Source organism: Pinus tabuliformis, chromosome 1_1 (genome assembly GCF_031772625.1).
Source record: "Pinus tabuliformis cultivar Carrire ecotype Pingquan chromosome 1_1, CPIR1, whole genome shotgun sequence".
NCBI classification, from domain to species: Eukaryota; Viridiplantae; Streptophyta; class Pinopsida; order Pinales; family Pinaceae; genus Pinus; species Pinus tabuliformis.
The window spans coordinates 112,763,772-112,835,860 of NC_142297.1; the positions used below are offsets into that span (position 1 = coordinate 112,763,772).

At 39.8% G+C, this 72,089-nt stretch overlaps 1 pseudogene; it reads right to left on the minus strand.

The window, feature by feature from the left end:
* Window positions 1-29,874: 29,874 nt before the first annotated feature.
* Window positions 29,875-42,465, minus strand: LOC149211902 (uncharacterized; annotated as a pseudogene).
* Between the last annotated feature and the right edge of the window lie 29,624 nt (window positions 42,466-72,089).

Genomic DNA, 72,089 nt, shown 5'->3' on the forward strand with positions numbered 1-72,089 from the left:
TTTTATTAGTGCAACCCCCTTATTGTATTGTTGTGCCCATTTAGTCCCCATATTTTTGTTATTGTGCCATATAGAAGCCTAATATTGTTATTGCTTTTCCCTTACATTATTATTGTTATGTCGGCTCTGATTATATTGTGACTCCTTAGACTCCTATATATAGAAAGGAGCTTTTTTAATTTATATAATCAAGTAATTCTTCATTTGTGTAATGTAAAGGAGGTTTCCCCCTCAAAGAGGCTTATTTTTCAGTCATTGATCCATCTCTTCTTCTATTTTGCGAGATGGTTGCATAACACACAACTTCTGGGAAATTGGTAAGAGGGGAACCACCCTCTTTTGGGAAGATTCTTGGAAACAATTACTAGTGCTTGACAACGATCAACATGCAACCCTTCAAAGAACAATGCAGGAAATGGGGAAATTTCAAGTTTCCCACCATTGGAAGCCCATCGCGCCTGAAGCTCGTTGGAGAGAATGGTTGTAAATTTAGGGGTGGTCTCCCTTACCAGAAAATTTTTATTAGCATTCTTTTGGAAAACTCCTCCAGGGGCAGAAAATTCAAGTTGACCAAGGGGAAGACAAAATAAGGTGGGGGGAAAAATCAACTGGGCTCTTTAACCTCAAGGAGGCATATGGCTACATAGAAAAACATGATCAACTACAACAAGAAAAAAGATGGAAAACTCTCTAGGGGTGAGAAATATAGTCCAAAATTGACCTTTTTCTCTGGCTAGTCATGCGCGATAAAATTCTCACATGGGACAACCTTTGGGGAAGGGGATTCACTTGTGCATCTATATGTCCTCTTTGTGAATCATAGGAGGAGACTACTAACCATATTTTGGGCATATTTGACTATACCAATAAGATATGGGACTGGGTGGCTGATATTTTTCGAACCATCAACAGAGACAAGGCCTCAATTTAGACCACTCTTGATAAATGGTGATCTAGTATATCCCCCTACCCTGTAGTCGATCAGGCTTGAAATCTCATTCCAGGAACCATTTTTTGGGCCATCTCAAAATAACACAATGGAAGAACATTTAAGAATGTAAATAGGCTCTGGGAAAACCTTCTTACGACCATCAATCACAACGTCCGTGAAACCATCACCATATCCAAGCTTCCCATTGTCCAAGGCCCCCTCGTCCAGTGGACCCGCGTATTCTCATTATTCTGGATCTACACCACCCTTTACAAGCCACCCCTAACCCTGCAAATTATTTTCCAAAAGCCCCTAGTCACTAGTCATCCCCGAAGAATAATGTGATAAAAATGAACTATGATGGCACGACTAAAGCAAATCCATGGGCAACAGGTTTCGATGGTGTTTTTAGAAACACCAAGGAGAAATTCTATGGATCTACTTTGGGAATCTTGGGACTACTACCAATAATGCGGCATAGCTCCATGTAATGGAGCATGATATGGCCATCACCAAAGAGAAACGCTTCAACCCCCTGATTTTCGAAGGAGGCTCGACGTTGGAAGCTCTAGATGCCCAGAAACTCCAACAAGGTTCCGCAGTAAGCGAGATAATAGAAAAATGGCACTTGATCAAAAATCTTCACCGTATCCATCACCACATCAAAGACCTCAGTGAGCTCCACTTCCAGGTGGTTAGAAGGAAAGTGGATGGCTTGATAGACAAGCTATCCAATGAGGGTGCAACTGGAAATGACAAGTTATAGTCCATTGCATGGGGGGGCCTGTGGGGAGGGTCCCTTCAACCAGGAATGTGAGGCTATAAATGAAAAGGATAATGAAGGAAATAATCATTATTAATCTACCACAGGACAATATATCTAGCATGCTCCGATGGTACATTCTCCCTAACCTCACCCCTAGCATCAATTCCAACTATTTGCCCATGGGACTTGACATCGAATCGTACCTCTAATTTTCGAATACCGACCCTCCAACCCAAGCACTAGTAATATCCCCTACACCACTACAAAGGATAAGTACAAGGATCTTTCCATCATTAATGGCATAATTATCACCACCTTCCTTCTCAACCTCCCCATCTCTCAGCTCCCCTATGAATACCCCAGGCCTGAGGCTCCTGACCATTACTCCCATCGCGCTTGAGACCCCTTATTTATTCCTTCCATGCCATTTCTCTTCACCCTTAGCCCAGCCCATCTTACAATACCCTTATCACCTCCCCCACAAATATGGCCCCTTGCCAAAGCACTTCTCCCTCCACCAGCTGTTGTAGAGGCAGGAACAAGGATCGATGGAATCAAGCTAGCATGTAGTCAAGAATGAGAGTTGAAGCGGTAGCAAGGCAGGCCTCCCTCAATTATAACAAGATTGTGTAGGTTTTAAACCTCTACAAAAATTACCTGCATACAAATTTTAAAACACAGAAAAATAAAAAATGTGAGAGCATAACACATAAAACACATATACACAGAGATTTTCCCCTGGATCCCAAAACTGGGACTACCAGCTTGATTTTTCATTATTTTCTTTCAATGTTACAATACATATATATACATGCCGAAGCATCCAATACCATGGACTGAAAAATCATTGCGCCCAAAACCATGTGTGAAAACCATGCACAAAACCTTAGGTAGGTCCGCCCACCTAATATAGGGTCCAAAAAAATATTTTGCCCGGGGTGTTGCCTAGGACCCCGTAGAGGGGGGATAACCACCCCCCTCAAACCCCCTGTGACCCCCCCACTGCACAATGAAGGGGGGGCTCTGCCCCTCCTCTAAACCCCCCCCCTACACAATCGGCATAATGAGGGGGAGCTTCGCCCCCCCTCTAACCCCCCGGTTAACTAGGGTGACTAGTTGTGAAAAGAATATAACACAACCCAACATTATCCCACTTGTTGTTTTCTTTCCATAGGGGGCCACAGGAGAGCTTAGTCATTTATCTAGCCCTGCAATGCCCATTGTTTCTCTACACCAATAGAACTTCTCAGTGCTCATAGATTTTGTCAATGCATCTACAATATTCTTCAAAGTATCCACCTTTACCAGCAACACCTTTTTGTATTCTATCATATCCATCACAAAGTGATATTGAACATCAATGTGCTTTGTCTTTCAATGCTAAGCAGGGTTCTTTTCCAAGAAAATTTCAGTTTGGCTATCACAATCTATTCATATAGCTCCCTGTACTAACCCCATACTTGAACACAATCTCTGCAACCAAACTACTTCCTTGCTTGCGTTAGTGGCAGCCATGTATTCTGCCTTTGTAGTTGATAATGCCACTATAGATTGTTTCTTACTCATCCAACTCACTGCACCTCTAAATAGGTTAAACACACACCCACTTGTAGATATTCTCTGATCCAGATCTCCAGCTTAGTCTACATCAACAAAGCCATGAATATCCAAAACTCTATCCAATCCTGGTCTTCCTTGGTAGCATAAAACATAATAACTAGTGCCACGCAAATACCTGAAAAATTGCTTCACTGCTGTCCAATGCTCCCTCCCTGGTTTTGACATAAACCTGCTCAATACTCCCACTGCATGTGCAATGTCTGGTCTAGTATAGACCATCGCATACATTCGACTACCGACTGCACTTACATATGTAACACAGGACATGTCCTCCTCCTCTTCTTGTGCCTTGGGACACTGTTCAGCAGAAAACTTTACACCTATAGGAATAGGAACCTTCACGGTTTACTATCCTACATATTGTTGGCTTGATGGTGCCTGACCTAGGTTTAACATTAATTAGCCAAACAAATCCCTACACTACTGGCCCTTTCGGCATCAACCAGTGGACTGCAGACCAATGTCTCACCCGAAGCAGTATGGGGGGATGTTGGAACCAAGTTTCTGCATCTTGAGATGGTTGTGATGTCGTTTGATTCCCTCTATCCCTTCTTTCGTGCAATTTTCTTCGATCTAGGGCTTGCAAGACAAGCCCTCTATTCCAAACATCAATACCCCTACGAAAGGGTACGATCGACCTTCGCGTAGTCTTAACCTGCTACTCAGGTACTTTCACGCTGCTATGGCAGCATGCCATGCTGATTCCCCAATTTACTCTAAGCGACTTGCTTATCTTATCTAGAAATTATAGTTAACACCGCATAAATGGATAATCGTTAGTGCATTCAATTATTCAATGTAATTGCATTCATTCGCACATCACATAGGCATAATAAAGGAAAATCATACATAAACTATGGAGATGCATCAATAGAACAAAGAGACGGAAATTGCAGAATATCTCTCTTTATTAATATCTTGTAAGTGTTACAAGCTTTGTCCACCCTGTGCACACAGCTGTAGGGGTCCGCGCACTTAGCTGCGAAGTTCTACGGTAGGCCTCTGTGCACTCAGATGCAAAGCCTCTACCTACGCTACAACCTAAGACTTATACTTCTTGCTTCAAAACTACTTAGAGCTTAGCTCTTCTTATACAATCCCATGGTCCATGGACCATGGGTAGATCTTTTACAGCTGACTTTACTTTACAAAACTAAGGGCAGACTACCCTTTTTGACACATGACACCTTTGCACTCTACGACCACAAAATGTGGAGTCTTTACATTTTTATTACAAAATTTAACTCAAATATGAGATTTTAGCCCCAAAACTGCCCTTGGGGGATCTCGCTCCCAACAGGCCCACAACACAAACATCGTGACTCGTCCTCGAGTCACTCGGTAGGAGTGGAGATCTTTGCATGAAGCTCATCCAGCTCAACCTGCATAACCGCTACCTCGGCCGTGCACTGAGTTGCCGCCTACTTTGCATCTTCCACTATCTTCTTAGTCATTGCTCCTGTGTTGTCAGCCTGAAGATTTTGTTGTGTCGCTTGCAGAGTCACAAGCTTGCCTTCAATATTTTTTGTGACAACGTAAGCTTCCTCCAGCTAGGGCTTTAGTCGCGTCTTCAGTATTGCTTCCTTGTGCAGCGCTGCATCCACCTGTTCCTTCAGCTGCTTGGCTTCCTGTATCTTGGCTAGCCTTTGTGTGAGCACGACGGTTCGCGCTGTGCCCTTAACTTCATCGTATTGCTGTTGTAGCTTGCACGCTTCCATCTCCAGCCTCTATATGTTTGGGTCCTCCTGCAAGCTTGTCAGGACCTCAAATGATTAGTTGAACAACTGTGTGCAGTCTGCTACTGCACTTTCCACCACCGCTACTGCCTCTGTGACAGCGGTTACCTGTTGTTCCTTTACTTCTTGCGGTGTTGAAGGCTAGGCCTCAACTGTAGCTTTGTAATCTGCAGGTTCAACTCCAACTGAACCCGTGCCATCTCAGTCCGAGTGTCGTGTACCCCTGTGGCCAACTTACGGATGCAGACCGTGACTGGCTCCTCCTTCAGAATGGAAAACTCTGGGACCATTCTACATGCCTCCTCAACGATCTACATAATCTTCTTTCTTTGGTTGGTCACCTTGGCCTCAGTGTCAATGGCAGCATTTCTCTATAGGGCCATTTGTTCATCATTGATCTGCTATTCGCTAATCCCTTGGAGGGTGTGGTGCTCTCGGGCCCTCAGTTCTGCAATTACTCCATCCTGCAAGAGGTGGAGTGCTTCATGCGGAAGTGCTGCCAGGTTCAGCCCGACTCCCTTTAGGTCACTGACAGTGGGCTTGTCAGCCTCATTTTCTGTTATCAGTGCTCCATTCGACAACACTATTCCATTGGAAGCCTTCGTGTGTAGCATATCAGCAGCCTTTGAAGTGCTAATAGCCAAGCTGGTAGACACCGTACTAGCCTGCGATGTGTAGGTCTGCAACTCCTGCAACCTAGTCTGGATGGCCCCTAGGATGATCTATTGATGTTGTTCAAATTGCTGCAGGGCCTCCACGATGACATCTCTAACAGTGTCACTGATATCATGTAAGTCACCCTCCATCAATGTGATAGGGTCCAATGAGGTCTTCATCACCTTGGATTTCTTTTGGACCCTCCCTTCTCCAGCTCTCTTGGGTGCTTAATGTGGGTGGACGTCTCCTGAGGGTCCGTGCCATGTTGTTCTGTGTCTTCCTCTTCGGTCTCAGGTGAAGGCAACCTCGCGCCTTTTTCAAATCCACACTCTGTTCCACCTGTCTTCTTACTTGCCTACTTTTCTGCCTATTCTGCCTGGGCCTTATCAATGGCCTCCTTTTTCCTCTTCTCAAAAATACCTGAAAACTCGTTTCACAGCAGCAGCAAGAGCACTTTCTTTTTTGGGACCATTTCTTGCTCTTAAATAGAAAAATCCTTGAGTTTTCCCCCTCCTTCAAGCTCGTAAAACTATGAAGAAGGGATGAGTAGTTCTTTTCCCTCTTTTTCTCGCTCACTAAACTGAAAAAGATACCTTGAGTTTTCTTCATTTGACTCATTAAAATTTTTGATGAAGGTATTGAGTTTGGCGTCGCGTGCCTCATTAAAAATTCATGACGAAAAACGAGTTTAGTCCATTGCCTCGTACTCGTAACAAAATGAGGTCGACAACTATTGAAAATAGGTTTCTCTTTATCCGGGTTCAATAGATTAACTTACGGAAAAGTAACTGATCCAGGTATACTATTAACCTATTGTCGCACCCGGTTAACAACTATGACAAAGGGACCACCATGGAGTCTCGCTTTACAAACTTTTCAAACTCTCTAAATATGAAAAGACCACTGAGTTGTCTAGTCTAGACTCTTTAAATTACACAGACAAGATATAGAGTTGTTCTTTTTACGATACTTTTTTAGACTCTTAAAACATGAAAAAATCGACGAGTTTGCCTTTCTGGACTCGTTAAACTAATTAGATAGGGCAAAGAGTCGTTCTTTTTGCGATCCTTTTCAGACTCTTTAAACATGAAAAGATCGATGAGTTTACCCATCTAGACTCATTAAATTAATCAGACGAAGAAAGTGGACAATACAACTGCATTCCGTATTAGAAAGCATATTTTGGCAACAGTTGTTCCCTTGAACATGGCACTCCCTTAGATAAACCTTCATTTTGATGGCCTCTCAATATGAACCCTACCAACCTATGAGTTTTTAGCCTATATACCCTGATGTAATTGCATCTCCATATCCTAACACTCTGTAGTTTTCATGAGTTTAGTGCTGTCTGGTTAAAACTGTTGTCGTGCCTTCTATTGTTCAAGGGTTCCCATTTGTTTCCTCTATCAACTGATCATACATATCCTTTCATCATGCCCTCTATTGTTTAGACCCAAATGCTCAAAAGATTCTTCAAAAAACAAAATCATTCTTGTCAGGTTTCATGTCGACTAATGTAGGACATGTCATTGCCTACCTTTCAACAAGTTTCTTCCGATCGACTTCAACACCCTATCTAGGAAGATAACCCAGAAACACATTCAGTGCCTTGGTACTTGCAGACATTAGTGGCAGGTTACCTTGTGTTTGATCAAGGCTTTTCATTATTGGCTCCTGGTTAAGCGATTCTACGAGTGTTCGACAACAAAGAAATCTTTCACACTCGCCAGTTTGCATTGTGCATCTTGGAGACCATCACCATTATCAGTGGCCTTCCTCGCATCTGTTAATGGTCTCCATATTGAGTGGTAATCAGATGATTTCGTGCATGTTCGACATCAACACATATTTTTCACATGTATTGATCTATGTTGTTCGGTGGAGCGGAAATCAAGACCTTGGGTAGAGGCTTGCATCATTCAGCCTTGTTTCCTCTCCCAAGCTGTAGATATTGTTTTTTTGGAGAGAGTTGTTTCAAGATGATTCTATTATGACTCTGGATCCACATTATGCTTATCGGCGACCAACCTTGTTATATCTCTTAAGAGAAAATTACTCTGACATAGCTACTAAGCATGGGAATGCCCGACTCAGGACATGATTTTAGTAGTTTATATATATGTATGTTGTTGTATCAGGTTTTCCCTTGCCGCCCAAAGCTTCTCTCTCTAAAAATTTTGACAGAAAATTACAGTTTTAGTAAATTATTTTGGCCATCGTCTCTGCCTCTGATCTCACACTTTAGGGGGCATTTGTTATAGGACAAAATGACCTCCTCATCAACTCATAGGTGAAAGAGAGCATTACTGAAGCAAAGACCACAATTGCAGGCCTTGAATCCACACTAACGCTGGTTTTGCACTGCTAATATGCTTTATACAGCTTGTTACCAAGCATAGAGGAGCATTAGTCACCCTACTAACTCAAGTTGTTAGACCAAGAGGAGCATTAGTGAAACTAAGAGATGTTCAGTGGGTCAAGCCAATGAATTTGCTCACAAATATCTAGATATTTATCCCTAAATTTGCTCAAGAAAAGCAGGGAAAGTCCCAAAAATCGAATTATTTGGAGAAATTCCAATCTGAGAATGAAGGCAAATGGGAAAAAGCTTGAAAATAGGGCAGGTTCATGGCTTTTTCCCTAATGAACTCTAGGAGGAGCTTGGCACCCCTAACTCAATTGCTACAAACAGTGAGAGGGCCATTGTGAAAGGGGTCAGAGCATTTGAAAGGATAACCCACTAAGCTGTTGTGAATTGTCATATACTTGAAGAAGTGAGCTGAAAGAGAGAGACAGAGGAAGAAGGGGCGATGGAAGGTTGATACAACAGATGGTTGTAATCACTCTTCCATTATAAATATAGAACTACACTTGTGTTCCCTACTCCATAGTGTCGGTAACATTGTTCATTGAGTTGTTCATTTCGATACTTGTCGAGTTGAGTAGTTTAAGTTGTATACAAATATATGTTCATTTTGCATTCTTATATTAGTTTTCTAGATTGTATGTTGTGATCGTGTTTACCTTTCATTTGTGCAGGAATTGTCTTGGAGCTGGCTTTGGAGGAGTTCTTCTTGGCTGCATTGAGATCTCCAGACAAATCTAGAAGGAGATTTGAGGTAAACACTCTTTCCATAATTGGTTAACTGATATTTGATAGATGAAAATGTGTATAACTTGGTAGCTTCTGCAGATAATCTTACAGTCTGTGAAAGGTCTTGGGAAGGCCTTTGAGGGTGGTTTTCATTCTCCATACACCGTGCATTTTACCTCATAGCACTTCTGCGCAAGGTCCTTCCATGCCCTGATTGATACTCGATGGAAACCAACTTTAAACTCAACATAGCCCTATAGGTTGGCATACACCGTGGGAAAAAATTGCGGCTTGTGATTGATGTCCATCTTGATATTCATTTCCATCAAGATCCAAAAAATATTGTTTCACCGAAATTGCTGTGTGTCTGTGGTCGCCCATGGCGAGGCATACTTCACTGCTTCAGGGAGGTCTGGCAGGACTGAAGGGAATTGGCTATCCTCTGGTAGCTCCCAAGCTACCAGCTCAATTGATAGTAAGAGCGACACATAGTGGAACATCTTGCTAAGCTCTTGTGCTTCGTGATAGTTCAAGAGGAACTCTTTGCGAAGGTAGTCCCACCAGTTAAACTAGACTCCTTCCGCACACTGCTGTGTGAGCACGACGACAGGCACCGAAACCTCATCGACGCGGCACTTCCGCATCACCATCCCTGTAAGGATCTACATGGATACCTTCACAGTGGGGTCGTAGATGCTGGAGATAGTGTACCCATGTGGATTCTTCACCAGCTTGAATTTTTCCTTCATTGACTCTGCGAGAGCTTGCTCGCCACCCTTGCCACCGAAGATCATTGCTGGATTCTCACCTGTATACGGCAGGCACGTTATTCGGTGAATCAACATATCTGTGATGGGTATTGGCTCCTCCAGCCACAGACACTCATCATGCACCAAGCACAACAGCTGCTTGATGACCAAAATTGTCACCAGGGTGCGGTTATAGTGCGGCACCCAGAGCAGGTTGAGTAATCCTGCCTTCTCTACTCCCTTGAGCTACTTTCATGGCTCCAATGTGGTCATCCCCATATTCATGTCTATGATGCAGTGCATCAACTGCTCGGTCACCAGTTGTGGGAACTTCTCGTGGTCCACCAAGTCCCAGACTTCAATATTTAGTATCGACACCCATGCTAAATGCGGATCGTCGAAAGAAATTTCATCTGGTAGCAGAGGGGTTTGCAGGGGTGTCTTACTCTCATCAATGTCCTTTGGGACCTTGGACTTAGGCTTGCGTGGAGGGACATACTCCGAAAACCGCGTAATAGGGTCCGCACCCCAGGCTTCAACCTCCTCTACTTTCATGCCCACATCCTCATCGTCCATCAGGATGTCTTCGATATCCTTTTCCTGTGCTTCTAGGTTTATAGCCTTGCCTTTCTCCTGTGCAGTGGGCTTTGGTGGGTTTCTCCTTGGCGACGCATGCACCAGTATGGTAGGCTGCTTTCCCTTCTTATCCTTCACGGTTTTCTTGGTTGGGGTTGGTTTCGATCTTGGTGTTCTTGGTGATTTAGGGACCTCCGCCAATACTTCAGCTACTTCTGGAGTAGCTACTTCTGCCTCTTTTTGCATTGCTTGTGCCGGCTCTTCTACTACTTGCTTTGTATTGATAACTTTTGGGGGTGCTGAAATAACACTCTCTAACAATGCTCATGACGTCTCAGGCAAGTTCGCAAATGCAAGACCTTGTTTGAAAGCCTCAAAGAATTCTCGGTCCATAGGTTTTTGAGAGCTCAACAACTGAATACTCAAAATGCCAAGTGTTTCTTGCTAGATAACCACTTGTAATTTATAGGGAATTCTGAATTCAAATCCGACCATTGCCCCAAAAATTGGCCCATTAATGCCAGATTGGTGGCATATTTTCAAGGATCTGGCCCATAAATTTTGTCTTAAATGTCAGTCACCCACTACATTTGGCCTCACTTCTATCGTCTTTTCATGAATAGTGACTGTAACAGTCACTTTCTAGTCGATCTGTGCAATTTATCCCTGGGTAGCGCAGCTCCCTCCGCACTGCTGTGAACCCTGTGACACTTCCTTGCTTCTCCAATCACGCATCTCCTCAACTCAGGAAATTTAGTTTATAGTCCTGCGCCTCCTTTCACCTTCCTGGAGCACTAAGACTGTGCCACCTTCATCTAGTCACATGGTCGGACCGCCGGTGTATGGCTTCAAGCGACTGCCATTCACCTCTCCTGGGAAAGGTTCTCCATTTAATTTGACTAGCTGTACTGCTCCTCCATCGGTAATTTCCTTAATGACATAGGGCCCTAACCAGTGCATCTTGAATTTCCCTGGAAATTTATCAAACTTACTATCATATAGAAAAACCAAGTCATTAACCTTAAATGTTCACATCTTAATATGTCGATCATGCCATAACTTTTCGTGCTGCTTTTGGACCTGTTGGTGAAATCCAGCTAGAAATATTTCTTCCTCCAGTTCATCTAGTTGTGCTAGCCTCTCCTCTAGGTCTCCATGATCCATCATACCTATGAGCTCTGCTATGCGTAGACTAGGAACAATATACTCCATACGAATTACCACTTCAACCCCATAGATGAGCCTAAAGGGGGTTTGTCCCGTCAACTTCTTACATGTCGTTCGACAAGCCCATAGTACTACAGGTATGCGTAAGTCCCAATCACTTCACCGAGAATTGCAAACCTTGGTCAGTGCGTTTTCAAGCACTTTGTTGAATGCCTCCATTGTCCCATTAGCCTAGGGGTGATAAGGTGTGCTCTTCTGATGGTATAGCTGAAATTCCTCCGTTAGCATGTTGATTCTCTCATTCTGGAAGTACATACCACGATCACTCATCAAGATCCTCGGACAGCCAAATCATGTCAATACATGCTCAAAGAGGAATTTTGCAGTGGTTGCGCCTGTGCAATCCTTCACAGGCAGTGCCTCCACCCGATGAGTCAAATACTCCATTGCGGTGATAATGTACCTTGCTTCTATCTTTCCTTGTGGCTGAATGGTTCCTACAAAATCTATTGCCCACTTCTCAAAGGGTTGCAATGTCATTTTTGGCTTCAAAGGCATCTCATCCCTTCGCAATGGGCTGCGAGTCCTTTGACACACATCACACGCCTTGCAATATGCTTTTGAGTCTTGATGGAGGTTTGGCCACCACAACCCTACGCGTAGAATCTTCTGCACGGTTGCTCTTCCTGCATAATGTCCTCCCACGGTGTCCCCATGAGTTTCCGCAAGGATGCTGCTTCCTTCAAACTCAGGTACATACCATCGCAATATCTCATTAGTCCCCATCTTGTACAGATGCCCAACAATGACAGAGAAATCTGCCGTGCGCACCACTAATTCCTTCTTTTGCTGGAAAGTGTATCCTTTTGGAGCAGTTCCTATTGTTAGGAAGTGTATTATATCCTTGAAATGACCATCCACGACGTGCACTGCAAATAGCTATGTGTCAGACAATCCTTCTTCCAAGTTAGTAGGCTCCTCCCCTGGTTCGATGCACGACAGGTGGTCTAGCCCCACGTTCAGTTGACCAGGCTTCACAAAAACTTCAAAATCATACTCCTGGAACAATAAGATCCACCTGCAGATTCTCCCCCCCGCCCCAACACAGGTTTATTGACCAAGTATTTCAGCGCTGAGTGATCCGTATACATCTTAAAATGGCCTCCCAGCAAGTAGTGCCTATACTTCTCGAGCACATACACCATAGCTAGCCCTTCTCTGCTTTGGATAATCTTCAGCTTATGAAGGCAATAGGATGGTCCAAGCCTTCTCTGCTAGCCTGTGTTAGTACTGCTCCCAACACTCTACATGACGCATTGACATGTACATGGAACTCCTTCTTCCAATCCAGGAAGACTAGAATCGGTGCGGTGACCATATTTTCTTTTAATATATCCAAGTTATTCTTACAGTCATCATTCCAATAGAATGTGACATCATTCTTCAACAATTTCTCCATAGGCGCGATGATCTAGGCATAGCCTTTGATAAACGTTTTGTAATATCCCATGTGTCCCACGGTAGCACGCAACTGCTTCACACTCCTTGGTGCTTCCAAGTTCAATATTACTACTATCTTTGCAGGGTCTACCATTAGTCCCTGTCTACAAACCACATGCCTCGATATGTTCCCAAAAGGAGCACAAAACAAACACTTATTGAGACTGAGCGCGATCTGGTATCTTCGACAGGTATCCAGCATTAGGCGCAAGCTTGCTACATGGCGTTTTACCAGCCCAAATATAGTCTAGTCGTCAAAATATACCTCCAGGAACTTATGAATAAATTCCTTGAATGAAGCAACAACTACACGCATAAAAATCGTAGGCACATTCTTCAATCCAAATGGCATTACAGTGTATTGAAAGCAACCCCACTCTGTTGCGAAGGTTTTCTTGTTCCTATCCTCCAGTGCGATTTTGATCTGGTGGTACCCAGAGAACCCATCAGTGAAGGAATATGCTTCCTGGCCACCTACATTGTCCAACACTTTATCAGTGAATGGAGTTGGGAAAGGATCATGTATGCAAGAATCATTTCACTTTCTGAGATCTATGCATATCCTTATTCCATCCTTCTGCTTTTTCTCTTGTACCACCATTGGGCTTATCCAACCAAATTCTTCCACAAGCTCAATGATGCCTGCCGTGAGCATCTTGTCTAGCTCTAAGTGAACCTTATCCTTATATTTCGGATTGAGATGGTATGGTCTTTGCTTAACCAGCTTTGCATCGGGCTTCAATGTAATCTTCATCATTCCTAGGTCCCCGATTATCCCCTTCATATCGGTAAACTTGGTAGGGAATAAATCCTGGTATTCATAGAGAAATTCAATGACTTTGTCCACTATCACATAGTCCCAATAGTCTCCAATCTTCATGAATTTGGGTTCTGCCTCCGTACCAATGTTTACTTATTTCATTTTCGATGGTATGGTTATATTAGGGTTCTCGATGTGTGGTCCTTTAACCTCGCGGTGACCTTCTGTTTCCGGAATGTTAATCTTTCATGGATCCTCATCTTCTTCTTCAGTGGTCACGTTACAGCATTCCAGTGCATGACTTACCTAAGTAGCCCACTCAGGCTAAATCAAGTCCAAAGGATCCTGTGGGATCCGAAAGATAGCTGCTTTCACTTCTCATATCGCTTCATCAATACAGTCAAATCCATCTTCAAAACTGAATGTCATCACAAAGCCCTCGCACAGAACATCCCATTCACCTATACCATGGTGGAGCTCTATTTCCACGTACCAATTCATTGGGACAACATCCAGGGTATGACAAAATAGGTTCACCCACTCAGGTTGGGGCTTTTCTCCATAAGCCTGGGTCCATTTGGCCAAATGCGTGCGTGGATCATCTTTCCCATCATACTTTTTTGTCATTCATATCTTAGGCTTCCCGAATCGCGTTCTTATCATCATCCCACATTCGTGCCAATCATCAAATCTTCCTTTATGCGTACCCCACCATCTTGCGGGCGTAGCATGTAGTGCCTAGTCCAATGCCTGGAAGTGCTACTTTTCTGGTACCTCCCTTTCAAATGCATCGAAAAATATATCTACCTCATTCAAGCCATCATAAGTATGGAGATTTCTTACCTCTGAGGACACACAACGTAGTGATAGGGTCATCATGTTACAGTTCAGCGTAGTCACTTCATGTAACTGATTCTTCCAGCGTTCTAACTCTTCGTCAAAGTTCGAAGTGCAGGAACTCTCATGATCCCATGTAATTCGTCCATCCACAGTGGGATTCACCCAATCTTGGTCTCGCGCTTCTATCTTATAGGTACAATCCAGATCGTCATCACTCTCATAATCACGGACTGGTTCCGTATAACACGATCCTTTAGCAAGATCTAGGGGTACTATTATGCATAGTGATTTCTTCTCAAAGGTCATCTTCCACTTCTTTATATTGATTACTCCGTTCATATTAGTAGCCCAGTCAATTCCCAGGAGCGCATGATAGGGATTGATGTCATTCACTATCTCTATTACTTCGAAATCAGCCAGCATTCTCGCACCTTCAATATCCAAAGTCACTCCCTGCAGCCACCCCATGGGGATGATCTTCTACTGATTTTCCATCCTCAGCTAAATCAAAGACCATTGCACCACGAGTCTTCCCATCCGTTCCCAAGTCTGCTTTGGTAGAACATTCACATTTGACCCTAGGTCTAAAATAACTTGATCGATTTCATACTCTCCTATCTGCGCGGTCAGTCTCATCTCCTGTCCCGCTCTTGTTTTATGCTTTCCAATATTTCATACTATGCGTGGCTCAACTGGCGTGGTTCCAGGCATCTATTGATGAGCTCTTGTAACCATTTCACAACCTTACTATTGCACAGTAACTTCATACAGGTCTCTAGGAAAGTTGTGAGCATAGAGGGGTCCATCTCTTGATTAGGCTTATCCTTGCTTGCTGAGGTGGAGGCCTCAGCGAAGCTCTTCTAAGCTTCCATGAAGGTTTCACGTGTGTGCTCCAAATTGAACTCAGCCTCCTTCGCTGGAGCCTTACAGACCCATGTAATATCTTCTAGTTGTTTTCCCTTTTCATCTCCCATTGCGATTTCACTTGTGAGCACTATATTTATGTTTGGATCTTCTCCACGTGGCTCAAACCTCATCATATGCAGGTTCTGAGTTGGCAGAGGTGGTAATGCCTCTTTGTCGGGGATCCTATCTATCAACGTAGGATAATCTTCCATTTCATGATCAAACAATGTGCAATACTTGCACGACAGGTGTGTTGGGTTCATGCAATCGTGGGCATAGTATCTTGGTCCTTCGCAATTGTAGCAAATCAATTGTCCTCGACCTCTGCCTTGGCCTCGTCTGCGTCCCTGAAATCCTATCTGCGCCATCCCTGTGCCCTCGTCAGGGGGCCATGTTTCAGCCTGAACCCTATAGGTGGGGGTTCTGTCCATCATCAATTCATAACTCCTACAATTACGCTCATCATGACCTACCAACCTACAAAAGTTGCAGAACAACTGTTGTGGTGTCTGTACAAACTTCTGCAGCAGACGATAGTTATCCATGGCATGTTTTCCTGCTACATGATAGATAGTGCACCATAATGCAAGCCCCGCACTCGGTCTTGCTTGAGCCTCTGGCCTCGAAGGCATTAGTCCCCCTCCTACAATGTAGTTTGCAAAGATTGGACAATGGTCTTTGTCATGACCCTAACTCTTGTATTTCAAGTACCATACCTCTTCGCACACCTCGAGTTGAACCATCCTCTCCTATTTCAGACTTTGCATCTCAAGTCACAAATTCTTCAATTGCGCATGGATTTGTTGAACCCCCGGGTTTGGATCTTGCATAGGAGTTTCATGGAGTCTCATTACAATCTCTAAGGACTCCACCTGAGTTGTTATATTCTATTGCAATAGCGCGCCCCTTAAGTTTGGCAGTAGCGAAGCCACAAACTACTCGTGATGTTGTCCATTTGTCAAATTCATGTTGGCTTCATGGATTGTACACTTCAACCTCTGATTTAGTTCCCACAATGTCTCACCTAGTTGCTTCACAATCTCCTTGAATCCCACAATTGACTGTGCCTCATATTTAGGCCTATTGAACTCTCTATTCAGTGTTTTTGGATATCTGCCACTATAGCATTCGGGCTATCATTAGAGTACTTGATATACCAGGTTAGCATGCAATCTTACAGAGCACTAACCAGTGTCACCTTATTTATATGATCATCTGTAACACCTTGAGCTTCCCATACAATTTTCACAATGGACCAGAATTGGTCTGGGTCCTCATTCCCCAAGCTTTTGAACAAAGGTGGCTTCACTAAATTCGCCATACTGAACTGCGGTGGAGGTAGAGGCGGTACGGGTGAAGTTGGAGGTGATGGTGGTGAAGTTGGACGTGGTGTGGGCGGAGGTGGTATTCTCGGGAATCCTTGTCATATTAACTGCATGGCACTTCGCGGAGAAACCTTTGCTATCCCTTCCTCATCACCTTGTGGAGGCGAAATCAATGGGCTATATTCAGGACCCTTTTGTCCTTCATTCCTGTAAGTTTTTCTGCTTCGCGTAGTTCTGAACATCAAGGTAGCTGTATAACCCATTTTTCACACAATAGCATTTTAATCCAAGTATTCAAAGATTTCACGTACTTACCTCGCAGTCCTTTGGAAAAGCGTTGCTCCACCTCGCTATAGCTGACTGAGGTGTCGACTGTGAATTCAGTCACAAATCATTCTATGACGTGATCAAGCCAATGATCGATAGTGCAGGCGATCTTGCCCTCAGATGCTTCCAATTTCTGTATTAGTTCGGGGTCCAAACAATAGGACCGTCAAGTTTCCACCTCCCTTGGCTATCTGCTAACTTCACGATCCACTCGTATAGCTCATTTGGGAAGGAGCTAAAAAATATCTCGTGGATCTTTGTATATAGGTATCTGTCCAACCACTTCTCCTTTGTCATTTGTGAATTTCTATTCTCTTATGTCGCGAATTCGTGGATCTTCCTATCTAACCAGTCTTCGTTCTCCTTTTTAGTTGGATTCCAGTGATACGACATCACACATCTGTTATGGAGATTTCGGTCTTGGCAACGGAACCATTTGTTGGCTTGATGGAGCCTAACCCAAGTTCAACATTAATTATCCAAACAAATCCTTACACTATTGGCCCTTTCAGCATTAGCCTGCGAAGCACGGACCGAAGTCTCACCTGAAGCAGTATGGGGGGATGCTGGAACCAAGTTTCCGCACCCTGAGATGGTTTTGATGTTGTTTGATTCCCTCTATCCCTGCCTTCGTGTAGTTTGCTTCACTCTAGGGCTTGCGAGACGAGCCCTCTATTCCAGACTTCAATACCTTCGTGAAAGGGTACGATCGACCTTTGCGCAGTCCTAACCTACTGCTCAAGTACTTTCACGCTACTATGGCAGCGTGCCATGTAGATTCCCCAGGTTACTCTAAGTGACTTGCTTATCTTATCCAACAATTATAGTTAACACCGTGTAAACAGATAATCCTAAGTGCATTTAGTTATTCAATGTAATTGCATTCATTCGTGCATCACATAGGCATAATAAAGGAAATTTATACATAAACTATCCAGATGCATCAACAGAACAAGGACATGGAATTTGCAGAAAATCTCTCTTTATTAATATCTTCCAAGTGTTACAAACTCTGTCCACCCTTTGCACACAGCTACAGGGGTCTGCCCACTTAGCTATAGAATTCTACCCTAGGCCTCTGCGCACTCAGCTGCAAAGCCTCTACCTATGCTACAACCCAAGACTTTGACTTCTTGCTTCAAAACTATGACTCTATTACATTGTGTGTCTTAAACTACCGACTTTACAGCCAACTTTACTTTACAAAACTAAGGGCAGACTACCCTTTTTGACACATGACACCTTTGTGCTTCGCGACCACAAAATGCTGAGTCTTTACATTTTTATTACAAAACTTAATTCAAACATGGGCTTTTAGCCCCAAAACTTCCCTTGAGGGATCTCGCTCCCAACAAATATTAAACCTCTGCAGTATTATCTCAACATACTTCCTCTAGTTTAACTATAGCTTCCTCTTTGCTCGATCTCTTTTAATTTCCATGCCCAAAATATAGTTTGTAGCACCAAGATCTTTCATGCTGAATTTGGAGGACAATTGGATCTTCAAATCCTGGATACTTTCTTTTTCATTTCCAACCAACAACATATCATCCACATACAAGACTAGATAAATAACATGGTCACCAATTAATTTAAAATACAAACAATGATCTGCCTTGCTTCTGGTGAAGCCAAGTCCCCGTATAAATGTCTCAAATTTCTGATACCACATCCTTGGTGACTGTTTTAACCCATACATATACTTCTTTAACTTGCATACCAGTTCTCTCTTACCCTTCACCGCAAAGCCTTTAGGTTGCTTCATGTAGATCTCCTCTTCCAGATCCCCATGAAGAAATGATGTCTTCACTTCCATCTGTTTTACCTCAAAATCAAAGGCAACAACAATAGATAAAAGTAATCTAATAGAGGCTACCTTGGCAACAGGAGAAAAAATGTCACTAAAATCAATTCCTAGCACTTGGGAATAACCTTTTGCTACCAACCAAGCTTTGTATTTCTCCACCTTTCCTTCTGCATTCATCTTATTCTTGAACACCCATTTGTTGCCAATGGGTTTCCTTCCATCCGGAAACTCGAGTAGATTCCAAGCCTCATTTTTGTGCAAAGATGCCATTTCATCAACCATGGCCTCTTTCCATAGTTTTCCATCATTTGAATCTAATGCTTCCTTCACAGTTTTGGGATCAGCAATAGTAATAGATAAAGCAAAATTTGAATAGAAAGCAGATGGACTATACCTTTCTGGATGCCTTCTTTCTCGAACTGATCTTCTCACACCCGGAGTTTGTGGCTCTTCATCTTTTGATTCCTCTTTTGCTGTAGATTCTGATTCTTCCTCCTTTAGCTCAAAATCTACCCTTTCAGGTTCCTTTGATGGGACTTCATTTTCAATTACATCTTTCACCTCTATGAACACCACATCTCTGTTGTACACAAACTTCCTTGTTACTGGGTTCCAAAGGTTATAACCCTTTAAACTATCCTTATACCCAATAAATATGTACTTTTCATATTTACTATCCAACCTGGTTCTTTTCTCCTTTGGAACATGTACATATGCATCACCTCCAAATACCCTCATATGTGAAAGAGAGGGTTTCTTACTAGTGCATACATCTTGTGGAGTATTATCCTCCGATGCTAATGAAGGTGATATGTTGACCAAGTAACATACTGTCTCCACCACCTCCACCCAGAATTCTTGTCCTAACTGGGCACCACTAATCACGCTTCTTGCCCTTTCCATCAACATCTTGTTCATTCTTTCTGCAACTCCATTTTCTTAGGTGTGTATGGAGTAGTCTTTTGTCGTGCTATACCACACTTCTTACAGAATTCTTCAAATTCCTTCTTGCAAAACTCTCCACAGTTATCTATCCTCAACACCTTTATCTTCTTCTCTGTCTGATTTTCCATCAGAGCCTTAAATTCTTTAAACCTATCAAAGAATTCAGATTTCTTGTTAAGGAAATATATCCATGTATTTGTTGAGAATTCATCTATAAATGATACATAGTACACAAACTTACCCAGTGATGCAACCTTCATTGGTCCAAACACATCAAAGTGCATAAGCTTTAATATCTATTTCACCTTCTTACCACCAGAGGGGAAACTCACCCGATTCTGTTGCCCATATACACAATTTTCACAAACATCAAAATCCAGAGAGCTATTAGTCATACCTTTACCATGAAGTATTCGAAGGCCCTTCTCTCCAATATGTCCAAGCCTTTGATGCCATAGCATGGTCTTTTCCTTAGAGACCACTAGATTTTCTGCTCCAGTTTCAGGAACCACAGAACTGTTACACCCATAAATAACAGTGCTACCTTTCAGCTTGTACAAAGTTCCAATCCAAACTCCCCACATTAATACCAGTGCTCCCTGAACCATCTTGCAGGTATCTTTCTCGAACATTATTTTTACACCTGCATCATCCAACTTGCTTACAGAAATCAGATTTCTCGCTAATGTAGGAATATGCAGAACACCTGAAAGTGTTCTAATCCTTCCACCTTGCAACTTCAACTTTAATTTTCTGTGACCAATGATTCTATCCTTCCTATCATCCCCTAAGAAGACATCACCACCATCATATTTCTCATACTCGCATAACCCCTCTCTATGGGGAGTGAAGTGAAAGGATGCACCTGAGTCAATCAACCATGCCTCATGATCTACATGTGTACTTGAAGAAGCCAAGTACACATCCGCACCTTAATCTGAGGTGGTTTTCGCCTCTGCAGAAGGAGCATCATCAGATCCCTTTCCTTTGTCAGGAGATTTAGATTTACATTCCCTTTTGTAGTGCCCTTCCTTTCTGCATTTCCATCACACTTTACAGGTTTTCATGGAGATTTAGATCCCCTTCTAGATTTAGATCTCCCACTCGATGACTTATTTTTGTTTCTATTATGGGACTGTCCTTGTACATACAAGGAATCACCATTCTGGCTCTCCATATATTTCCTTCTCATCTCCTCTGTCAGCAAGGATGAGACTATTTCATCAAACTACAAGGCAGTTGCATTGCTACCTATTGCAATAACTAGAGTATCCCATGAATCTAGTAGAGAACACAACAAATTGATGCACTTATCTTCATTTGAAATTTTAATATCAATAGATAATAACTGACCTACCATAGTATTAAATGAATTCAGATGCTCTGTCATCGAGTCTCCATATTTTATCGTCAGGTTATACAACTTTTTCCATAGGAACATTTTATTCACCAGAGACTTGGATTGGTACAAAGTCCCTAACTTGTCCCACAAAGCCTTTGCTATAGCTTCCCCTGATACATTCAACAATACTGAATCTGAGACACACAATCATATTGTGCTCTTTGCCTTTCGATCCAAATTCTTCCATTCTTCACTGGACACTCTCGTTGATTTAGTACCTGGATCTTTCGCGATCCACTGATCTTTATCCACCAATAGATCCTCCATCTTGAGTTTCCACAACTGAAAGCTCTGACCATTAAATTTCTCGATCTCTATCTTTGCACTACTCACCATCTTCTTTTTCACCACCAGAATCGATCCCCCATATCTCCCACTGAACAGGGTCTACCATAGGCCTGAGAGAAACCCCTCAGCAAAAAGGGCATCCCCTTGAATCCAAAAATGCTCTGATACCAAATGTAGGTTTTAACTCCGTATAGAAATTACCTGCATATGAATTCTAAAGCACAAAAAAAAAACAATGCGAGAGCATAACACATAAAACACATATACACAAACATTTTCCCCTGGATCCCAAAACCAGGACTACTATCTTGATTTTTCATTATTTTCTTTCAATGTTACAATAAATATATATACATGCCGAAGCATCTAATACCATGGACCGAAAAAACATTGTGCCCAAAACCATGTGTGAAAACCATGCACAAAACCATAGGTAGGTTTGCCCACCTAATATAGGGTCCGAATAAAAATTTTGCTCGGGGCGCTGCCCCGGACCCAGTAGAGGGGGGCTAATCACCCTCGTCAAACCCCGTGTGACGCCCCTATTGAGAAATCGGTACAACAAAGGGGGGCTTCCCCCCACTCTAACCCCCCTATTAACTAGGGTGGCCAGTCGTGGAAAGAATATAACACAACCCAACACATTCTCCCCCAAGAGGGTCAAGAGCGCATCTGGGAGATAGAGAATTAATCGTCGCCAAACTAGCAATGAGGATATTAATGCTCAATTGGCATGGATTCTTGACCCAGTCTTCACCAGGGATAGGGAAAATATTTACAATCGAACCATAGAGCTCCCGTGGCATTTTAAAATAATTATGGGTCTATTGCTTTAGGAGAAAAGTTAATCCACCAAAACCTTGGAGGCCAAGCTGGACATGCTCAATGACAAGTTCACAGTATACATGGATATCGTCCACCATAGGCACTTCATCACCAAAAAATGTCGACATTATGCCCTGCTTAAAAGGAGAATGGCGACTACGCAGGCTTGAGGTGATGACACTCTGGCCATTAAGTAGGAGACAGGGGGTGTTTCAACCAGTCACCCTGCTTTGGCTAATTCCCTTACTGGTGGTACTCCAGAGAAGCCAATCATGCTGGAAGGGGACCCCTCGAACTAAATGGTCTAATGAATTATGTTTCCTTATTGTCTTGGTTCTGTGCCTTCTGTGCTAGTCCTTTTTGGTTTTGGTCACAAAATGTCGAAACATATATAATTGATAAGAGAAAGGGTCACCAGACATAGGATGCAACTTTCATCAAGCTTGTTATAGTCCATGGCCATACCAATTTCATCACCCATTTTTTCCAAATCCTAGAAGAAACCATTATTTTTAACAACATTCAAACTAGGATGAATTATATGTTATGTAACCCTGGCAGAAAGCTTAGAAAAGATATTTTCTGCCAATGGTCAGGGCTTGAATCTAACCGACCATTTGAGCTCACAAATGATTTTACTCATCAGTTTTATATAATATAATGCAGTTCCTACCTACTTTCAATAAAAAATGAAGGGCAAAAATAAAAATCAAATGTGAAAGACAATTTTAAAAGGAAACCTATCATAAAAAATTACTTCATGGGTAAAAGTGCCCATCAAATTTATACCTTTCTCCCTATGAAGGCATGAAGAATTATAATGACAATGCTTGAATACAATAGAGCTAGTACAACAGAAAGATCATAAATTTAACTTTATTGAGGTCATTTTGGTATGTTTTTATCTTTGTGGAAATTTGAAGAACATCCAATATATAATTATTTCCCATAGAAAAACTTGTTAGTAAATTTGGTTGTTAAAAACTTATTAATTTAATATATAAAATTAAGAATGCTACATGAATATCAATTCAAAATATAATGAGCTTTGTAGGGCAGCATAGTTGTTACTATAGTGTAAATTATGTTTTTAGAAAGATTACTAATTGATATATAGAATGAAAAATTTATTTTCCTACTAAGGAGAAAGGATTTGGATATTTTTTGGTGGGTAGTAATTGCTAGTAAGTATGCACATTTACATTTTTTACTCCTACTTGAAAGTGCTAAATAACACATAAATAATAGTCCCCACAACTATAGTGTAAATTATGTTTTTTGAAAGATTGCAAATTGATATATAGAATGAAAAAATAATTTTCCTACTAAGGAGCAAGGATTTGGATATTTTTTGGTAGGTAGTAATTGCTAATAAATCTGCACATTTACATTTTTACTCCTACTTGAAAATGCTAAATAACACATAAATAATGGTGGATAGTAATATATTTATTTAAATTTTGTTCCTATTCATTTTCTATGGAAATACTTTAAATTATGATGGGATGGTAAATATATGTTTAAATGAGTACCCAAGGATTTTATTTTTAGTTGCTTTTCCTATGAATCTTAACCATGAAAAATCATTGTAAAAATATCTAAAAATCATGAAAGAAATATTGCAAAAACATCCAGAAATCATCGTCTAAATTGGCATTGCATTGTGCAAAGGCTGCAAAATAATACCATCAAATTATAGTCTAATCAAATGTTTGAAAAATAATTTTTTCAATAATATTATAAAACAAATATTTGTTTTTCAAATTTAAACATTATAACATGCATGGATGAATATTAAACTAAATGCATTGTACTCCATAGTAAAGACTAATAAAATAAGAAAAATAATCATTACGATATCATTCATTATCATTTTATTAAACAAGCACGATACAATGAAACTTAAAAAAAAATAATCAAATAAATAATAATAAAGTAAAAATTATTATTTAATCTACTCATTATACTAACGTCGTTGAATTCAAATGCTCTTTGTTCACCTTTACAACTCCATGCAATTATGGAGCAAATGCAAAGACAAATCTCAAACCTATCTGCTAATCGTATAGTAACAAATAGAACTTGGAAAGAACTTGTGAGTTACAGGTCTATAAAATATTACAAGTGTACACATATTATAAGTAGATTGGCATCTACGGAGTTAAATATTGGAGAGGAGAAATTTTAAAATTATCAAAATTAAATATATATTTTTAATTAGGATAAATTTTAAATGTAATTAAAATTAAATATATTTTTTTATTAAATTATTATAATACTTCATCATTAAAGAATTAGTTATAAAAGTTAAAATAATATCAATTTTATAGTATATAATTAGCATTTACACCAAGAGGTGCAAAGACATGCAGATAGAAGTGTAGACGAATGTAGAGTTACACATAAGTATGGCTGCAGGAAACAAGGATGTGGAAGTGGAAGACATGAAGAATCAGGAGTTGAGGAGTGGGGGAAATGGGAAGGAGTTGGTAAAGTAGAGGACTGCATAAAACAATTTGCAAATATTAAACTACAAATCTTTAGAATATTTTTGGAAATCCTATTCAAATTCATAAAACATATCAAAAATCCTTTACAAATTCCATGTTTTTCAGCTACTCCAAATATATTTCAATCCTCCTTTTCCACAAAAAATAGAAGTAAGTATTTGTCCCTTTTCCTCCTCTTTTTTTTTTTTTAAATTTATATTTGGAAAGTGTTGGTTCAATGTATTGCAGGCTGCAGAAACACAAGAAAGCTTTGATTCCATTGTAAACATATTACGCATTTGTTTGTGGAGAGATCCATGGGACGTTGATCACAGATCATGGTTGGTTTGAGTAGAGACCCATCTCCTTCTCCAAGGGCCTATTGTCTACAGATGAAGTAACCATGAGCAACATAACATTATTGAATATAAGTAATACAAGAAATAAATGTCAAACTGTACTCTAACTGTACTCCTATAAAAACAATGATGATAGTGGATACACTTAGCAAAGTAATGCTAAAACATAAAAATCTGTTTTGCAGGACATTATTTGAAGTGTAGCGAGTACAGTAATATAACAAATATTGCACTAAGAGTGTCGAAGTAAAGAACCTAATTATCTGTGTTATGTTTGTTGTCCATATTGACAACACATTGTCAACATATTCATGATTACAAAAAACATGAATGTGATGACTCCTGAAGGTAACACCTCACAAAATATAGATAGCAGAAGCCTCAAATCAATAACATATTTAATATCTATCTTCCTTGTCTTGTCTTTTGTGTTTAGATCACGCCTCAAATCAATAACATATTTAATATCTATCTTCCTTGTCTTGTCTTTTGTGTTTAGGTCACACAGACATGCAGTTGCCTATAACATTTTGTACAATTGCAAATAAGAGGAATTTTTGTAATTGATTCTCGAAAACTCATTTTGCTTTGTTTATAAGAATGCAACAAGCTATAGGTAATGAAGGAATGTAGTGGGGATGTAGGACAACTAAGGCACAACATATGAGAATCCTGGAATAATAGCTTAGCATTATGCAAAACATGTGTAGATGTTTTCTCATGCCTAATTTTATGTTATGTAGAAAATGTACGACACTATAACATTGTACAAACTGTTGTATTTTTTAGCAGTTAATTAATATATAATATTTCCTTGTCTACATTTTTTCAGATATGAATTACAAAATTGTTTATAAGAAATTCCAACACATTGTTTAATCTATCTACCTGGAAGAAATGTTTAGAAAATAGGCACAACATTATGTAGTTACATGATGGAATTTGCACTGGAAGAAGAGAAAAATATATGGCATTGCATTAAGATAGTAATTAATTTGGTTCAATTTTCCACCCGAATAAATATGCTACTATCCCCTAGAAAATTAAGGCCATAAAGTATGAAATTTGATAGGTTTTATTAGGCAATGTGCTATGAGTACCAACATACTTCTGATCAGGGAAACATTTCCAGGTAAGATAAAAACATAAATCATTAGTTCCACATTCCTTGGAGACCATTTCTCAAGACCAAGAGTGAAAACCAATTCCCTTTTTCATTTCATATTCTGTATTATATAATATGACAATACATGTATAGTTCTTGTAGTTATCTATTTAAAATTCACAAAGAAGCCAAAAGTCTAGATAGGGAAATCAATGCTAATGCAACAAGCCAAAATCCCATTCCTGCCATAGCTCAAATCCCACGAATAATGAATGAAATTCACATTGAAACATCTACAATTATAGGAAAAATTATTAACATCACTTCGAAGCTAATATGAAAGATCTAGTTAAAGGAACCGCATTAATGCACCGACTAAGAATAGTTCTAATACTGCTGAGTATCTGCACTGAGTAGCTGTAGTAACCTCTTTTTCTATCTTGATTGGTAAGGCTTCCAACGTTAAAGCATTCATTTGTGCATCTATTGAACAACTGGAATATCTATTTTTTTATACTACCCGTCTTGAATACCTATTCTATTGGTTTCCCTGATTCTGTCCAGTATAAAAGAGTGCTCGTCACTTGTCTAATCGTTGTGAAGCATTGTGCAAGCATCTTCCCTAGTTTGAAAATTTATCCCATCATGTTTTCAATTCTAGGATCCAAGGTAAGGAGGAGAATTATCATGTTTTGTAAATTAATGAGGTGTGCTCTACTGTCTAAAAGTATGTTGGCTGGTAGTAGGCATAGAAGGTCTAGAACTAGTACTAGGTGGAGGCGTATGACTGTGAGGATTACTTCTTCCACTATCTGAACTGGGCCCAACTACATCCAAGGTCACATTGTACCCCATATCTTTTAACATATTGATCATCTCTTCTTCTACTGGAAAGAAAAATTTATAGCCTGCTATAAAAGGTCCATATTCTATAATAATGGTACAAGTGTATTTTCATTCTAACAATAAAGGAAGTTTCAAAAGGTATACAATGTGATCTATAATTGATGGCAAAATCCAACAAAAATTTAAAGCATTTGTCAGTTTTCAACCAACGACAGGAAGAAATGCCTTCATAATTTAGGCATCTGACCTCATGCAATGGCTGAATCCTTTAAATTAACTATTTCTCATGAATTGGTAATGATCCTTAATATACTCTTCTAGGTACAAATTACTAACTTTAATTTCATCTTTTGGGAATTCACTCTGAACCTTTGCCAAACATATTATAACATAATTGGAAACCAGTAAGATACCTTTTTATGGCTTTCAATCCCTCCCAAACCTTAATAATTCCCTAGCATGCAGTCTCAATGAAACGAGTTTTTCCCAAGTGTCTGTAAATATCTTATTGCAAGCAGATAACTTTAGCTGAAATATCAAATATAAATAGATATCAATGGAATCCATAAGAGGTTAGTATTCCCAACTTCCAAGCTCATCCCACCTGAGCAACCTTTCGTAATTCTGAGAAAAATATATCTCCTCTACCATGCCAGCAACGTCAATCCATATTATAATAGTTGAGGCATCTACCTAGACAAATACTTATCTAAAAGGTTTTATGTGACCCCGCGTCAGAGAGGGATCGTCTGATTCAATACAAAGATCTTTCAAAGAACTGACATACTTCTTTGATTTTGACGGGCCTGAAATTTGTTTCAAATTGGAACTTTTATGAGGAAACATGGAGCCTTTAGTGGACTTGTATGGGCTTGAAATAGCCTCTGACAAAGGAAAAAAATAGCCTTTTTGTTCTATATGAAATAGGCTCTGAGTGAGGAGTTCAGGCCTCTTCTTTGGAGTAGTTAGTGATCTGAACTTTGCTTTGGTAGACTTTGTAGATGCCATCTAGTTGGGAATTATAGGAGAGCTAGTAAGGCTTTCATAATCTCTCATAGAAGATGTACGTTCCAAGCCTCTATTTTGGAGTACTCAGTGATCTGACCTTTGCTTTGGCAGACTTTGAAGATGCCATGTAGTTGGGAATTCTAGGAGAGCTCATAAATCTTTCATAATCTCTCATAGAAGATGTACCTCCTACACCATTAGAAGAGTTGTATCTTGCTTTTTCTTACCTCAAAACTTTGTCATCGCTCTTTGTTTCTATCCACTTCAATGACATCTTGTTCGGTATGGAGGATTTTGAAATGAGAGTAAATGGATCATATTTTATGGTACCAATGTTGGTCAATTCAGCATTACGCTGCTTTAACTCTATATGTGAAGTTTTTTTTGTCCAATATCACAAATAATAAATCATTCATTTTGTGATTCATTTTTCTCCTGTAAATGATGGAAAATATTTCCAACAAAATTTAAATATTTTTATTGTATGACTAGGACAAGCAGGTCTGTAAGCAATGTATGGCTTGAACATAATCATTTTATGGAACTAGTAAAAGACAATTGGAAGAATTATGAAGATCTCATAAATAAAAATGTCAACTAGGAATTTTTGACACATTAAATATGTGGAAGTTAGGTTGGTTGCATGGTCCATGGAAATATATAAATGTGTATGGCTAGTTGGAAAACATGTTTCCTCCCTGTTGTGTCATGTTTTATGTACACCTTCAGAATGTGTACACATTCTATTTTGGAATAAAATGTGCTCTTTTAAATTTGTCTAATTGGAAAAACACATGAGAGTCACTAAATTAAGAAACAACACAGAACTCATTTTAAGGAAAGTTGCAGGAACTATTGAAACTACTGAATAAGCCAACCATAAGAAGGAGCCAAACATACCATTACATTTATAAGTGCCAAATTCCCATTTAACATTCTATAGCCATCAAATACAAAAATGTATAAATTAAATTGACTATGTTACAAGAACATCAAATTTACATTATATAAATACCTTGCAACTTACCTCAAAATGAGTTCGAATCCATGACAATGGTCCAAAAAAACTTCAAATCCTTCCACAAATATTTTTTCTTGCAATCAGTTTCTACGAAGAGGAAGAGCTCTACAAGAATAAGTCTCTTTGAAATCTGATTTCTTTGAGGATGTGAAAATAGAAGCATATACTTCCTTCGATGCATGGGCATGCACATGATCTATTGCTATGAATTTGTTCAATGTAACTTTGGCCTTGTCTTCATTCTTTCCATCTTCAATCCCTACTTTCTTCACCCTTCCTCTTAGCATGGATTCTAGAGACCAAATATATAGACAACCCTATAACATTGCCTTTCTGCACAATTTTGTCGAGAGGGATCCCATCTGCAAGTGCATCCCCATTCTTGGTCTTTTTTTGTTTCTTTTTCTTTACCTTAACCCTATCCTACTCTATTTTCAACCTCAGTGTTGCAACTTCCTCATCATTTCCACTGATGAAAATATTCTCAGTCTGAGGAAAGGAAACATGGCAGAAAAGACACAAGAGAGTCATTGAATTCAGAAACATCAGAGAACTCATTTTAAGGAAAGTTCCAAGAACTATTGGAACTATTGAATAAGCCAACCATAAGGAGGCAAACATACCATTACATTTATAAGTGTAAAATTCCCATTTAATAGTCTATAGCCATCAAATCAAAAAATGTATAGATTAAATTAACCATGTTACAAGAACATCAAACTTACATTATACAAATGCTTTGAAACTTGCCTCAAAATGAGTTTAAATCCATGACAATGGTCCAAAACAAAATTAAAATCCTTTGACAAATATTTGTTCTTGTAATCAGTTTCTACCAATAGGAACATCTCTACAAGAATAAGTTTCTTTGAGGATGTGAAAATAAAAGCATATACTTCCTTCGATGCATGGGGAGGCCCATGATTTATTGCTCTGACTTTCTTCATTGCAACTTTGGATTTGTATTCACCATTGCCATCTTCAGCCCCTACCTTCTTCTCCCTTTCGCTTACCATGGATTCTAGAGACCTTATCTATATATTTCCCCATTCCATTGTCCTTATGCCAAATTTTGTCAGGAGGAATCCCATCTACAAACACATCCTTGTTCTTGGTCTCTTTCTCTTTATTTTCCTTTACCGTAGCCCTGTTCCATTTTCATCCTTAGTTCTGCAACTTCCTCCTCATTTCCACTGATGACAATATTCTCAAACTCAGAAAAGGAAGAATGATAGATAAGATAGGATGTGTATTGAAACTCCATTAAGTTCTTTTCATTGAGCACATGCTCACTTCGCACGAGCGCAAAAAATATATATTTTCCATTGAATTCAAGGCTGGTGATAGGGAACTAAAATTTGGTTTCAAAACCATCATGGTAAACCCTTACACCTAGAATTGGGTCAAGATGAATGGTGATCATGTCCTTTAAACACCTGATATGGCTAATCTACCTAGATAAAGTCTTGTCCAATAAATCCCTAACCAGAGACTCATTGAAAACATTCCCCAAGCGATCAATTGTGCATGGGGGTTTCAGGGCTTCTTGGGGTAGTGTTGGAAATAATACTGAGAGGGGGGTGAATCAGTATTATCAAGTTAATAATTTTATTTGCCAAACATATTTGTATACGCTACTTCAGCTAAGTGAACCAGTGTGTACACGTGACTATACTTAAGGCAACCAACGCATATGTAAAGAACTTTTGAATTACCCAATTTATCATGCATTGAACTTTAACGAGTATATCAGAGATTTATTAGACAGTGCAGAAAAAACAAAATAAAGCATCACACATAAAAAACAAACATGAACACCAAGATATAATGTGGAAACCCAATGTGGGTAAAAACTACCTACTGCTGTCGTCTCTATCTTCTTTTAATAATAAGAAAATCTATTTACAATTTTGTACTGGTGCATAATCATACCAGTATGCAGAGTTCTACCTGCAGAAGGCTACAACCTTCTCTCGTTCTCCAGCTTCTACTAGAAGGGAGCTACAACCCTCTAGCTCTTGTACTAGCCGATATGTTTAATAGTACGTAGGTGTTGACCTACAGAAGGCTACGACCTTCTTTCTTCCTTTCGGGACCACGTTTCATAAATTTTTAGACTCGATCCATCAACAACATCATAATTCAATCATCAAATACATCTACATCAACAAATCACTAAAACTCAACCACAATTGAATCATAACCCATCGTCAAATCACAATCAATCTAATCATACAGAATACTATCACCAGAATACAGTAACTAGAGCCCAAACCAGAACGCAGAATTCTGTAGCAGAAAACAAGAATAGCTGAAACATACTTTCTGAGGTATACACTACTTCCATGTGTCGAACCTACGTGTATACACATTTTTCTCAAACCCAACCATTATATACATATGAAAATACTAATTCATAATTCTGCAGTTATTGCAGACTTCAATTATACCCAGATCATAATATTTTTTGACTAACACATGCGTTAGTATTCAGATCTAGACTATACATGATTAAACCACATAAAGATAATTCACTTCAAGCCTTAAGATCCCGATCCATCTTTAGATCTTATCCTTCATCAACCACTAAGGTTCATCCTTGGTTCAGATCAAGCACAACACCATAAGCCAATAACCTACATACTAGATCTCACACTTCATCAGATATTCGATACTTGCACACTTGGCCTAATGATATTCTCCTCATTTTATAGTTTTAGGAGTTTCTCAATACCATGGACCACAACCACTTAGGACCAATACCTTGGACCAAATACTTGGGGTCAATACCTCGGAATAGATACCTTGGACCAATACCATGGATCAAAATACCATGGACCAAATAACTCGGACCAAAAACTTGGTTTTCCAAGGTATACACACTTTTCCTTCTGTGAAAGTGCGTGTGTATGTATACGCTACTTGTGGTCATTGAACCTGTGTGTATACGCAGCTTGGTCAAGGTGAACCTGCGTATACCTCTCTTTCTTCATTCTGTGTAGATTGATTTGTAATTCTTTGTTGATACCATACTGTACTGTGATCTTTCATCTGAGTGAGTTGCCATCAAGAACAACACCTATATCATAATGCCAACAATCTCCCCCTTTAGACTTGATGGCAACAACAACACCAAGTCACTCTCTGCCTTTGACATCAAGGGCAAAAGATCATGCTCCCCCTGAGTACATGTTGTTTTCTCTGAAATGATGGAATGTACTGATTGAGATCCCATGACTAAGTCCATGCTTCCCCTGAGCACAAGCGAAGTCTGCAAAAAGATTTTCACGACTCTATGCATACATCACCAATGACCTTCCTATCACTAATGACTCATACATACATCCATCTCCCAACCAAGTGGGGATATACCAAATTTGACTCATCTACCCAACCAAGTGGGGATATACCAATTGTTTATACATGACAGAAACAAGAAATATTACATCATCCATCCCATGTAAAGTGGGGATATAAAGTACATCATTTGTCCAAGAGGACCCATTCAAATGTTTGAGAAGACATATCACACCCTAGACTTTTACATGACTTGAGCAGCCAATGGTATAAATATCTGAAGGCATAACTGGAATCATCAACCATACAGGGGGTTTGAGGCGTACCCGTAACCCCACTTTATGGGGTTAGGGGCAGCGCCTCGGAAAATTTTGGTTTTCGACCCTATGTTAGGTTGGGCGGACCCACCTATGGTTTTGTGCATGATCTTTGCACATGTTTTTGGACGCGATGGTTTTCGGTCCATGGTATTGGATGCTTCAGCATGTATAAATATGTATTATAACATTGAAAGGAACATAATGAAAAATCAAGCTGGTAGTCCAGGTTTTGGGATCCAGGGGAAAATCTCTATGTATATGTGTTTTATGTGTTATGCTCTCGCATTGTTTATTTTCTGTGTTTTAGAATTCATATGTAGGTAATTTCTGTACGGGGTTAAAACCTACAAATAAGAAAAAGATCGCTCCTTCAGAGGAGCAGTCAACAAATTAGCCAAACCCAAAATAAAAGGCCAATATGCCTACTGACGATGGAAAGGATAAACCCGCCACATTTCCTTGCAAAATATGTGCTGAAGACCATATGACCTATCGTTGTCCGCGTCTTCAGGAATGCACAAAATACATTGCTAGAAAGGATACTGGCCAGACCCCCGCTGTCCTAAAAAATACTTTCCCTGCTCAGCAGCAGCAAAACCTTATTGCAAACCAACCACAACCCTCGTAAGGGGGCAATGATGGTTCACAACATCCTTTAGCTAGTGAAGGATCTTCTACCGTTTTCACATTTGAAATGGTAGATCTACAAACACGAGCCAAATCTTATGGAACTCATGTCGCTCATGTAAAGGAAACTTCCTCAAGTCCAAACCCACCACTGCCCAACGATTTGCATATCGAAAGGCCGGTTGTGGACCTTGTAATTTGACCCCTAAAAGGGGCACTTCGACGCACAAAGCACATTACATCTGCACGTGCCGCCCAAAACTACAACATTGTAGAATATTTGGCACAAGCGTCATCAGCTATGTTGGTGCTCGAAGTATTACAAACATGCCCAACACAATGGAAAGATTTTCTTTCGGCTATTGGTGGTATTGACCCAAAGGATTCCATTCTTGCTATTTTCAACATGGAAAAGTGTAAACCTCCCCTTTCTCACAAACTTGCATTCCAGGTGCATATAACTTTGAAAGGTAAAGGTATACACAGAACTGTCATCGACGAAGGTGCTTCTACCTGCGTCATGTTGGCTTCATGTTGGCTCACCCTAGGTTCTCCAACTCTAACCCCACCTTCCAACTCCCTAAAAGCTTTCGACGGCCACACTTTCATCCCAAAAGGATACCTAGCCAACTACCCCATCACTTTGTATGGGAAAACGGTAATTGTTGACATAGAAGTCATAGAAAAAAAACTCGACTATAATCTCTTGCTGGGTCGTAGTTGGGAATATGCCATGACGGCCATAGTATCTACTATCTTTCGCATCATCCTATTTCCATTGGATGGAAAGGTTATTACAGTAGATCAGTTGCCTTTCTGCACCCCTAATTATTCACCATTACCAAGTGACTCTGTACCCCTAGTAGGAGGTGGAACTGACTGCTATGTCAGTTTAGGTACTGGTCTACTAAAGGCTTCTTCCCTCATGGGTTGTTTTCCTATTCAGCTGCCCAATGTTTCACAGACGGTCAACATGCTTTCATCTATTCCTCATGAATAAACCAATCCATGGATCCTACTATCTCCTTCAGACATTGACACATATGGAGAAAAAATGTCGTTGTCACCAGCTGAATCAGCCTGCCAAGCCATTCAATTTGCATCCGAATCTTCGGTCACTTTGGTTTCGGCCAACAGTACCACTACCCCTCCCATAACCTCTCCTTCTTTCGATCCACTCAATCATTCCTACCTATGGACGAAGCTATTAGAGAGATCACGAGTTTAGAAGAGCGACCTTGGGAGGAATTGAACCGTCGTGTTTCGATATCTGATTCGGATACGATACCTCTTCAAATCCTATCACCTGACATACCAGAAATCATTTCCTCACCATATACGACTATCCACACTATCGACTCAGAAGGAAATAGGGCAGTATTTCAAAAACATTGCTCATCGATACTTTTGTCATGACAGGCATCATGGAAAACATACAGATTGGAGCCAATCACAATCCTAAGGAAATTGTGAGCTTCACCTACCCGTTTAGAGACTTCCGCGATGTTTTTCCTTGGTCTTATGAGGAAATGCATGGCATAGACCCTTCTATTGTCAAGCATGAGATCAAGGAATATCGAGCATTCTTTTTCTGGTATTTTTCTTGCTCATTAATTTGAAAAAACCTCGAGTCTCCTTCTTCAGGCTTGTTAAACTACCATGAAGAAGATTGAGCATTCTTTTTATGGTATTTTTCTTGCTCGTTAATTCGAAAAACCTCGATTCTTCTTCTTTGGGCTCGTTAAACTACTACAACGAAGATATAGAGAAATTTTTAAGATATTTTATTTCTCTTTAAAAAATAAGGAACATCTCTGATATTTCATCGTTGTGCTCATTAAATCTATACGACGATGCTCTAAGCAACTCTTTTTTGATCTTTTTCCAGCTCACTAAACTAAAAACGACTAAGGGAGTATTCTTTTTAGGCACTTTTTTCTTGCTCTTTAAACTGAAAAACTCCAGAGCTTTGTTTTTAGGCTCGTTAAACTTTATAAAGATGACCTGAGCATTCTTTTAGGTACTTTTCTCGCTCGTTAAACTGAAAAATCTCAAGTTTTTGTTACCGGGCTCGTTAAAAATATACGACAGCAGCAAGAGCACTTTATTTTTTGGGACCGTTTCTCGCTCTTAAATTGAAAAGTCCATGAGTTTTTCTCCTCCTTCGAGCTCATTAAAACTATGAAGAAGGAATGAGCCATTCTTTTCCCTCTTTTTCTCGCTCATTAAACTAAAAATTATACCTTGAGTTTTCTTCATCTGACTCATTAAAAATTTTGATGAAGGTATTGAGTTTATCGTCGCGTGACTCATTAAAATTTCACGAAAAAAACGAGTTTAGTCTGTCGCCCCATACTCGTAACAAAATGAGGTCGACATCTATTGAAAATAGGTTTCTCTTTATCCGGGTTCAATAGATTAACTAACGAAAAAGTAACTGATCCAGGTATACTATTAACCTTTTGTCACACCCGGTTAACGACTATGACAAAGGGGCCACCATGGAGTTGCTCTTTACGATCCTTTCAGACTCTCTAAATATGAAAAGACCACTGAGTTGTCTAGTCTGGACTCTTTAATTACACAGACAAGATATAGAGTCGTTCTTTTTACGATACTTTTCAGACTCTTAAAACATGAAAAAAACGACGAGTTTGTTTTTCTGGACTCATTAAACTAATTAGATAGGGCAAAGATTCATTCTTTTTGCGATCCTTTTCAGACTCCTTCAACATGAAAATATCGATGAGTTTACCCGTCTGGACTCGTTAAATTAATCAGACGGGGAAAGTGGACAATACAACCGTATTCTGTATTAGAAAGCATGGTTTGGCAGCAGTCGTTCCCTTGAACATGGCACTCCCTCAAATAAACCTTCCTTTTGATGGCCTCTCAATATGAACCCTACCATCCTATGAGTTTAGCCTATATACCCTGATGTAATTGCATCTCTGTATCCTAACACTCTGTAGTGTTCATGAGTCTAGTGTTGTCTAGTTAAAACCGTTGTCGTGCCTTCTATTGTTCAAGGGTTAACCATTTGTTTCCTCCATCAACCGATCAAACATATCCTTTCATCATGCCCTCCGTTGTGTAGACCCAAATGCTCAAAATATTCCTCAAAAAACAAAATCATTCTTGTCCCGTTTCATGTCGATTGATGTAGGACACATCATTGCCTACCTTTCAACTTCAACACTCTATCTAGGAAGATAACCCATAAACACATTTAGTGCCTTGGTACTTGCAGACATTAGTGGCAGGTTACCTTGTGTTTGATCAGGGGTTCTCATTATTGGTTCCTGGTTAAGCGATTCTACAGGTGTTCGAAGACAAAGACATCTTTCACACTCGCTAGTTTGTACTGCGCATCTTGGAGACCATCACCATTATCGGTGGCCTTCCTCGCATCTGTTAATGGTATCCATTATTGACTGGTAATCAGTTGATTTCGTTCATGTTCGACATCAATGCATATTTTCACATGTATCGATCTATGCTATTCGGTGAAGCAGAAATTAAGACCTTGGGCAGAGGCTTGCATCATTTAGCCTTATTTCCTCTCCCAAGCTGCGGATATTGTTTTTTGGAGATAGTTGTTTCAGGATGATTCTATTATGACAACTGGATCCGCATTGTGCTTATGGGTGACCAGTATTGTTATATCTCTTTGGAGAAAATTACTATAACATAGCTACTGAGCATGGGAGTGCCTGACTGAGGACATGATTTTAGCAGTTTTAAATATATGTGTTGTATCAGGTTTCCCGTTCTGCCCAAAGCTTCTCTCTCTCACCTTTTGACAGGACAAATTACAGTTTTAGTAAAGTATTTGGCCATCGTCTCTACCTTTGATCTCATACTTTGGTGGGCATCTGTTATATAACAAAATGACCTCCTCATCAACTCAGAGGTGAAAGATAGGATTACTGAAGCAAAGACCATAATTACAAGTCTTCATTCCACACTAACACTGGTTGCACACTGAAAACCTTCTTTATAAAGCTTGTTACCAAGCCTAAGGGTGTGTTAGTGACCCTACTAACTCAAGTTGTTAGACCAGGGGTAGCGTTAGTGAAACTAAGGGAAGTTCCAAGGGTCAAAGGAATGAATTGACTCACAAATATCTAGATATTTGTTCCTAAAAAGACTCAAGAAAAGCAAGAAAATATCTTAAATCGACCTATTTTGAGAAATTCTAATCTAAACAGAGGCAAATGGGAAAGAGCTGAAAAGAAGGGTAAGTTCATTCCTTTTGCCCTAGTGAACTCTATGAGGAGCTTGGCAACCCTAACTCGATTGCTACATGAGCAGTGAGAGGGTTATTGTGAAAGGGGTCAAAGAATTTGAAAGGATAGCCTACTAAGCTGTTGAGAATTGTCTCATATCTGAAGAAGTGAACTAGAGAGAGAGAGAGAGAGAGAGAGAGAGAGAGAAGCGGAAGAGGCAAAGGAATACTGATACAACGGATGGTTGTAATTACTCTTCTGTTATTAATACATAATTGTGGTTGTGTTCCCTACTCCATGGTGTCGGTAACATTGTTCATTAAGTTGTTCATTCGATACTTGTTTATATGAGTAGTTTAGTTGTATGCAAATATATGTTCATTGTGTATTCATATATTGGTTTTCAAAGTTGTATGCAGTGATTGTGTTTGCCTTTCCTTTGTGCGGGAATTGATTTGGAGCTGGCATTGAGGGAGTTCTTCTTTGTTGCATTACGATCTCCAAACAAATCTAGAAGGAGACTTAAGGTAATCCTCTTTCCATACTTTGTTAATTGATATTTGTATATGAACATGTGTATAACTTGGTAGCATCTGCAGATAATCTTACAGTCTGTCGAAGGTCCTAGGAAGGCCTTTGAGGGTAGTTTTCATTCTCCATACACCATGAATTTTACCCCATAGCATTCGGTGGAGGATAGTAATGCTAGATAGCTTGAGGATTCTGTAATAGTTCTTTTGGTTTGTACACTTGCCTCTTTTTCCCCTATAATTTGAGTTTCTAGATGATTTTTCTAAACATACCTGGACGGAGTCTTTTCTTCTACCATTATCTCTTCTTCTAGTGCTTCATTGGTTTCTTCTTCAGAATCATTGTGATTTGATGTGGGAAAATAATCCCCATCTTCTTCATTTTCATAATCTTTTGTTTTTATCTGTTTTGGATTTTTGCATGCTTCATCAACTACAACATCAATACTTTCAACAATTTTCCCAAGTCTTTTATTATAACATTTATATCCTTTACTTCGGGAAGAGTAATGAAGAAGAATACCTTCATATGTGCTAGGCTCAAACTTACCAAGTTTTTCATCAGTCCTTTTGACATAACATTTGCTTCCAAAAACTTTAAATTATTTTATTGTAGGAGTCTTACCATACCAAAGTTCATGTGGAGTTTAAGTGTTGTTTACCCGAACACTTGCTTGGTTGAGAATAGTTTATGGCGGCGAATGTAGCTTCACCCCAGAAGGTTGCAGGAGTTCCAGATTCATCTAGCATAGCTCGAGCCATTTGTTGAATAGTTCTGTTCATTATTTCTACCACTCCATTTTGCTGAGGAGTCCTTGCGGTGGAGAACCGCCTTTTTATTCCATGTTTTTCACAAAAGTCAAAGAATTCATCTGAGGTAAATTCCCCTCCTCGATCAGATCTGAGGCATTTGACTTTGCGATCTGATTCATTTTCAACCAAAGCTTTGAAGGCTTTGAAATTTTCAAATGCTTCATCTTTATGATTTAGAAGACCTATCCAACACATTCTAGAAAAATCATCAATGAACAAAATAAAGTATTCTTCTCCACGATGTGCCTCTTTCCTTGATGGTCCACATTAGTCAATATGAACAAGTTCAAGAGGCTTACTAGCTAACCCTTCCTTTTCAATGAAGTGAGATTTAGTTTGCTTACCGAATTGATATGGTTTGCATATTGTATTTTCAGGAATGTTGATATCTGGAAGATCATGAACAACCTGGAATTTGCATTCTTTTCTTATTTGAGAAAAACTTAGATGTCCCAATCTTCTATGCCATAGCTAGTTTTCATCATTTTTTCTTAGATAGCACTGTTGTTGTCCTCCCTTGAGTATGTACAAGTTATTTGGAGTTCTTTTTCCTTTTATCATAGTTTCTTCTGTATCAAGCTCACGAACAACACATCCATTTGATAGAAACACCACTTCATTTCCTTGATCACACATTTGACTGACACTCAACAGGTTATGCTTTAGACCATTTACATACATAACATTCCCATATTTAACCTTTTCTTTTAAGAAAACAGAGCCTTTACCTTTTATGACAGCGGGAGTGTTGCTTCCAAATGAGACATTCTTTTCCTTTTCTAAGGCATTTGTTAAACACACATGGACAGCAAGAGAGATATGAAAGATAAAACATGAGAGTGCAATTTTTATTAACAAGAGATATACATTTATAGTACAATATGTGACCGTTGGGTTTCACATCCCAAGGTCTCTTGGATTGTTTTGTCTATTCGGCTTCCACACTAACCCATTGAGGATTAGGTATCCAACATTCCCCCCCTTAATCCGAAGGGTTATGTATGAGTCCAAGAAGAGAGTTGTAATAAACAATGTGCAAAAATGCATGGCAGCACTAGGCTCAATGTGCTCTCTGAAATGTTGGTATAAAGGGCGGTGGTTTAAGGATGACCACCAACACTGGAATGCGTAGTGTAGTTCCCGGAACTCTTCCAAAACTGGCATGAAACTGAAGTCTTCTACTAGAGGAAGTGCTCCTATTGTTTTGAAGAGGGAAACCTTCAACCATGAAAGGGAGGTCTCACCCCGTATAAAAGGGAGAACTTCAACCTGAAAAGGGAAGCCTCAACCTGTGATGGTTTAAGGTTGACCAACAACTCTGTAATGCTTAATGAAATTCCTGGAACTCTTCCAAATCTGGCAAGAAGCTGGTGTCTTCTGCTAGAGGAAGTGTTCTCAATTGTGTCCCTGGAATTCTTCCAAAAATGGCAAGAAGTTGAAGTCTTCTGCTAGAGGAAGTGTCCTAGATTACCAATTGAAGGCATGTTCATGGACATCTTTGTTTCTGGCTACAACTCTGAAACTGGTGTGGCAGGTTGTGGCTCAGGCTCGCTTGATGTGGCTTTGAAGCTTGTAGATGACCATCATTTCCCCCCTGTTAGATACAAGGTGAGAAGATGGAGAAAAACCAACTGCAAGACTGTTCAATACTCTGGAACAAGTTCTGACATGTGTTTAGAATATCTTCTTGGTTGTTGATGCCCATTGCCAAGAAGCGATCCATCCATGATGAATCTTTGTTCTTGCAGGACGTTTGTTTCTGAAGAATCTGTGTGAAGAATGGGTGGTTTTATGACAGTTCTTACATGGATGAACATCAAAACAATGATCTTTCAAATGGCCAACTCGGTCACAGTGTTGGCATTTCACAATCTGTTATTGTTGTTGTTGTTGTTGTGGAAGAGGGGCAGAGTCTAGAACAGCTGGAGGTGAACTGTCATGAGGAGCAGGTGAACTGTCATGAATGAATCCAGCACTCTGAAACTGAATGGGCTTGGCGTAGTCTGGAATATGAAAGGACAAGTCCTTGTCATATCCAAGACCAGTTCTGTGCTTGTTGTGGACAAGCTATTCCCAATGTCTGATGATGGGCATGGGAAGTGTAGACTGAGTTTCTGCATCTGCATGTACAATGGCTGCTTTATTGGGCACTGGATCTGAATGAACTTCAACAATATTGTCTTGCTATTTATGGGAGTCTGTTTCATTGTTCTGAATAGGTTCAGAATGATGACTCCTCTGTTTTAATTCTTCTTGCTGTAGCTTTGTCTCAAGCTGCAAAAACTCAATATTCTCCTGTGCATTTTGTAGACATATTTTAATATTGAATAAAGAGGTTTTGTTGATCTTAACCATCTCATCAACAGTGGAATGTATTAGAGTATTCAACAACTCTAATGCATTATCAAGTCTGGTCATTTTCTTCATCATCTTATACATTAAAGAAACTGATCACAACTATCAACCAGTGAAGAAGAAGCAACAATCATTCACAATTCAATGTCACTACAATATCCTTTATAAATGTCAGAAAATGATCAATGTGCAACATAAAGGTTTACAATCAGCCCACCAAACTCTTTATGCAGCAGTGGAATCAAGGAATCAATGTACTATAATGAGTTTTGAATACAATGCTACACTGGAGCAACAACAACTGCAAACTTGATTGGATCCTTCAAATACTCGTTCACTCTTCAACGTATATCAACACTTCAGTATCAACTAATGAGAAGAATATACAGCCACACAAACAGCCTCTAAATGACATCCAAATTGTGACAAACTCATTCTGGTATGGTAGAAATTGACCCAGAATACCAACAGACCAACCAGCAGCAATATATTAGGTAACTCGGTAACTATGTTTGAGTTCCTCCAAGTACCACACACAAACACTTTATAATTCGGCTTTGCTTGTGGGTAAACTAGGGAACCAATTAAAAATCAATCACTTACAGATTGCTTGAGTATGCCTTCTTTTGCTAACCTCTATTTGATGCTTGCCAAACGCTATCTGAAGCTTCTTTTGCTAAGGTTACATTTCATGAAGCCGTTATACTGCTGATGCTCTTTGCCCCTGCCATCCTTTGCAAGAAGACACAAGTCTGTTGCCTCAAATCTGCATTACTGCTAAAGCTAGACTGCTGCACATCTAAATGGGCATATAAAACTTCAGCGTAAATGTAATTTGGCACGGAAATATATATGACAGGACGCATGTGCGTTTGGTAACCAGAAAGGATGGGTGTGATTGGTAGCCGAAATAGGAAATGTTAAAGCAAAAAATGGCAGATCTGTCAAGCTGAGTTCTGATCCAACATATCGAATATGCTACCATACAGATGCATCATTGAGCGTAATTTCATTTCCAGTTCTTAAAATGAGTAGCACAGAAAACTATGCGTGGTTTGAGTTATGATTGATTTCTGTAAGCATTCTTTGAGAACTTTAAGGTTTGACTTTACTCAGAAAGAGACAATTACCATAAGCAAGACGTGCTAGCACAAAATGAAGAATGCTCTCAAAAGGAGTCCATGATCCCTTCCAAAACACATCTCCACGATTCCACTGCGCCACGCTCAGCACATCTCCATGCATGAACAGCACATCTGTTTTAATACATCGGTTATTTTTTTTTTTTTAATGAGACAGCGTAGTATTCCAACAGTGTAGTATTCTGGCACAGCGTAGTGGATAGGTGTGATGTCGCTGGAGGATGGCAGTATATGGGCAGTAGCGCAAGGGCTTAGTTAAAGATGCAGACGGGCTTCAAGAGAATCTGGTGCAACCATCTGATTCGGTTTCTCTTTCTGCGGAGAAACTGAGCACATCTAAACCAAACTCTGATACCAAACTGCGGTTGCTCTGATACCATTTGGTTTGTTCGAAGGATGCCACACAAGTAAATCGGAGTCCACAACGGCTGAATCTTTGGCTTCCAGAAAAACGAAAAAATGACCGGTTCTGCCTTTTGGGGAGCCTGCCTTCTCTTATTTATTTCGAATAAATGAACAGTGACAACAGCCAACAACGACTCTCAGGTTGTATGAAATTTAAAATCGATAACATCCAAAGAGCACCGACCTATTAGAATTTGCTTCGTATATGAATGAATGAGTGTGACTTTGCTTCGTATATGAATGAATGAGAATGACAGTTTGACACAGGTGATGATTATATCACGCTATTTCCAAACCTTGGTTCTCGTTGCCATTGAGTGATTCAGAAGATTATGTTAAGGAGAAAACGCCAATGCAATCAAATTTGTCAGTTTAGATAGAAGAATCTCAACCATTGGGAACACCCATGAATGGTATCTCTTTTGATGTAAGTGCTACAACGGAAACAATAGAAAGCAATGTAACATACAGTGAACTCAAGGAACTGTGAACAGAATGGGAGCTGATCAAATATGCGAGATGCTAGATGGACAAGAGCCAAATAGATGATGTCGTCTTGGTCGGGGGTTCGACTATCACTTTGTGCAGGAATTCAAAAGAAAGCACAGAAAAGACATCAGCGGGAATGCCAGAGCTCTTCGCAGGCTGAGAACAGCATGTGAGAGGGAAAAAAGAATGTTGTCTTCTACTACACAGACAACGATTGAGATTGATTCTCTATATGAAGGAATTGATTTTTACGCCATAATTACTCGAACTCGCTTCGAGGAACTCAACATGGATCTTTTCAGGAGAAGTATGGAGCCTGTGGAGAAATGTATGCGATCGATGCACATTCGATTGTTAGCTGGAATTGTAACAGTTATTTCCATAAAGACTGTTAGAATTCCAGGAGTGTAGGTCACACAGGCGCAGGTAGGATAGTGCGTTACATAGAATATTGCAGAGTATAAAACCACTATAATTTTAGGAGCAAAGATAGAGATGATTTGAGCGCAGAGAAATGTAGCAGCGTATGGGAGCCAAAAGCAGTATCTTTACACAGGATATCAGGTTTGACAGAAAAGGTCAGACAACTGACAAGCAGGTAATAGTAGCGTATTGTACGGAGCAGGCTTTGTATGGAGTAGCGCTTTTAAATGGAGCGTTTATGGACAGAGAGCACAGGTAATGGCAGACAGAGGTCAGGTAATGCAGAAGAGAGTCTTAAAATAGCCAGAGTCAGGTGCAGCATATACAGTGCCATAGGTCAGGTAGAAGAGGCAGTAGATTTCTGGTAGACAATGAATTAATGGAGCGTTTCAGGTAATGGGAAGAAATGACATATATATAGAGACCACAAAACAAGTGGCTCAAATTGGAGCAGGACCAGCAATCGCCCGCTCTGATACCATGTTAAACACACATGGATAGAAAGAGAGATATGAAAGATAAAACATGAGAGTGCAATTTTTATTAACAAGAGATATACATTTATAGTACAATATGTGACCATTGGGTTTCACATCCCAAGGTCTCTTGGACTGCTTTGTCTATTTGGCTTCCACACTAACCCATTGAGGATTAGGTTTCCAACAGCATTATATGAGTGAAGTTTTTCTTTGTCACCTGTCATGTGTTTTGAGCATCCACTGTCGATGTACCACTGATTTTCTTGTCCTTTTGCATACAAGGTTATACCACATCTTTCTGTTTGAGGTTCTTTCCTTTTCCATATCTTGGTATTTGATGAAGTTTGCTCCTTTTGAGATGTTTGCCGAAATTTGCTCCTGCATTCAGTTTCTTCATGGCCAAAGTTGTTACAAATTTAGCATCATATTTCATTTTCAAGAAGAGAAAAGTTATTACAGGATATTTTCTTGATCCCTGTCACATTCCTTTGATTTCGTGCTTCTCTAGTCGTGATGGTTTTTTAAGCAACACATTCAGCAACTTTGTGTCCAAAATTATGACATGAGAAACATTGACCATTAAAGAAGTTCCTTCGATTATCAAATCTATTGACCTAGTGATTGTAGTTTCTATTGATATTCATCTTTGGAGAAAGTTGACTATGGTTTACCTGAGGTTGGTTGTGGCTTCTATTCATCCTTGAAGAAAATTGAGTTTGATTTACCTAGTGATCTGCTTTATGCCTTTGCTAACGATTGTCATATTGTTCGTTGTTCTTTGCTGCATCTAGATAGCTTTTAGTGGTAGTTGACGGCTTCTGTGATTGAGATGCTTCTTAAGTATATCCAGGACCTGTCTTTATCAGAGGAGAATGCTACACTTTGATAATTTCATTTAAGGTTTCCGATCCTTTAGGAAATCTAAGATTGAGAGATTTCTACTTCTCAAGATCCTTTCTTAGACCCACAATTTCACATTCTAGTTTTTCATTGTGTTTTTCTTTTTCATCAAGTTGGTATGTCAAGGTATCTATAATCATATTCTTTTATCTAAACATATTTTGAGTTTAGAGATTTCTTCATGAATTTCATCTTCCTCTAAAGCATCCCAAAAATTATCATCGTCATAAGCCATTAGAATTCTATAGTCATTACTATTTTCATCTTCATCACTATTTGATAAACCATTGCTATCTTCATGAGTATAGTAACTCATTTTACTTGCAACTTGTTTTCTATTCCATTTTTCATATTCCTTCCCTTTATCAAATTTATCTTTATGAGGACATTGGCAGCATAATGACCGACTCTACTATAGGCAAAACATTTGAAGGGAGTTTACCTCTAAATATTACGGAACCCCGTTGAAGCTTCTTGACAAAGTTTACTTCATCTTCTTCTTCTGAAATATGTCTTTATTCATTGAGTTCTTCCTTTCCTTTTGCTGAAGCTTTAAATGCAACTTCTCTCATATCTGATGGACCTCCTTTTCTCATCTCAAAGGAAGTTAAGATTCCATGAAGCTGTGTCATAATGATAGTCTACAGATCATATTTTTCTTCTATGGCAGACACTTTTGATTCAAATTTAGCAGACAAGGATCTTAAAACTTTCTCAACTAAGGTAACTTCCTTTATATATTCACCCAGATTCTTCATACAATTGAAAACCTCATCTATTTGTACGAAGTAACTAGCTATACTTTCATCATTGTGCATATTAAGAGTTTCATATTGAATTTTGAGAGTTTGAAGTTTAGCACATTTTACCTTAGAGTCTACTTCGTAGCTCAAAATCATTTTGTCCCATATTTCTTTGGCTGATTTGAGATGCATAACTTTGACAAACTCTAATTGTGACAGACTTCCCAATAATGTATTGACATCCCTAGCATTGGTTTCATATTGTGTTTTACCTGCCGTATCTGTAGGAATTGCTGATAGAAATGTATATCCTCCTTCCACGATTTCCCAGACATATGTTCCAAGTGATTGTAGATAGGTTAAGGTTCTTATCTTCCAATAAACAAAGTTTCTCCCATCAAAGATTTGCTGATGGATACCACGCTTTCTTGATTACTCATGATGATGGATCTCCCTTCAAGCGATCAAGCTTCTTCTGAAGGACCTGATCTGATACCAATTGTTGGAAATAATACTGAGAGGGGGGCTGAATCAGTATTATCAAGTTAATAATTTTATTTCCCAAATAGATTTGTATACGCTACTTCAACTAAGTGAACAAGCGTGTACACGTGATTGTACTTAAGGCAACCAACGTATATGTAGAGAACTTTTGAATTACCCAATTTAATATGCATTGAACTTTAACTAGTATATCATAGATTTATTAGACAATGCAGAAAAAGTAGAATAAAGCATCACACATAAGAAACACACATGAACACCAAGATATAAGGTGGAAACCCAATGTGAGTAAAAACCACCTGCTACTGTTGTCTCTATCTTCTTTTAATAATAAGAAATATGTTTACAATTTTGTACTAGTGCAGACTCATACCAGTATACAGGCTTCTACCTGTAGAAGGCTACAACCTTCTTTCATTCTCTAGCATCTACTGGAAGGGAGCTACAACCCCCTAGCTCTTGTACTAGCCGATATGTTTACTAGTACGTAGGTGTCAACCTAAAGAAGGCTACGACCTTATTTCTTCCTTTAGGGACCATGTTTCATTAATTTTTAGACTAGATCCATCAACAACATCATAAATCAATCATCAAATACATCTGCATCAACCAATCATTGAAACTCAACCACAACTGAATCATAACCCATCGTCAAATCACAATCAATTTGATCATACAGAATACTGTCACCAGAATATAGTAACCAGAGCCCAAACCAGAACCTAGAATTCTGCAACAGCAAACAGAAACAACTGAAACATACTTTATGAGGTATATGCTACTTCCATGTGTCGAACCTATGTGTATACGCGTTTTTCTCAAACCCAACCAGTGTATACATCTGCAAATATTAATTCATAATTCTGCAGCTATTGCAGACTTCAATTATACCCAGATCATAATATTTACAGACTAACACATGCATCAGTATTCAGATCTAGACTATACATCATCAAACCACATAAAGATAATTCATTTCAAGCCTTAAGATCCCGATCCATCATTAGATCTTATCCTTCATCAACCACTAAGGTTCATCCTTGGTTCAGATCAAGCACAACACCATAAGCCAATAACCTACATACTAGATCTCACGCTTCATCAGATATTTGATACTTGCACAGTTGGCCGAATGATCTTCCCCTCCTTTTATAGTTTTATGCCTTTTTCAATACCATGGACCAAAACCACTTAGGACCAATACCTTAGACCAAATACCTGCGGTCAATACCTCAGACCGGATACCTTGGACCAATACCATGGATCAAAATACCATGGACCAAATACCTCGGACCGAAAACTTATTTTTCCAAGGTTTACACACTTTTCCTTCTGTGAAAGTGCATGTGTACATATACGCTACTTGTGGTCGGTGAACCTACGTGTATATGTAGCTTGGTCAAGGTGAACCTGCGTATATCTCTATTTCTTCATTCTGTGTAGATTGATCTGTAATTCTTTGTTGATACCATACTGTACTATGATCTTTCATCTGAGTGAGTTGCCATCAAGGACAACACCTGTATCATAATGCCAATAGGTAGAGCGTAGGTTCTATGTTTTCAAATTATAGTTTCATTGGGATCAACTTTGTTTTTTTTTTTTGCATATATTTTTAAATAGAAATCTTAGACTCGGCACTAGTATCTCTGGCATCTTCGCCACTGTCACACCTAGGTATCAACTATATAATAGAATATTAACAAAAATATAAGATAAGTCATTATATAATCCCACTAAAATAGAATGTCCCAACATGTACAATGACATGACAACTCCTAGACATGTGATGTGCTGAATAAAATTCAGTTAGGTAAGTGATTTGTATAGAATAAGTCCTAGTTTTACCACATATTGACCTTCACCAATATTTATCTTCTCAACCTTGCTTCCTTAAATGACAACATATGTGCATGGATGGAGAACTGGGTAGTGTGATGTGGATTTTTGTGATTTACATTTGACTATATGTCAAGGCACTCATCAACATTTCATCAACAAATGACAACAAATACCCATGGAAAGACTATTAGGGAGGTGAGGTATGGCCCTCTCTTGGAGTGCTTGTTAGGTGAGGTATGACCCTTCATCTTCTAAGTGTTGGTTAGGTGAGTGTAACAACCTCATCCCACATCTACCCAAGCAAACGGCCAACTGAGGTAAATATGTGACAAGAGGTTATTATAATGGGATTTAATCTCCTAGGTGACCTTAAGGAAGTGGAATTGACAGAAACAAATAACACAAACATTCCACGTCAACAAAAAAACTTCGAAGATCCAACCCAACCACTCATGTAACCATCTCCTAAGACCAAATGAAGTTTTAGACCACTAAACCCTCATATTCTCCCTTGATATGGACAAGCATGCATCCAGGAGGCTCTGGACGCTCCCACAACATGGGTATGCATGTGTCCAGGGACATTTCTCCTCATACCAGTGCCCACGACTCCATGATTTGTGGCACATTTTCAGGCCTGGAGCCCAGGTCATTGGCCAAAACTCAATGATACCTTCGGAAATGAATTTACACAACATAACAATGATGCATTTTCAAAGACAATGACAAGGTCTAAACTGGACCCCTACTAGCCATGACAAGAAGTTTTTCAAACATGTCACAAATATGCAATCTACAGGTCTAAACACCATAACTGAGCATAGGGGTGTCATACTTATCTAAGAATTGCTAAGAAGAATTGTTCCCTTATATCATTAACTGCATTATCATCTATTAGGTCATAGATACATTGTTCATTCATTTACAAATCAAAACATGAGGAGAGCCATACATCATCACTATAATAATACATGCTTATAACCAGCATGATAAAAACATAAATACCAAGGATACATCAACCATAGAATCCACATACAAACCAATACATTTACACATAAGATACCAAGGAAATAACCTCTTATTAATGAATGCAAAATCCAATCCGGGATGGGACTACCACGTTCCACCCTATAATAGAATGGATGAGCCAATTCTCTCTTCAGCCATTCACCATGTGCCATATTCTAAGCATGCATGTGGGACCCAAACCAAAAGAACCATCCAAGGAATCCTGAGCCGAAACCACCTCACCCTCATCAGTAGAAACCAAGATTTACCATAATCCATCCAGGATCACTATGCCAAACAATAAAAATGTAATAACATGCTTTACCATGATCTCCACCAGATCACTATGCCAAAGCGAGCATGGATGCCACCAGATTTATCCACCTACATCGTGAGGAATTTTCCTGTCTCCTAGTCTCTTAGGCTTTACTGCAATCCACACCAGATCACTAGTCCCTAACCGGGACCCACTCTCCAGGCTTTACCGCATATCCCATCTTGGGATTACTAGGCCTGATGGAGAGCACCCACCTCCAGGATTTACTGTATATCCTGCCATTCACCAGTCAAGGATTCATTGGCCCACTGAGACAACACAAAATCTAGCTATATCGTAACCCACTGTTCCGTTTAGGGGTTTCTAGGCCATGTGTTTTATTATTAAGAGATCCACCTCAGTTAGCTTTGAATCCATCTAGAAATCTAGGTCAACTAAAACATGAGGGCACCATCACACCGTGGTTATCTAGAAATGACAGGGCTAGGCTGAAAACACTGTCACACTTGGCAAAACCCATGCCATAACAACAAAGAACCACATGAAATACCATGCATGCCAAATCTAGCAAGGAAAACACACATGAAAATAGATACTTGCAGAGAAACCCACTGTAGCTTCTTGATCCTGATATTCCTTACTTGCTCCTTCCTTCCTTTTGCCTTCTTTGCCTTTATTGATCCACTGCCAAAGTGCTCCAAGAAAAATCTAAGTGTCCCAGAGTGAGAGAAAGAAAGAATAACAAGAGAGCTCCAAAACTGAATTGACAAAATGTTACAAACTGATCCTCAAAAGCCTTTTTATTAATTAGGCCTCTATTTTCTTCATTTTCCATTATTTTCATTCAATTTCCTCCTCACATGCAAATTGTGACCTTTCACCTCCCTTTTCTCCTAATTTTCATTATTTTCATAAATAAATGTGCCAAAAATGCCATTTTTCCTTTCCAAAGTCTTTTACATTTCCTTTTCCAATTTCCTTAGCTATAATAAACCAATGAACACCCACACTAGGATGCCTTTCCCAACATTCAGCTTGTAATAAGTGTCCCATCAATCGTGGTTATTATTTTTTTCCTTTAGTAAATTTTATTACATTGAATTTTCACTAGGGCTATTATAGAACCCTCCCCCTTGTGGGACACCATCCTCAGTGTTTGGTGAAATGTTTTTCATTGTTGTATGTGTTTCCTCATCTACTATAGGGAATCCAAATGAGTTATCTCCTTCCCTATTTCCTCTACCTCCTCCATTGTTACCTCTACCTCCTCCATTGTTTCCTCTACCTCTCCCTCTACCCCCTCCTCCAAATAGTGAAAATTCTCCATCTTGTTCTTCTTCTGCCATAATATTTTCCTCAGAATCTTCTGGTTCTTCTATTAATGGCTGATGAGAGAGAGTTTCTACTTCTTCTTCTTCACTAGGTATTCCTACTTCTTCAACTACAATAGGCTCCCTTGTAGAGGTGAAAAATGTTTTCTCTCCTAGGTCTGGTTTAGTAGATGAAGTGGGAGAATCTTCTAACTGAGTTTTTGCCCCTTGAATTCCAGGAATCCTAAGGCCGGGAGTATGAGTCTGGGATGGAGGTGTGTCCTTTCTAACCCTTGGTGGACTAGGTGGAGTTGTGAAAATTGAACTTCTGCCCCTAGCTATAAATCTACCCCCAGAATCTCTTTCTCTATGCATGTCATTGTTTTGTTTTGTTGTTTTTTGATTTTTTTTTTTAATGAATGTAAGAAGTAAGGCTACCTAGTTACACTTCCCTAGCAATGACACCAAAATGTTTAGTCAATTTAGTGTCCTAAATTGCTACATAAATTATCAATCCAGGTGTCGTAAATTGATGAAGTGTAGTGCACTATATGTGCTAGATGACCCTTCCTTACCTCAGTATTTTCAAGTTCATGTTTGTTTTGGGGTTTTGTTGTTTTGATTCCTAATGTTCTGCAATGTAATCGAAATCTTAATCTACTGTTGCTAAGAACCTAGAGAAATGAAGTGAGTGCTTTTAGGCCAAATTTGGACTTAAAGTTTTTAAACAAGAAAGTGAAAAACAGAGCTTCTCTTCTTGCTATTGTGATTGTTCCCAAAACATGAACTGAAAGGACTCTTAAAACTACTATCTACTCAATTACAAAACCAAAACTTAAATGAGAAAATGGGACTGCAGCTATCTATGATAAACTAAAAATGAAATACTGGAAACAAAATTACTTCTGTTGTCTGATCTACTTGCAAAATTAAAGCTTAGTGAGAAACTGAATATGGAACTATAGTTAGACTAAGTGAAAGAAACAAAAATGAAATTACAACTATTCTGTTTGTGAAGGCAAGACTGTTTCCAGGAAAACTAGTGTCTTTTCGATCTGCTAGTCCCACTAGGATTGGTAGCTATCCTAGAAACAAACAATCAAAGCAATTTGCAATTTCCTTTATGTATGATAGATAAGAGAGAAGCAAAGGGACCAACCTAGATCTTCCGCTTGACTCCTTGCTTGATTCCTCTCTCCCTTGATAGAGCTTGCACCTCTTCTCCTACTTATCCCGCTCAATGAATACCTATAGAGACAAAGTAACAAAACACCATCAAAGCATCTCGATCTATTATATCATAACCAATGCAGAATCAGAAATACATTGAACATACAATAACATTCACAAATACACGATTGTATGGAGGAAAACTCAAAGAACTTTATTAATAATAGAAGGGAGAATTACAACCCAGTTGTTTGATCCAGCATCATCCTCCCAGCATCAAAGCCCTCTTCACCTCATGAAAAGCAAGATCACCCAACAATACAATGCCTTTTCTCAAAGACAAACTATCAGCACTTCCTTACAAATTACCAAATTCTAGCCTCTAGATCTCTTAGATGAGGGATCCATTTATAGATGTCTGCAAGGGTGTGAGTCATCTCTGGGTTTTTAATTAGTTTCATTCCACTTGTTTTTCTTGGTTCCACTTGGAGATTTCTTGGATCTCTTACTCATCCCTGTGCGAATTCAAAGAGGCAAGTGTCATATGAAAAGTTTCTGGAAGATTCCATGAGCATCCACTTAGCAAACTGTCTTGGAAATTTGTCCATCCTCGCTCATCGCACCCTATAAAAGGCCTCTTCAGTATGCATCACACCTGGTTAGTGTAGAAGTCAGTATGCATCACACCTTGACAGTGGGGCAGTCAGTATGGTCCAGTTTTGGCTAGTTCTGAATGGTTTTTCAGTTGGAACTTTTGGGGAATGATGTATTCAATTGACTATGATCCTTTAGGGTATGAAACAACACTTTTAGGGGTTAAAGAGCCCTTGGTTTATTGACATATGAGATTGGGGTTGCAGTGCCCGAATATGTCTATAACAGTTTCCCCCTAAAGCATGAAGTCGTAAATCTTTTGATATCGGGTGAAATGCTTTATCATGAGGATCCGAGGTATTCGAACTGGAAGGTGACCTATATAAGATAAAATACATTACATCATCATCATATTACTTTCATGATCTGGCTGAGTCGGGCATTCCCATGCTTAGATTTATAAATTCATTTTCATGTACATAGGATAGATAATTGTCTGCTGTCACAGACTGGTTCTTCATATGAAGAGTCATCTTCCCTGGCTTAGATGACTATCTGTGCAACTTATGTGTACATTTTATGTCTTTATATCCCCGAATATATCGCAGCCTGGATGGATGAAACTAGATCCAGGGTCTTCAAACTCGTTCAATCCTCGCTTGATGTACAAGTTGATCCATGTGAAAATATGTCCTGAAGTCAAACATGGAAAGACATCGCATGATTACCAGCCAATAATGTAAGCTGTTAATAGGTGCGACAGGAATCACCGATAATGATAACCACCCTCAAGGTACTACAGTACAATTCACGTGGTGTGAATATATGATCCGATGTCGAACACCATGCAAAATATTTCGGTCGAAGGCCATTGATGTAAACCTGTCGTCAGAAGTGAGAAACTTGCCATTGAGGCATGCAAGCTTCAAAGAACTGAAAGGGTTGTTTCTAAGTCAACTTCTTGGATAATGAGCTGATGTCAAAAAGAAGTGACCCATCATAGGAGGGCCTTAATGTATCCCACATCTACGACACGAAACGAAGCAAATGATTTTCTGGAGGTGAAAACAATCTGATGATACAAGGTTCAGGAATGGTGGTCATGAAAAATGGAGGGTGAAGGTATTGTAGTGGATGAGGCATTGACTGGATGGTGAATTCTCTAAATGACTTCTCTTGAACATATCGGCGACACTAAGATGGATTGGTAGCATTAACCCCAAAAGATGGATGGTATGGAGGACCAATGGTGATATGAACGGTGAACGGAATAACCCAACCTGACTCAATCATGGCGATGGAGTGAAAGTGTCATGTTCAAGGGCGACCTGCTACCAATAAAGTTCTTCAAGTTTTCTTCCCTTTTTCCCCAGTCATTGCTGACCAGTACCTCTTTATTTTTGTCAAGCTTGAGGAGGATAACATATGTTTGTTCTATAATTTTCCCTTCCGGCAAACCTGTCGCTATGTTTTAGCGAGTCTAGCGACAATGAAATTCGTTCTTGTCTGGGTGCACAAGTTTGTCGCTATTGTTTTAACGAGTTTAACGACAAAGACAACTCGGTCCTTTTCATGTTTAAAGAGTTTGAAAAGGGACGAAAAGAGAACTCCAGTAGTTATTTTTTGTAGCATAATCCCTTTAGTCCGAAAAATATTAAAATAATACAAAAGGGATGAGTTTTCGATAACTTTAGCGAGCCAAAAAGACAAGCGTTCGATCTTTTTTGTTAAGATAATCCCTCAGATCCGAAAAAGATTAAAATACACAGGGGGGATGGCACTTCCAATCACTTTATCGAGCTGGAGAGGACAATAGCTCAACAATCTTTTCATATTTAGTGAGTGTGAAAAGAGTTTAAAGTGGACTCGTTTTTTGAGCAACGAGTGGTATCTGGGGTAGCAACTGGTTCCGGGTAATCTTGGAACTTCTCAAAACATGGTGATGTGAAGAGGGTGGCTAACAAGACCACTCGTCGTAGTTGTTCCTCAAAATGGTAAAAAATCAAGTGGAAGTGTATGATCGGCCAAACGGATGGAGGTTGTGGCAGGAACACAAGCAAGGCTCAAAAGGCTGATGTAATGGTAATCACAAAGGTCATTTACCAAAGGTGGGTTCATTTTTTAATGAGCTTGAACTCTGGGGGAACATATGCTTAGAAGGTAGGTTCATTTTTTACCAAGCTTGAACTTTGGGGGAACATATGCTCATTTGGCAGGTTTATTTTTTAACGAGCTTGAACCTTGCGGAAACATTGCTCATTGCCTTTTTACGTAGGCTAGAAATGACCAAACTACAAAGTTAAAAAAACTATTAAAGCTAAGGAACTGCTGAGGTTAGGTAGGATGGTTTTATCAGCTCATTTAGACAAAACCCTTCCATTCCTTCATCTGCAGAATAGACGAAGGTGAATGGTGTGTCGAACCAATCACCTGACCTCAGGAGTTAAAAAACTAAAAAGCTAAAAAATATAAAAAGCTAAAAAATGAAATTGGTCATTTTTTTCTCGCATAAAATGGTTTGCATGCCCCCAGGCATCAAAAAGAGAGTCTCCAAGAAACTTACTATGGTTAAGCAAGATGATTTTCTGTCAGTGGTTAGACAAAACACTTCCTGCACTTTGTCCGCAGAATAGACGAAGGTGAAAGGTGTCAGAGAGCAATCACATAACTCACAGGGAAACTTATTTTTTCGGCTAGGTACATCCACCAAATAGACAAGGGTGCATGCTCCCTAAGCTTTGTTTCATTCACCAGACTACTCGCGGTAATTAGGTGGACGAAATGAAGGTTGAAGAGATAATCTTGATGCAAAAGGACCATTTAGAAATGATGTTTGACCTGAAGCTGTATTTGAACTGGGGAATGAAAGTTGGTCAACAGTGACAATTTTTCCTTCATGCGAGAAACGCATCACTCGAAAGAGTGTTGAAACAATAGCTTCCATGTTGTAAACATAGTCACGTCTGAGGAGTAGATTGAAATCTAACGGTCCTTGGACTACCATCACGTTCAAGTGAACGGTTTTCCTTCTCAAAGTTATCGACAACTTGGGAAGGATCCCTAATGGTCGAGTGGTTCCCTTATTAAAGCATGAAAAATTCTGTGTAACAGGCATAAGTGATGGAGAACCAAGCACTTTCCAAGCAGTTGAGGAAAGGATACTCACTAAAGCCCCTTCATCTATGATAGTGCCAGACACGATCATTTTGTAAACTTGTACTATGATTCGGAATGGTACATTATAAGGAAGGTGAGATCTTGCTAGTCGATTCCAATCAAAGGAAGCAATTAGACTGCTTGGAGGGGGTACCGAATAAACGGGTGAAATAATCCCTTGAGTAGCGGGAACTGGGGGATTCTCTTCCTGTTGTGAAGGAACGGGTGGATTGCCCCCAAGTTCATCGGACTCTGAATTGACAAAAAGAATTTGAATAGTATCGTTCTCACTCTCTTTGGGAATGATATCATCTAAAGGTGGATCTTCTGAAGGCAAAACTGGGTCGACTGCCATTTCGACCTGTTGACTTTGGTCTGATGTGGACTCAGAAGGTTCACTTTCAACGATAGGTGTTTCGACCAACGGTTCAGTTAAGTCAGTCGAATTTTCAACTAGTAAAGGACTTGAGGTGAGTTTCTTGTATCCAGATGGAAGTCACTGTGGTGAAGTAGGATAGTTATGCAAGACTCTTTTGGCCTCATCCAAAAAAGGACAACGGGGAAGACGATGGTCCCCTTCACATAATCCACATGGAGTTCTGACCTTTCCTTTCTGTCCAGGAATTTCATTTTCACTAGTTGATGGTGTGCTGTCAACATGATCACCAGAGGTTGATGACACCGGATGGTGCAAACGGGGAGACCATTCTCTCAAGATCCGCAGAATGCAAGGACAATCTCAATGAAAATGGTTTCCTTCGAAAATTAGATAAGGATATTTTGGAGATTTAATGTGCAGATTTTCACCAGATGATTCATGGTTGCCCCCTTACTTAACTGGCTTCTTCTTTTTCTTCTCCTTTCCTTTCTTCTTCTTCTCAGGCATTTGGTTACTAGCATCACTATTTTCACCAAGCGAAGATGAAGAAGGGGAGGGAGAAACAAATGAAGAGGAAGGTGAGGGGTCAATTTTAACATCAACTGGATTCTGATTCGATTGCTGAGGAATCACATTATTTTGAACCACAGAGGTTGAGAATAGCCATACTGGCAGGCCAATAGTAAGTCCCGGAAGGGACAAAGTGGCCATATGAGGTGCACCAATATTTCCCCAAAATGTAAAAGGACTAGGAATCCCCTCCAAAGGGATTCCTTGATTGGTGGACTCCATTATCTCAACCTAAGATCAATGAAGGAACAGGGATATTATTCCGAATTTAAATAAATTTTAATGAAACATTGACACAACTTTGCTTTTTCAATTTTTAAGAGTTGAGAAAAAGCTAAAGATGAATCTAGTCCCCTTCGATTTTTAATGAGCCTAAAGTGACAAGTGCTCAGATGGACTTTTTCTTTTAAGGAGTTGAAAAGGAACGAAAGTGACTACTATGGAAATTTAGACAGACGGATTACCAAACCAATCGCAAAACTGCAAAATACACCTTGGTGATAAATTAAAGAGTTACCAAGGACTTATGTACGACAATCAATCTTCCCGAATGCTGTGTTCAGTGCATTGCGATCGATAGGGCGGAAAACACGGCTTCCTATGGATAAAGGATATAAGCCTATTATGGTCTCCTAATATATACTTGACGGTATGGGGAGCACAATTCCATGCTAGCACTTGTCGTATCAAAGAGGAGGAATCACCCAACCTTTGATGAAAATGATAGTTACTAGATTTTACGACGTCGGAACACATCTCTAGCCTAGACCTCTAGATGTGTTGCGTTAGGTTCCAAAGCGTTGTTAAGTTCATTGAAATTTATTTTAGAGTTGATCTTGCTTAGAAGTTTGTCTTTCAAGGTTCACCACGTGATGTAGATGTAAAATTCCTAAATATGCAATCTAAAATGATAAACAATCGTTGTTTATTTTTAGCAATGAAAATCCTAGCTACTAAGGAAAGAAGGTTACAATTCTTTCAAACAGAGAGCAAAGAGCACACACTAAATGCACATTTCCTAAATCATTTTTCGCACACAATCTAAATGCAAATGCAAATGCATGTATTTGTTTTTCGTTCCCTTTAATGTGAAGAACGCCAAAAGGAAAAATAAGTATAGATCTGAAATATTTTCTTCAAAGTGACATTTCGACAATTTATCTTCAAAATGAAAGGAGGACTTTTCGATTTCGAATAGAGAATGCTTTCGACACTTCAAGATATCAACAAATCAAATCAAATACATGACAAAAAGTTCAATCGACTATCCAAGGAAGGAAGACTCAATGACACTTCTTTTTTGATACAAAATGACAGTTACGACACTTTTTTGTACCAAAACGACAGTTCGATTTAAGAAATTTTTAGACAAAGGATTGTAAATGATGGACAAATACATAAAAACATTTACTAGTCCTAATCAATGGAGGCTGGTCTATGTAATGCAATGAGGCTTCAGCAATGAGGTACTGTTCATAAGCAGCAAAACAACTAAAGAGAGCTGAAAACAAGGACAAAAAACCCAAATTTCAAGGAGAGAAATAGGACTACTCAGTCATTGCACCTGTGCTTCACAGAAACAGGGATGCATTTCACCTACTACACTTGAGAAGTGCAATGCATACTAGTTTCTAGTGACAGGCAGTGTGATGGGCCAGGGAGCGCAACTGAGATGGGTTTTGGCTCAAATTTGCAGCTGATTTCAGTGAGTTAAACTGAGCTATTATGGACAATAAAGAACAAATTACAGGGGTATGATCTTGGGAGGTTATTGAGCTACCAACAAGGCATCTAGAATGCTTGTAAGTCAGATGTTCAAATCATAAACTAAACCGGAGATTGATTGAAGCAGCATTCATCTACTTTGCAATTGCAGAGCAAGAGCAGTTCGAAGGCTATCTGGCTAACTTTAGGCTTCATCTATAGTTTATAAAACAAACAATCAACAAAAAACAAACAAACTATTTGATCCCTAGTGGAGTCGCCATTTTGTTTCCGGGAAAACTAGTGTCTGTTCAATCTGCTAGTCCCACTAGGATTGGTAGCTATCCTAGAAACAAACAATCAAAGCAATTTGCAATTTCCTTTATGTATGATTGATAAGAGAGAAGCAAAGGGACCAACCTGGATCTTCTGCTTGACTCCTTGCTTGATTCCTCTCTCCCTTGATAGATCTTGCACCTCTTCTCCTACTTATCCCACTCAATGAATACCTATAGAGACAAAGTAACAAAACAACATCAAAGCATCTCGATCTATTATATCATAACCAATGCAAAATCAGAAATACATTAAACATACAATAGCATTCGCAAATAACAACATTCACAAATACACGATTGTATGGAGGAAAACTCAAAGAACTTTATTAATAATAGAAGGGAGAATTACAACCCAACTGTCTGATCCAGCATCATCCTCCCAGCATCAAAGCCCTCTTCACCTCATGAAAATCAAGATCACCGAACAATACAATGCCTTTCTCAAAGACAAACTATCATCACTTCCTTACAAATTACCAAATTCCAGCCTCTAGATCTCTCAAATGAGGGATCCATTTATAGATGTTTGCAAGGGTGTGAGTCATCTCATGGTTTTTTATTAGTGTCATTCCACTTGTTGTTCTTGGTTCCACTTGGAGATTTTTTGGATCTCTTACTCATCCCTGGGCGAATTCAGAGAGGCAAGTGTCATATGAGAAGTTTCTGGAAGATTCCATGAGCATACACTTAGCGAACTGTCTCAGACATTTGTCCATCCTCACTCATCACACCCTACAGAAAGCCTCTTCAGTATGCATCGCACCTGGCTAGTGTAGAAGTCAGTATGCATCGCACCTTGATAGTGGGGCAGTCAGTATGGTCTAGTTTTGGCTAGTTCTGAGTGGTTTTTCAGGTGGAACTTTTGGGAATGATGTAATCAGTTGACTATGATCCTTTAGGGTATGAAACAACACTTTTAGGGGTTAAAGAGCCCTTGGTTTATCGACATATGATATTGGGGTTGCAGTGCCCAAATATGTCTATAATAGTTGCCCCCTTGCATCCTTGTATGACTCAATCTTCTTTAGAACACCATGTAATCTGACCACATCTCTAATGAATACCTATGCTACATCGCTACCTGAGAATGTAGACTTCACTGGAATGAAGTGCACAACCTTTACCAACTTGTCCACAACAATCATGATGGAATCATGTTGTCTCACTATCTTTGGAAATCCTATGATAAAATCCATGGAAATGACCTCCCATTTCCATTCTAGAATCACGATCGGTCGTAGAAGTCCACCTGGAAGCTTACATTCTGCCATCATCTGTTAACAATCCAAACATCTAGCCACAAACTCTGCTACAACCTTCTTCAAATTCAACCAATAATATAATTTCTTCATTGTTATCAGCATATTTTGATAGCATGGGTGACATGAATATGGTTTCACATGAAACACCCTATTGGTGTGGGGTCCCCTAGGTCAATTTTGGGGCAAAAGACCAAGTTTTATGTAAAAAGATGTAAAGTATCCATAAATTGTGGTTGTGGAGCACGTATATAGTTAAAGAGTCAAAAAGGGTTTTACCCTTCTTTATGTAACTTGAGTCAAATTTTTAAAGATTTACCGATGGTCCGCGGACCATGGGATTGTATAAATAGGAGTGCCTTAGGGATGTCTAAAGAAAGGAATGAAGTTTGGCTACGGGAGAAGTCTAGAAAGTTAGCGCAGAAGAATAGGGGGAAATGATTTGCAACTGAGTGCGCAGAGGCCTAGAGTAGAAGTCTGCAGCTGAGTGCGCGAACCCTTGTAGCTGAGTGCATAGGGAAGTCTTGAGTCTGTAAGCTTAACAGAATATCAATAAAGAAGATTATTCCAGAAATTCCTGTGTTTATCTCTTTACTTCTGTTATGAAAGAATGCGCGTTATGATGTGATGAATAAGTGTTTTATGAAATAATGATGTATTAATGTGTGATTTTACTTAATCTATATTATTTTATGAATGCAATTAGTGTTAAGTGTTTACACGAAGATCATATTGTTGTTTGTTAAAGTTATCTAACACTTAAGCAGATCTGAGTAAATACTGGGTTAAGAGTAATCTATAATGCACGTAAGAAGCTAATTGACCTGTCCAAGGTCCACAAAACCAATCGTAGACCTTCACAGAGGTTTAAAGGCCGATTAAGAGGATTTACAGCGATAAGCCATCAAGTCTTATCGGTCTGCATGAAGGAAGATCTACGTCGGAAAAAGAAATCAAACTGATCTCTAGGTACAAAAAATTGGTTCCATCATCCCCCCATACTGCTTCGGGTGAGACTTTAGTCAGCGCTCTGCGGATTGATGCCAAAACGGCCGGTGGTGTAGGGATTTGTTCAGCGCAAATAACTCTAAACCTGGGTCAGGACCCACTAAGCCAACAAATGGTTCCGTTGTTGGGACCGAGATCTTCATAACGAGATGTGTGATGTCGCATCACTGGAATCCAACCAAAAAGGAAATTGAGGATTGGTTGGATAGGAATATCCACGAATTTGTGGCGTAGGAAAATAGAAATCTATGCCTGACAAAAGAACAGTGGTTGGAAAGATATTTATACATAGAAATACACGAGATTTTATTTTTCACCTTCCCGATCGAACTATATGAGTGAATCGCTTAATTGGAAAATGACCAAGGAAGGTGGAGGCTTGACAGTCCAATAGTGTGGACCCCAGAGTTCATGCAGAGGTTGGAAGCTTCTGAACATAAGGTCACGTGCATTGTTGACCATTGGCTCGATCGTGAAAAAGGAGGGTTTGTGACTGAGTTTGTGGTTGACACCTCAGTCAGTTAGAATGAAGCAGAGAAACGCTTCTGCAAAGGACCGCGAGGTAAGTATTTGAAATCTTTGAATACTTGGATTAAGATTTTTTTGTGTGAAAAACGAGTTATGCCATTGCTTTGATGTTTGGGGCTATGTGAAGTGGGAAGTTCTTCAGGGATAGATGATCCATATTTAAACAGGACGCAATAAATTACAGAGATAACCATAAACACAAAGATGCAGTGGAAATAATGCTTCATTTCATTAATGTAAAATACTGAGATATGTTTACAAACAGAAAATGGAAATAAACAGCTAGGGTGATGGTAGCTTATCTCTGAGAAGAGATGTGGTGGCTACATGCCTCTTAACTATGTTAAAATGAGGCTCGAAGGCCTATTTATTATTGAGAAACAATTGAAAACCCTAAACATCCAAAAACCTAACCCTAGAAGATGAAACGCCAAACTGTGGGCCCCGTTTGGGTAAATTGGTACATCAACTTCCCGGGGTCGTAACTTTGGCATACGATCTCCGTTTAACGCTGTTAAATAGAGATACCCTAGCAGATTGGAGGTTATCTATATAGATAAACACACATTCCACACAGCCATGATGCTAATATAAACAAACTCTATGATGAGAGGCGTACCTGGGGTCCTACGTTTGAGAAGCTCCAGCCAGGGTCCAAACCCTCTTGGAGTTCCTTTTGCTCCTTCAGCCTGTAAAACAATTAATTCCAGAAAGTACAGCAGTATATGGACCAAGCATCATAAAGAAATCATCTTCATAGAATATTGAAAGGTAGTTAGTTACACAATTAAAACAACCATTCATATGAGAATCATAACATTGACATCATAAACGTGAAGAAGATTTATTTCAGGAACAAAGACAAGTGTTTCTTTTATTATAAATAACTAAAGTACAAAAAGGAACAATTTCACCTGAGTCGTCCTTTCGTAGGCTCCAAGTGGAACCGTCCTCCGGATTTGTCCAGTCTCAAGCCTTCAACAAACGCCTTCCATGACTTACTCCATGATATCACAAGTAGTAGATAGACATCATCACACAAGGAAACAAGGGTTTCCTGTAAATGGGGGGGAAGTGCAGGAGGCACAAGGATCTTTAGACTTGGTCAGGGAAAATCTCAGCAAAGTGATCTTTCTCTCTCTTCTCTCCTCCCTTAGGCCTTCCCATTGAAGCCTTTTTACACTTCTCCCAAAGTAGTTTTTTAGTTGGGAATTCGTTGGGAACAGTTGGGCCATGGGCACTAATAGGTAATTGACAAGTGAAACCCGTGATCTCCGCCCGAAATTAAGGAGATTTAATTTTTTTTAAGTGTTTTAAGACATATACGTGGGTTGGGTATACACATACCCACGTACACACGTGTTTAGCTCAGGGAAATGTCACGTATAGGGAGTAAAACATTGTTTTTTTAGTTTTGGACTAGGTCTGGAAGGAGGGGTTGCCCTAGGCCATGAGTGCAGCATCACAATCCTCAAGAGTGAGATTTGGAGCTATAACAGATGCCCCCTAATATATGAGGTTAGAAGGGGTACATTATTTCCGAAATGTATTAAGCAAGTACATGGAAAGGAAATCTGTCAAAAACTGAGAAGGACTTCACTAGAGTTCAGCCTGCCAAGCCACAAAAGGAGATCCGAAAGAAACACTGTCTGAGGTGGGCATACCCATGCTTAGAGAAAGTAAAACATGTCCGCATATCAAGTACAAGTGGATCCACTAAGTATACAAGTATAAAATACTGGAAAATACATAATGGATCATTTGATCATGATCGAACAAGTACATGTCTGAATATCACATATAAGAATGTCAATGATGCTGAAGGATGAAGTGGATCACTGATATCAAAGACTGATCCCAAAAAGTACCAAATGAACATGATGGAGTAAGATGGTACTACACTGCAAACTCAGGTGCCAGCATATAGAATGTCGTCATGAATGACTGCAACATATAAGGTGGAGTGGTATCAACTAGCAGCAACAGGAGTAACTGTCAAGTGAACCAATGAATGCTGATACAACCTGAGGTCTTCACTGACCACTGTGGTACATTTCTACAGCATGGGAATAAATGATCTGAATTCGACCATGTGAGAAATCGTTTGATTACCAGTCATTGATGCATACCGTTAACAAACGCGAGACTACTCACCGATAATGATAATGAGCGTCAAGGTACCCAGTACAATCTAACAAGTGTGAATAGATGAGTTGAAGTCGAACACCTGTAAGAATCTATTAATCAGGAGACAATGATGGTTTCCCACTGTTGATAGCGAAGGATCTGCCACTAATGACTGCAAACCCCAAGGTACTACCAAATGGACTCTAGATCTTTGCCCCAGAGCAATGAGTCATAGTCGATAGGGAAAGATCCGCTAAAAGGAAGGCATTAGGGCATCCTTCATCAATCTAGTGCGAGTGTAACCCGTAGGCCAATAATGTGGAAGGAATCGGACGAAAAAGATGTAGTAACCCAACCGAGGTATGTTTCCGACGTACACAAGATGTGGCTAGCGCACGACAGAAACCCTCTGAACCAACCAATAATGAAAGCTGACACAGAGGCAAGGTATCCACCAATAGGGTCAAATGGAAACCAAGGTACTGCACGAATCGCAATGTGTGATAATGTAAGCTAATGTCAAACACAAGGGAAACCACTCAGTCAAAGACCCATGATACTGATCGATGCTGAGCACAAGGTGACCTATCAGTAATGAAAATAGGGCCAGGGTGCAGCTCTAGGCCTGTCCTCAAAGTAAGATGTCATCGTCGATAAGGACAAGACCTGCCAGCAAGAAGTCAATGGGGACCTTCTCAAACCAGCACGAGTAAAGGACCAATATATCTGATGTGATGATAGACATGATACTAACAACCAGGGATGGCCGACTGAAAAATGAGTCAAGAGACACCGCAGAGAGGCCAACTCAGGCTAACTTCCCTTGAACAAAAGCACGACTCAATGTGACTATGTGGCAGCATATGATGACTCTGTATAAGTTCGTTGTGCAGGAGGCACGAACGAACCCTCCATATGATTGGAAGAGATAACCAATCGGGGGAGAAATGACTCAATAACAAGGTTAAGGCATACCTAAGTCAAACTAAATCCCACCCAAACAGAGGAGACTTTGTTTTGAGTGCTTTGTTCAAGGACGACACGACTGACTCTAGCTGCCAACAATAAATGGAAATATTGTCCCGTTCTCGCTCTTTTTTTTGGAATATATAATTTTTTTTGTCTTTTTCTGTTAAGCTAGAAAAAGAATAAAAGAATGCTATAGTACAATGGAAAGAACGAGTGTCGATGAAGCAGATGATCTAGTTCCTGGGATTGGAACAATCCTATGCTCAATGCAGGGAGGCGAAAACTGGTCAAAGACACTCAAAGGTGTGTTCCTTCCACGGGTCAAGGTGTGTCAAGTTGCAGAAGTCAAAGGTATGCAAGTTTGATTTTGTAGTCATCATGGTCAAAAGTTGGCTTAAACATGAGTCCAAGTGAAGCCGGCTCAAGGCCAAAAGGTGCAAGTGGTCAAAATGCAATGCAGTAGTACAACTCAACACAAAGGAGCCTCTAGGGTATAAGGCTAGAACGAAGCAAAGAAGCAAAGAGGAATGAGTCTTCATCGCATAAGTCATGGCGGGACTACAGAGGACTCCCGAGCCTACTCAGATCGGAGCAGCATGGGCAACAAATGTCAGTGAGGTGCTAACTATGATGCCCATGAAAAGGATGGATCTACCATCATGTCATGATTAAAAAATCGGCGAGTGAAAGTGGTTTACGAACCATAACACGATGGGATCGACCCTATGGCAAGTGTATCGACAAATGGAGGCTAGTGTGCATAATGCAACGGAAAAATGGCTTCCCTAACCTATATGCCAGTGAGAAAATGATACCTGCCATGACGGGTCAGCAGTCATGGAACCGTCTCGAAACTGTTGAAAAAACATCCAAAATGTCCTGAAAATCAAACCATTCTCGACATTCCAAGCTCCCAAGTTAAAAGTTACATGAGACCAAACAAAATCAAATTTTGAAAAAATTTTGCATTTTCAAAGCCTATAAAAGAGTTTTTGGACTCACCATTTTCACCATTTGTGTTTGAGAGTAGAGGAGTGGAGCAAAAGGAGCAAACTTTCCCATACGCCAAATTCAACCGTTCAGATTCTTCCAAAATCACCAGGTAACCCTTATACTTGTCTTGTTATCGATTGTGACTGGTTTTAAAATTTTTAATTTATGTTTTACCGTTGAATTTTTTGCCAAAAATTTCACCGCGGCGTATACGTGGGTTGGATTTATGAAACCCGCGTACACGTGGGCCCTACACGCGACTGTGTGTAAATGGACCCGCGTATACGCCGCGAACATTTAAAACAAAAAAACTAATGGTCTAAATTAATTTTTTCTTCAGGATGCTAGTCACTTGGCGAGAAAGAGAGCATACCGTAGTGGATGATGAGGTTATGAATGATCCCAATGCTTTGGATGCCTTACGGGGATATGGTTTGCTAAAATTCTTCAAAATTCCAAATGTGAAAGCCAACACACGCCTGCTTGAGATGCTCATTGACTATTGGAGTATCGAGGATGATGCATTTATGATTGACTAGATGCCACTCAGGATAGAAGTGGAAGATATTTATTTCATCACAGGCCTTTCCCGAAGGGGAGAGGTAGTACATTCCCGGGGTAGGACACAAGGCAGTCTCTCGATTGAGGACTACGTACAGATATATTGCTCAAGACATCCAAAAAAAGTTGGAAGTCAAATTTCAATCACACATGTGGAGAGTTTATCGTTGAGGATAATCCTGTTCACTATAGCTAGAGTGAACGGATTAGCTTCTCTGCACCAGGCATCACGGCTAACCATGAGCTTGGCGGTAGACTGTCTCACCACCGTATTTGACTAGTGTACTCCTCTTCTGGCTAGCCTGAAAAGATAGCTTACTTCCATCAAGAGAGGGCAGACCAAAAAATTTGGATATGGGACTATTTTGTGTTCTTTCTTTTTTGAGAGGGTCCCTGCACTTCGTCCTAGAGTACCAGTTTCAATCAGCACCCCACGAGATCCACGAATGGGCAGGTGGGCTGACCTAATGAAACGTCTAGGAGGTGGGGACGTCCCATGGACTGCATTTGACGATGACTTCTTCTCCTGGTGGGAGCAGCAGATCATTGCCATAGATGACTACCCTTATGTTGGGTTGGACTTCCGAGGAGATCTCGATCTAGTATTACCACCGACCGCAGCATGGGGTGACATTGGTAAGTGTTTTTTGATTTTTTATAATTTTTTTGGATTTTTCAAATATAATAATGAATTTTGAAAAATGTTTTTGATAGGATTCAAATGACTAATAGGATGATCATGTTCCAGATATTGGGCCGGTACGAACATATGAGTTCCCACGGCACAGACGTCATGGCCGAGGGGCCGAAGAGGCAGCTGCAGACACAGAGCGACTACTTCACACAGTTCAGCGGCACTTGGTGAGACTGACTCACGGAGTACCGATGGCAGTCGTAGAGGATCTTCCTGTAGATATGCAGCGTCATGTGGTTGGCATGCCACGAGACTGGGTCCGCACTCTTAGGCATGTGGGCAATGCAGTAATTGCCTACTTAGCTGCTCATCCTGAGCCGGGGCGTTAGATATACTGAACATGATTATGGGCATTTAAGTCCCAATTTTGTATATTTTTTGGACAGATCTATGTACACTCGAGATGTTTTATGATATATATATACAGTTTGACTTTTTGATGCTTGATTTTATTATGATGAATGATTGATATGCCAGTCTAATGCTTGATTAGCGATAGTATCAGCTAACCAATTATGAGATCTTGGAATGTGCAAATAATTAATATAAGTAAATGATCTTTGCAACAAACTCACCCTTAAATACTGGTGATATAAACATGGATCCCTTACCCGATAAATGTTATTCAATTGTGACACTATCAATTGTGAATCAAGATAAACTACCAACGAGTCAATTTCGTGGGAAATTGCCTCGGATAGTAAATTAATGATGGCAGTATACTCAACCATATTATTTGAAGCAGGACCAATGCATACTCCCCTTGATACCATCAACTGACCAATTGGATAGTAGAGTACCCAAGCTGCGGAAGCGAGATTCCGAGTGTGTCGACTAGCACCATCGACGAATCCAAAATAGACCAAGTCATCCATCAACACCTGCCAAAGCAGGCCAAAAAGTGTTGATATCAAAAACTCTCGATAATATATGCACAAATATACAAAATTTACAAAGAAGCCATTGCCTAGTTGCTACTTAAGCAAAGTACTTCTTGAGGTAGAGTCTGTTTCAGGGCTCCGCCAACTTGTTTCCTTCAAAATCGATTAACTCATACGACCCTTTTTCTAAAACTCGTTTAATTATGAAGGGACCGTACCACATAGGCTTGAACTTACCTGCCCCTAAGGCATCCTTATCTTGATCATAGACCAAGACAAGGTCGCCTTCAGAAAAGACTCGAGGATGGACAGCTTTATCATACTGAGTTTTAACCCTTTTCTTATGAGCCTCATTTACTGTGGCAGCATCTCGACGCTGCTCATCGAGATGTTCCAAATGAAGGAGGCGCTCTTCGAGACTAGAAGTCTCTAGAAGGAGCTCAACGGCTAACTTAAGAGATGGGATTTCACATTCGATAGCTAAGATAGATTCCATCCCATAAACTAACTAAAAAGGTGTAAAACATGTAGCAGTCTTTACGGAGGTTCGGTATGCCCAAAGAGCCGGATACAACATAAGGTGCCAATTGGACCGATTTTTGTCAATTGTCCTTTGTAAGATCATCTTAAGAGTTTTGTTCTCTGCCTCGACCTATCCATTGGCCTAAGGATAATAAGGAGATGAATGTTCCTATCGGAAACCTAATTTAAGAGCCAATTCAAACATTAGTTGATTCTGGAAATGACTGCCATGGTCAGTGACAATCTCTCTCGGGATACCGAACCTTGAGATAATCCGATTAAAAAGGAACAATGCCGCTGTTTCACTATCATTTTTATAAGTGGGCATGGCCTCAACCCACTTTGTGAAGTAGTCTACGACCACGATAATGTACTTGTGATTCGTTGTTGAAGGCGGATTACAAGTTGTAAAATCAATACCCCACTTAGCAAAAGGACCGACAGTGACAATGAGAAAAAGTGGAGCTGGATGTGTGCGCATCTTCCGAGTATAAATTTGACAGGGGTGACAACGTTTGACCACTTCAACACAATCTTTGAACAGCGATGGCCAAAAATAGCCGACACGCAAGAGACGCTGAGCTGTAGCAAGCCCTGATAGATGACCACCACAAGATCCACTGTGGAAATCATTGAGCACTGACTCTGCTTCCTCTAAGGTTAAACAACGTCAAAGGATTGAATCAACCACTTGACGATATAATGTATCACCAATGATAACATAATTTTTAGCCAGGTGACGTAACTTCCGGCGTTCATCCTTAGAGAAAGTAGAGGGAAACTTCGAAGTCTAGAGATAGACAATGATATTTCCATACCAAGGGTTGAGTGAAGAGATGAGGAATAAATGTTCATCGGGAAAACTTTCCTCATAAATAGTATCCTCTCCACAAGGCAGCTCGGAAATTAGCTCAGCAAAAACCATAGATTTCTTAGACTTAGCGGACAAGAACTCGAGATCAAATTCTTGTAAAATAACTATCCATCAATTATATTTGCCCCCAATCACTCGCCTACTGAGGGAAAATTGAAATGGATTGACTGCTGCTATGACAAAGGTTTTTCATAGCAAAATATAATGGCGGAGCCACTGGATAGAATGGACAGCTGCCAAGGCCAACTTCTCAACAGGAGAATAATGAAGTTCAGGACCTATCAAGCCTCGGCTCAAATAATAAATCACATGCTCTGTGAGAGCATCGTCTTCCTAAACGAGAACCATACCAATGGTTGATTTTGCTGCAGCGAGATATAAAAGGAAGTCCCTACCATAATCCGGTGGACTCAAAAGCGGGGTAGAGACTCATGCCTTTTTCAAAGCATCGAACAATCGTTGCGCAAAGTCATCCCATACAAATGGAACTCCTTTCCGTAGCAAATGCATGAACACTTTAGTGATCTCGGCATAATTCGCTATAAACCGTCTTAAGAAATTAGCCTTCCCTTGAAGACTTTGAAGTTGTCGAATTGAAGACGGGGGGAGGCAACTGAATTATTGCCTCTACCTTGAAGGGATCTACCCTAATCCCTTCATTTGACACAATGAACCCTAATAACCGACCGGACGTAACCGCAAAAACTCACTTATTGGGATTCAACCGGATCTTATAAAAATGATATTGTTCAAAATCCAATTGAAGATGACTAGGGTGATCAGTTCTCTTTCGAAAACGAGCAGCGAGATCGTCCAAGTATGCTTCGATGATATGTTTAGTGTCGTGGAAAGTATATGACAAGGCCCGCTGGAAAGTAGCTCCAGCATTTTTAAGACCAAAAGGCATCTTTCTATATGCAAAGGTACCCCAGGGACATATAAAAGTTGTCTTATGTTGATCTTCAGGATGGATAGAGATTTGATTATAACCGGAAAAACCGTCCATGAAGGAAAAAATCTCATTACTCGCACACTCGTCAATAATCTGATCAATGAATGGCATGGGGTAATTATCTTTTGGACAAGCCTTGTTTAGGTCCCTAAATTCGATGCATACTCGGATTATTCCTTGCTTTTTATCCACAAGGACTGGATTAGAAACCCAATCGATAAGAGGAATAGGGTATATAGAACCCGCCTTGAGCAGCTTCTCTACTTCAGTTTTAATGGTTGCTGCTTTCTTAGGATTAACCAGTCGAAGCCTTTCACGAACTAGTTTTGTGTTTTCATATGTCTTGATCTCATGTTGAACTATATAAGGATCAATGCCAGGCATTTCTTCATAAGACCAAGCAAATACATCTCGAAATTCCTTGAAAAGGTCAGTGTAAGTTTAAATTTCTTCAGGGGAACATTCAATTCCGATGAAGAGATTCTCAATCACGTTAGGGTTCCTAGAGATGTTTATAGATATCATTTTTGAAATCACCAACATATTATCTTCGGCATGAAAGTGTGCTGGAGCCAAAGGATTTGATACCGTACAAACATCACTAGTAAAGAGCTCGAAGAACCTAGATTCTACTTCCTGCAATGGAGGAAGAAAATATGAACGATGGTGTAAGTCTTCCCAAGGTCGATCTACACCCATCATTACTTCTAGGATTGCTTCTTCAAAAGGTAAAACCGTGTCTAAGCAGTCCAAGGCAAAGGTAGAATCAAGGGTCCAGGCTAGGGCCACATCACCATCCAACTCCTCCTCAAAAAAAGGAGTAGAGTGGTTGTCTGCAGAGTTAACGATAGACTGATATCTAAGCTCAGCTGCAGACATAGGGAATGCCATTCCATTGACTTGTCCTTCAGCTAATGTGGTCGTAGGTGAAGGCAAGGTCCAAGGGTCTGAAAAATAATGAGTTCGGAAGAACTCTTTTCGAGGAGACTCCTTAGATGATGAAACGACATTGATTCTAGCGATAGGAGAGGGAAAATCAAAGGTACCCATCAATGAAGAATACATCCCAACTCCTAGATTCTCAGTAGGCGGATGAGGGTTATCCACTAAAGGAACAGTAGAGTCAGAAGTTGCTTGAAGATTGACTGGACAATAATCCAATTGATTGACCTTAATGATTTTCCCTTCATGAGGAAAGGAAATGACACGAAACAGAGTCGAAACAACGACGTCAATTTCGTATACAAAGTTCCTTCCTAAGAGGAGATTGTAGTCTAGGTTAGCATCAATGACTTCTACTTCAAAATTAATGACCTTCCCTCCAACACATATAGGAAAGGCCGGGATAATCCCATGTGGCTTATGAGAATGCCCATCAAATGCAGTCAGGAGGGTAGGTGAAGGAACAGCCGAAGGCGATCCAATGGCCTTCCAGCATGACATCGACATGACTCACGTGTGTTATAGACATTTTTGTGCCTTACAGCATGAAGCATGAAATGTCAATAATCTAAGGGATCCAAAGTCCCTAAACATGATGTTCCTACCCCTAGAGGAACAAGGTCAGCAAACCACAGCTCTGAATATCAGTTCTCCACCTGAAAACACTCAAAAACAAGCAATTCTGGAATCAATTCAACTGCTCCACTAAGCAACTGCGCTGAAAGTCAAGGGCTCCATGGTGTACCTGCGTTGAAAGTAAAAATCAATGAAGGCCACCTACGCTGAGCGAGATTGGACAAGTGGCACAGTGAGTCATTGCTCAGGAATCTTCCAAAATGACACTTGGATCAGGGAATTCGCCTTGTGATGAGTAAGAGGTTCTGTTTCTCCAAGTGGAAGCAAGATCCTCCAAGTGGACTCATGAACTGAAGATTAACTGAAGAGAGAGAGGACACAAGGCAGCTACACATCAGTTGCAAGCTGACTCATCCTTTCTCAATTCATCTATATATGGAGCTCTCTCCTATGAGCTCTGGAGGCTCGAATTTTGTGCAAGTAAAGAAATGTTGTTGGTTTCATTATAGAACTATTGGGTGATTGCTTGAAGGAGGTGAAGAGGAGATTT